Here is a 72,089-nt window from a genome sequence, read left to right as displayed (position 1 = left end):
GCATATATGCCCATCGTTAGAAGTGGGTGGATGAAGGGAGGTATTCTAATGTTGGGCATACCCACCGATCAATCTCTTTTTTTCATGCAGCCCACAGGCTGCATGAAAAAAAATTTACAATATATGCCCAACAAGGACCAGCAAGGTACTGGTATGTTGCTGGTTTTTAAGTGGTTATACCAGAATGATGCCTGCAGGTTTAGGTATCATCTTGGTATCATTCTTTTCAGCCAGCGGTCGGCTTTCATGTAAAAGCAATCCTAGCAGCTAATTAGCCTCTAGACTGCTTTTACAAGCAGTAGGAGGGAATGCCCCCCCTCCCACTGTCTTCCATGTTTTTCTCTGGCTCTTCTGTCCCAACAGGGAACCTAAGAATGCAGCCGTTGATTTGGCCAGCTGACCATAGAGCTGATCAGAGACCAGAATGGCTCCAATCATCTCTATGGCCTAAGAAACCTGAAGCTACGAGCATTTTATGACTTAGATTTTGCCGGATGTAAACAGCGCCATTGGGAAATTGGGAAAGCATTTTATCACACCGATCTTGCTGTGGTCAGATGCTTTGAGGGCAGAGGAGAGATCTAGGGTCTAATAGACCCCAATTTTTTTCAAAAAAGAGTATCTGTCACTACCTATTGCTACCATAGGGAATAGTTACATTCCCTGAGATAACAATAAAATTGCTAAAAAAAAAAAAAAAATGAAAGGAACCGTTTAAAAATAAGATAAATAAGCAAAAAAAAAAAGCAAAAAAAAAAAGCACCCCTGTCCCCCCCGCTCTCGCGCAAAGGTGAACGCAAGCGTCAGTCTGGCGTCAAATGTAAACAGCAATTGCACCATGCGAAGGTCAGATTGAGGGCAGTAAATTTAGCAGTAGACCTCCTCTGTAAATCTAAAGTGGTAACCTGTAAAGGCTTTTAAAGGCTTTTAAAAATGTATTTAGTTTGTCGCCACTGCACCTTTGTGCGCAATTTTAAAGCATGTCGTGTTTGGTATCCATGTACTCGGCCTAAGATCATCTTTTTTATTCCATCAAACATTTGGGAAATATAGTGTGTTTTAGTGCATTAAAATTTAAAAAAGTGTGTTTTTTCCCCAAAAAATGCATTTGAAAAATCGCTGCTCAAATACTGTGTGAAAAAAAAAAATGAAACACCCACCATTTTAATCTGTAGGGCCTTTGCTTTAAAATATATATATATATATAATGTTAATTTTTTTTTGCACAAAGTTGTCACTAAATGATATATTGCTCAAACATGCCATGGGAATATGTGAAATTACACCCCAAAATACATTCTGTTGCTTCTCCTGAGTTCGGGGATACCACATGTGTGAGACTTTTTGGGAGCCTAGCTGTGTACGGGACCCCGAAAACCAAGCCCTGCCTTCAGGCTTTCTAAGGGTGTAAATTTTTGATTTCACTCTTCACTGCCTATCACAGTTTCGGAGACCTATTTTCTGAGAGGTATGGCAAGTATTTTGCAGACCTCACTTTTTGTTACAAAGTTTTGAAAATTGAAAAAAGAAAAAAAAAAATTTTCTTGTCGTTCTTCATTTTCGAAAACAAATGAGAGCTGCAAAATACTCACCATGCCTCTCAGCAAATAGCTTGGGGTGTCTACTTTCCAAAATGGGGTCATTTGGGGGGTTTTGTGCTATCTTGGCATTTTATGGCCTAAGAAAATGTGATAGGTAGTGAGGAGTGAATTCAAAAATTTACGCCCTTAAAAATCCTGAAGGCAGTGATTGGTTTTCGGGGCCCCGTATGCAGCTAGGCCCCCAAAAAGTCCCACACATGTGGTATCCCCATACTCAGGAGAAGCAGCAGAATGTATTTTGGGGTGTAATTCCACATATACCCATGGCATGTTTGAGAAATATATCATTTAGTGACAACTTTGTGCAAAAAAAAAAAGTTTGTCACTTTCCTGCAACTTGTGGCAAAATATAAAATATTCCATGGACTTGGGTTGTCTACTTTCCAAAATGGGGTCATTTGGGGGGGGTTTGTGCCATCTTGGCATTTTATGGCCTTCAAAACTGTGATAGGTAGTGAGGAGTGAAATCAAAAATTTACGCCCTTAGAAATCCTGAAAGCGGTGCTTGATTTGCGAAGTCCCGTACGCAGCTAGGCTCCCAAAAAGTCCCACACATGTGGTATCCCCATACTCAGGAGAAGCAGCAAAATGTATTTTGGGGTGTAATTCCACATATGCTCATGGCATGTTTGAGTAATACGTGTATATCATTTAGTGACAATTTTGTGCAAGAAAAGAAAAAAAAAGTTTGTAATTTTCCCGCAACTCTTGTCAAAATATAAAATATTCCATGGACTCAACATGCCTCACAGCAAATAGCTTGGGGTGTCTACTTTCCAAAATGGGGTCATTTGGGGGGTTTTGTGCCATCTTGGCATTTTATGGCCTTCAAAACTGTGATAGGTAGTGAGGAGTGAAATCAAAAATTTACGCCCTTAGAAATCCTGAAGGCGGTGCTTGGTTTTCGGGGCCCCATACGCGGCTAGGCTCCCAAAAAAGTCCCACACATGTGGTATCCCCATACTCAGGAGAAGCAGCAGAATGTATTTTGGGGTGTAATTCCACATATGCCCATGACATGTTTGAGCAATATATCATTTAGTGACAACTTTGTGCAAAAAAAAAAGTTTGTAATTTTCTTGCAACTTATGTCAAAATATAAAATATTCCATGGACTCAACATGCCTCTCAGCAAATAGCTTGGGGTGTCTACTTTCCAAAATGGGGTCATTTGGGGGGGTTTGTGCCATCTTGGCATTGTATGGCCTTCAAAACTGTGATAGGTAGTGAGGAGTGAAATCAAAAATTTACACCCTTCGAAAAATCCTGAAGGCGGTGCTTGGTTTTCGGGGCCCCGTATGCGGCTAGGCTCCCAAAAAGTCCCATACATGTGGTATCCCCATACTCAGGAGAAGCAGCTAAATGTATTTTGGGGCGCAATTACACATATAACCAATGGCATGTGTGAGCAATATATCATTTAGTGACAACTTTTTGTAAAAATATTTTTATTTTTATTTTTTTATCATTATTCAATCACTTGGGACAAAAAAATATAATATTCAATGGGCTTAACATGCCTCTCAGCAATTTCCTTGGGGTGTCTACTTTCCAAAATGGGGTCATTTGGGGGGGTTGTACTGCCCTGCCATTTTAGCACCTCAAGAAATGAGATAGGCAGTCATAAACTAAAAGCTGTGTAAATTCCAGAAAATGTACCTGCCATTTTAGCACCTCAAGAAATGAGATAGGCAGTCATAAACTAAAAGCTCTGTGTAAATTCCAGAAAATGTACCCTAGTTTGTAAACGCTATAACTTTTGCGCAAACCAATAAATATAAGCGTATTGACATTTTTTTTACCAATGACATGTGGCCGAATACATTTTGGCCTAAATGTATGACTAAAATTGAGTTTATTGGATTTTTTTTTTTATAACAAAAAGTTGAAAATATCATTTTTTTTCAAAATTTTCAGTCTTTTTACGTTTATAGCGCAAAAAATAAAAAACGCAGAGGTGATCCATCAAAAGAAAGCTCTATTTGTGGGAAGAAAAGGACGCAAATTTCGTTTGGGTACAGCATTCCATAACTGCGTAATTTGCAGTTAAAGCGACGCAGTGCCAAATTGTAAAAAGTGCTCTGGTCAGGAAGGGGGTAAATCCTTCCGGGGCTGAAGTGGTTAACCACTTAAGGACCGAGCATCTTTCTGAGATTTGTTATTCACAAGTTAAAAACTGTTTTTTTTGCTAGAAAATTACTTAGAACCCCCAAACATTATACATTTTTTAACACCCTAGAGAATAAAATGGCAGTCGTTGCAATATGTTCTGTCACACCGTATTTGCGCAGCGGTCTTACAAGTGCACTTTTTTGGAAAAAATACACTTTTTTGAATTAAAAAATAAGACAACTGTAAAGCTAGCCCAATTTTTTTATATTGTGAAAGATAATGTTACGTCGAGTAAATCGATACCCAACATGTCACGCTTCAAAATTGCGCCCGCTCGTGGAATTGTGACAAACTTTTACCCTTAAAAACCTCCATAGGCAACGTTTAAAAGATTCTACAGGTTGCATGTTTTGAGTTACAGAGAATTATTGCTCTCGTTCTACCGATCGCGACGATACCTGACGTGTGTGGTTTAACACTGTTTTCATATGCGGGCACTACTCACGTATGTGTTTGCTTCTGCACGCAAGCTCAGTGAGCTGATTTTTTTCTTATTTATTTTACCTTTTATTTTTTATTCTTACACTGTTCTTTTTTTAAAAAATGGTGTCACTTTTATTCCTATTACAAGGAATGTAAACATCCCTTGTAATAGAAAAAAAGCATGACAGAACCTCTTAAATATGAGATCTGGGGTGAAAAAGACCTCAGATCTCATATTTACACTAAAGTGCAATAAAAAAATGTGTCATTTGAAAAAATAAAAATAAAAATGTCCCTTTAAGAGCTATGGGCAGAAGTGACGTTTTGACATCGCTTCTGCCCTGCAGTGGTATGGAGATGGGTGGGGGCCATCTTCCACTCACTCCTCTCCATACCACACATGGAAGAGGACCTGATCGCCTCCGTGGGGCCCCTCTCCTAGCTAGCTGCTGCCATAACAAAAATATCACTCTTCAAACAGCCGAAGTATATCGTAAAGCGGTAGTCATGAGAGGTCCACCCAACATGTTTCAACTAAACAGTCAACAGATGATGACTGTTTAGTTGAAACATGTTGGGTGGACCTCTCATGACTACCGCTTTACGATTTACATGCTGTTTTCTTCTTCAAAAAATGTGAGTCTGTTTTTATTCATTTTTTAATAAATCCAAGTTTAAAAACATTATCACGCTATGTGAGTGTTTTTCCCTCACATGCCACACATATTATTGGCCTATGGTGTACCCAGTGAAGAGGAAGCCGTGCTGATTCCCTTTCCCCTTCTCTGTGTGACGACGACATCTGACCAGCTGTCACATTCAGACCTGTCGGTCATCAAGCCTTTTTGACTTGTTTTGGCATATGCTATTTCAGGCCAATATTTCTGGTAAGCCTCTATAAATCCTGGTGACGGTTCTGGCACTGATTCCAATCCTTTTGCACATTTGGTCTCCATGTGGTCCATTCACCTACCAGGTTGCTTGGTCTAAACAACCCTTCCGCATGCCCAGGAAACACCTGTCCATCATCGTTTATGCACTATCATCACAGTTTTTTCACTTATTATGACATGGACTTTATTCATATTATTATTTTGTGATGTTTTTTTCACTTATTAGTGGATTAAATGAATGTATTTAAGTTTTGTTTACCAATCACATTCCCTTCACATAAGCACCTTTTGGTTCACACTGAAATGTTTGTCCTATAATCACTCAATATTTTAGAGTGTTCATTCTTTAGTTTTTATATATGGAGCTTATAGCGCCACACTTTTTGAATTTTTAATGTTAGTTTAACCCTGAGTCTACAGGTGTGTTGGCTGCTGTTCACTCCCTTTAGCGCAGCGCTGTACTTAACCACTACAGAAAATACTTTTTGACAAGCACTGGATAAAACGTGATCACAGAATAAAGATAAAAATCGCGTGGTAACAAGACATCGAAAGCTTCAGCAACCCGACATGTTTCGGACGATGGTCCTTCAACTGGGGCATATAGCTTGATGTCTGGTACCACGCTATAATAATTTGTGCACATATATTATAGCTGTCCCCACTAAACCTATTCCAACAGTGAACAGTCTGTATGTATATTCCTCGCTTAAGGTGTTGCAGCTCTCCCAAAAGTCCACTGGGTGGTAGACATGATTTTGAAAATATATAAAGACAAGAGAGAGCGCACGCCAGCCCTAGTGTGTTATCGTTTAATAGATGAAAATAAGTATATAAAAAGCAAGGGTTGCACTCACAAGCATCCAGCGTTAAATTGCATAAACAGCTCCATAATAGCCTCCTCTCCTGGTCTGTAGGGATCAGTTAGCTCACAGCAACTAGCAGCGTGGTAAAGTATTTCAGTAAGCACAGAGCACCTGCTTCCTTGTAACACACACCGCCCAAAGCACTCGCATGGACCAGCCGGTGCTGCCTGACGTCACTCGTGGCCAGGGAGGGGATGCACAGTGATGCAGCTGACTCCTCTCGTAAGCTTCATGGAATTGCTAGGACAACATGTTTCTGAGGCGTGGCCTCCTTCTTCAGGTAACGCCCTCATCTCCTCTAGTGATAATATTTGCTCAAACCCCCCGCCCCTCCTATCTATGAACCAATGGCATCATAACAGACCATGAGCACGGAGTACACAGCAAGAGGTATCTACAAGACGGAGTGGGTTATATAGCAACAGCATCCTAAAATGGTGTTGAGTACAAATAAACATAGAGAATTAGCACTATCTTTAATGTAAATCTAAATTAAAAGAATTCTTGTCATATGTAATTAAAACTTATTTAAAAAGTACTTATGTGAACAGTACTATAAAATATACTATAAAATATACACTATATATTAGTTAATATCATCAGCAACAGAAAATCACGCTGCGAGGGCATAATCATACATATAAAAATACATAAAAAAAAGGACACATAATATATACATAATACAACATCATATCGATAAAGATGCAAAACGTCATGGCATATCCAATGTAGAAATGAATTGTATTATATTATATGTTTTTAGGTGGTGAAGAAATAAAGTATTATTAAGTTATTAAGTATATGGTGGGGTCCCGTACTAAAGTGGACCCCTATCAGATAACATTATAATCTGATTCATACAAAACGAAAGTCTAAAACTAAAATAATGAATATGAAGGATTTATAAATTGAATAAGTATTCAGGGCGGCACAGTGGCGTAGTGGGCACCACTCTCAACCGGCAGCAAAAAGGGCCACCGGTTCAGCTCCCATTACATATATTATCACTAGAGGAGATGAGGGTGTTACCTGAAGAACGAGGCCACGCCTCAGAAACATGTTGTCCTAGCAATTGCATGAAGCTTACATGAGGAGTCAGCTGCATCACTATGCATCCCCTCCCCGGCCATGAGTGATGTCAGGCAGCGCTGGCTGGTCCGTGCGAGTGCTTTGGGCGGTGTGTGTTACAAGGAAGCAGGCGGTCTGTGCTTACTGAAATACTTTACCACGCTGCTAGTTGCTGTGAGCTAACTGATACCTACAGACCAGGAGAGGAGGCTATTATGGAGCTGTTTATGCCATTTAACGCTGGATGCTTGTGAGTGCAACCCTCGCTTTTTATATACTTATTTTCATCTATTAAACTATAACACACTAGGGCTGGCGTGCGCTCTCTCTTGTCTTTATATATTTTCAGAACCTAGATCCATACCTAGTCAAAATGGTATACAAAATTTAAAAATGCAGATCATTAACCTGTCCTCCTATGTATTGATGACTGAAGAAGAATCAATTTTCAATTTGGGTTTAAGCTTTTGACCTACTCAGCAGGCTGGCCAATTTGAATTGGCTAAAGACATTATACTCTTTGCTAGGAAACTCACTTCACATGGTATTTATGACCACAGGTATCTATGGCCAAGGATATGGCATTATGAAAAGGCTTCTCCAGTAATGATTTTCATGCTCTTAGGGACCTCATGCTTCTCTGGGAAGAGAGTAACCTTGCAGAAAGTGAGACGCCAATGACAGAAGTCATACACACCACCACCTCAGGAAGTACACACAAGGCAGAATACAAAAAGAAATCTCAATACTTTTCCTCACTACAGCAGAATATACATATTTGGGCCATTGTTCAAAAGCTCTTATATGATATTAATCATCTTGTAGATGATCCTTTGGCGAATGCAAATTTAACCCCTGCTCAACAGCAAGCCTTAGTGAACTTAAGTAATAATTCCAATGTCATCATAAAACCATGCGATAAAGGAGGTAATGTGGTGGTAATGGATCATTCAAAATACATCAAAATGGGTCTTGATATCTTGCAGATTTAAAAACATCATAAGGAGAGCCTTTAATAGTCACACCAACATTTTATTCATTATGTAAAGTACATAAGAATCTCAACACCCCCCCCGGGTAGACCCATAGTATCCGGGTCACTACCTTAGGCTATTTATTGTCTTTTTACCATCGTATGTACACGACATTATGGATCTTTTGAGAATTAGGGAGAGTATAATGAGACCGGTTAGACCATGACTTATAAACATAGATGTCAAAGCCCTCTAAAGCTCCATCCCTCTTTCCTTAGGAGTGGCAACAATTTCACACTTTCTAAAGGAAATAGACCAATCCACCTAGCCTCATAATGAATTCATTTTGGAATTTTTACAATATATCCTGCCCTGGAATGTACTAATCTTTGAGGGCTCCCACTACCACCAGGTGCAGTGGGTGACAGCTTGTACCCAGGAGGGTGGGAGCAGTTTTTATTCTTTGGACATGATTCGTCGATGGACCTGTGGCACATTTTATCATGGCACATTGATGATGTTTTCATGATATGGATCACGTGATGATCTGGAAAACTTTATGGCATATATTAATTGTAATTAATTCAATCTTAAAGCAGAGCTTCACCCAAAAGGGGAAGTTTCATTTCAAGGCTTCCTCCCCTGCCCCTCTTTGTGAAATTGTACTTGTGGGGTGTTGGGGAGTTGGGAGTGGGTTTTCAACTGCCTAAGCAATCAGAAGTGGAAGTTCTCCTCCCTCCCTGCTGTCTGCTAGGACATGTCCCAGCTGACTGCGGAACCATTCACAATGTGCAGTGTGGCTTGCACATGCGCAGTGGGCACCTGGTTGTGAAGCCGCAAGCTGCCCACAGTTAACTCCTTGGCATGGAGACCCGCAAATATGTGTCCTCTCTGTGCCTGGTCCAAGAGGCCACATATTTGCAGGAATTGCTTTTAATACAGCTTTGCCGAGAGCTGGGCATACCTGGGAGCCATGACCTGGCTCCAGCTTGCTGAAAGTCCATTCCCACCAACAGGGGGTCTGGTGAAGAAGCAGGCTGGGGCTTAGACTCAACACCCTGGGGAACCCTGAGTTGGTGATCTGCAAGGGCTCACTACCACAGACGCTTGATAGATCCAGGTTGGCTCGGATGGTTATTTGACATCTGACCTATACCATAAACCTTCTGCAGCAAACACAATACTCCACACCATTGTGCCAACCCCAGACCTCTGAAGAATAGCATTCCTTATGATCAATACTTGAGACTCAAAAGAAACTGTAGTAGGGAGGAAGATTTCTTAGCCCAGGTCAAAGATTTACAGGCTCAATTATGACAGAGGGGATATAGCAATTTGTACCTTAAAATAGCCTTTAAAAGAGCCTCATAAAGCCAAATTGAAATCTCGTGAATCCCTCCTGTATGCACAGAAACATCTGAAACAAGTCACACTATCCGTCTTTTCACTTGATTTTCCCAATACAATTCTCAGGTAACTAATATTTTAAAGCATTAGCACTTACTTAAAGAAGACCCTGTGGTTTCCAAGTATGTTGGATCAAGACCTCAAATCACCTACAGTCGTGCAAGATCCTTATGTGACCATATAACACATAGTCATTCAATTATACCTCCCCCTACCTCTTCTGTCTATCGACAGAGAGGTGCCTTTAGATGTGGATGATGTGAATTTTATAATTGGATCTTCACGGGCAATAGTGTTTCTTTGCCTAATTGCCAACCTTGGACCCCACACTCTGCTATCAATTGGCAGAATGTTAGGGCAGTATACTATTTGAAATGCTCTTGCAAGGCATTCTATGTGGAAAAAACCAAGAGGCCTTTTTGGAAACGCATCAGAGACTGATCCGCAATGGCAAAATGGTATCTTCAGTCAGCCATCATGTGGGCTTATACCATGGCTTTGATGCTAATTCAGTCAGATTCTTTGCCATTGAACATGTGGAATGCTCTACAAGCACTAATAAATGTCTCCTTCTGTTGGAGACCAAATGGATCTTCCAACTAGAGGTGATGATATTAACAAAATTAACAGGCATTGACAAAAATATAAGCTTTGAACATTTTTATAATAGTTATCTATTGTGATATTTGGGATCTATGGGTAATACTTTTTAATAGCCATATGTGTTCTAAGTTGCATTGTTATGTTTGGTTTGGAACCTGTTCTCTTTATGTGACATGACCTGAACCTGGACACCCTACATGTGTAGCTGTCCAGCCGAGGATCGATGTGGCTTGTTCATATTACCTGCCCAGGGGGCATTTAAAGAATAAGTTCACCTTTGAGAACATGATTCATGTTCTACCCATTTTTAGGGTGGAACATGTAACATGTTCCCAATGCTGCAGCCGCTGTCTGATCCCCACATTGCCTGTGACAGCAATATGCATAGAAGTTCCCGTACTAGCTGTCACTTTTTAAAAACAGCGCAGCTGTGTGGGGCTCTTTTTTCTTTATGTCTCTTTGCAGACCATCACTGACTCTGCAAGTTGCTTAGCCTCTCTATTATGGTCTTATGGCATATGTTGAAATGACACTGACTTTCAGGTCATGGTTTTACAGATTATTTTTATGACAAAGAGGAACTGGCAGCTTGAAATGTGCACCTTTCTGGACACATTCTTTGAATCGGGTATTATTGATATCAACTTTTTTGATTCTAATCCCACTCATAGCCATGCTTTTGTTCCAGTTGAGGTGTTCCATTGAGTTTAGTGATTTACTGCTCATACTGTATATCTGTTCAACTTTGCTAGGTTACGCACAATTATACTGTAGTGTGTGGATTTTTTCCCCCCTTATTTTGAGTCCAGGGCAATTGCTGGGATTGCGGGGTTCACTTGCCACATCCTTTCTCCCTTTTTCCTAGGCTGGGATCTCCATTAGTTCAAGGTACGCCCACAATTTGGGTGTTTTTTTTATATTGTGAGTAGTTAAGATATCAATTGATGGGTTATTATGTTTATTTATTTTGATGAAGCTACTTAATTTTTTTTCATGTAATCATATCCAACTGTACCCCATGAACCCCTGAAGAAGCTGTATTGTGAAATGAGTTTGGACATCAGCACCTCCCTTCTATTGGATGTATAGTTGTTATCCCACTCATACCATTTACCAATAATTATTCTTGTCAATGTTTATAAATACATGGGGAAGGTGCTAGGGGTGGCTGAGATATTTATCAATTGATTTTGGATATGACCAATGTTTTGTACACATAATCATGCTTTTATGGGATATATTTCCTAGGTATTTTTCTTTTCAAATATTTTATTGGTAATTAACAAGCAACTGTTATATACAATTCAGTACAAGGTATAGTATAAATACTAAACAGTGCATATCACAGTCGAACAGTATAACATTGGAGATGGATACTCAGTCAGATAACACATTGACTCACTTTTAACTAACAATGCGAACAGTAAGAGGGAACAGGGTCCCTAAATTAGATATATTGAGGTGCCAGCAGTCCCCTATGGACGCGGGCAAGAGAGCCGCCGGGACCATCTTATGAGACAGAGTACACTACCAGTAGTTATTAGAGGGAAATAAGAGGGGAGAGATAAGGGGGAAAAAAGGGAGAGCTGAAAGCTGAAAGGAGAAGATCTGAAAGAAGGGATTGAGGATTAGTGGGGTGAGGGGAGTGGGCCGGCCGGGCTGCACAGGCACGGGCACGGGTGCTAGTTCAAAAAAGTCCAAGATTGACGCTAAGACCATCTCAGAGTTCCAAGAGATGTTCGTCTATATCAGTGGGCAAAAAGTGCTCAATCCATGGTTGCCAGGTTTTGGAATGCTGGGGGACCTTATCTAGGATTTTCGCTTCAATTTTGCTGTGTATCATTGCTTGAGTGATCCTATTCTTCATTTCAACTATACTAAGAGTGGGTGTATTCCAGGCCTTAGCAATCGTTTGCTTGGCTGCGGTAAATAAGTGAAGGAGGAGGCGGAGTTGTGCTCTGGTGTAATCTTGCGAAATAAAATTGAGTAGCGCTACAGCTGGATTAGGATCTAGGGTGATTTGGTGGAGGGTAGAGGCCATTTGGAATGTTGTTGTCCAAAATCGTTGCACCAGTGGACATGTCCACCAGATGTGCAAGTGTTTTCCTCTATTCCCACACCCCCTGAAACAATTTGGGGGAAATTCGGGTAGAAATTTAGCAATTCTAGTTGGGACTAGATACCAGTACATTAGCACTTTGTAATTTGCCTCTGAGGCAACAACATTTTGAGATGAGTTTTTTGTGTTGGTCCAAATGGTCCCCCAATCATCCGCCTCAAGGTTTATATTAAAGTCCCTTAACCATCGCTGCGCGTAGGTGGGAAGGCTTGAGGATGGCGATGTGAGGTGGGCATAAAGACGAGAGATAGCACCTGGGGCATGCGGGTCCGAGTCACACATATTTTCATATTCAGTTAGAGTATCCAGCCCAGAGTGAGATTTTATGGTTGTTTGAGCAAAATGTGCAATTTGAAGATAGCGGAAGCACTCTACTGAAGAGCTGTGCTTGTGCCTGGATATTTGGAAACGATTTTATAGTGTCACCATTAATTAGGTCACATATGCAAGTCAGACCCGCCCGGACCCAGGCTTGAAATGAGGCTGGTTCTGTGTAAGCCGGATAGAATTGAGGGTGGCCTAGAAAGGATAGAAGTGGGGAGTGTGGGGAAATCAATTTGAAGGGGGTCTTCAACCTATCCCAGAGTTTAAGTGTATGCCGCGTTATTGGATTGGTTATAGGGCCCCGCGCTGTTGGGGGGAGCCATAATAAATTGGTTACAGTAATCGGGTGAAGGTCAATGGCCTCAAGGCTAACCCAGAGTGGTATTTCAAATTTAGAATGGTATAGAATAGACTGGGCCAGTCGGGCCACGTGATAATAGTGTAAAAAGTTGGGTATACCAAGGCCGCCGCTGAGCTTGTTACGGAGTAGAACCGGTCTCGCAACTCTGGGCCGTATGGGGCCCCAGATATATTTAAAGACTTTGTTTTGTATGATCCTATGGTAGTAAGGGGGGACCGCGATAGGGAGTACTCTGTATAAGTACAATAATTTTGGTAACAGGGACATTTTCACAGCAGCAATACGTCCGAGCCAGGAGATACATAAAGTTAGCCAGGAATTAAGTAGAGAAGATAGTTGGGTTAGCATTGGATAGGAACAGATTTAATGGGTCATTGGTCATTTTAATCCCCAGGTAGGGAATAGATGTGGAGGACCAGTGAAAAGAAAAATTTTGGCGCAGCATTTCAAGATCAGCTTGTGGTAGAGACACATTAAGAGCTTTTGATTTTGTTTGGTTTACTTCCAACCCAGAGACCTGAGCAAACTTATCTAAGATGTTCATTAGGTTTGGTAGGGTAGTATGAGGCGACGTAATAAACATTAGTGCATCATCAGCAAAGAGACACAATTTGTGTGAGGTTGAAGCTACCTCTAAACCTCGGATGTCAGGGTTAGCTCTGATCAGGGCCGCTAAAGGTTCGATTACGAGCCCAAATAACAGGGGGGATAAGGGGCAGCCCTGTCTGGTTCCTCGTGAAATAGGGAAGGGTTCTGAACGAAATCCCGAATAGTGTACGTATGCTTGTGGATGGTTGTATAGAGCATTGATCCAGCCAAGAAAACGTGGGCCAAAGCCAATATAAAATAGATAGGGCCAAGAGACTGTGTCAAAAGCCTTCCGTATGTCTAGGGAGAGGAGATACATCAGAATTTTATGAGAGCGAGCCAGGTGCTGTAGGAGGATCACACGTCAAATATTATCGCTCGCTTGTCGTATAGGTATAAAACCTACTTGATCCTTATGTATCAGTCCTCCAATAATAGGATTAAGGCATAGGGCTAAAATTTTGGCCAGGATCTTTATGTCCACATTTAAGAGTGAAATTGGTCTGTAATTAGACCACAAGGTATTATCAGTGTTTGGCTTCGGGATCATAGATATGAGCGCCGTCAATGTGTCTCTACCAAAGGAGTGCTGTCTGAGTATGGCATTAAAAGTATTGGTGAGGAGGGGGGCTAGTTCTGAAGCAAATTTTTTATAATAGAGACTAGGGAGGCCGTCCGGGCCCAGACGCTTATGGGGTTTGAGTGTCTTGATGGCTGATAAGACTTCCTCGGTTGTGATCGTACTTTCCATTAACTCATGATTGGCATCTGAAAGTGTAGGGATAGGCAAATTATGGAAAAGCTTCTCTGCCTGACGCAAAGGAAATGCTGCTTTAGTCTCATAGAGATTTGCCAACTGCTTACGGAACTCTGCGAGAACCTTGATCGGATTACTAGTAATCGTGTCTTTAACCAATCTGAGTCTAATGGGAACATGAACACGATCTGGCCTACGAATGCGTAAAGCCAGATAGGTATCTGGTTTATTTGCTTTGGTGTAGGTCATGTGATTAGATCTGCGAATAGCCTTATCAGCCGCATCAGCTAGAAGTAGGTCTAATTCAAGTTTAGTTTTTTCTAAAGTTATTTTATGTGCTTCAGTTGGACTGGATTGGAATTGTAGAAAACTATCGTGGTAATCTGACTCAAGTTGTTGTGGTTTAAGAATTTTATCTCTATTGAGATGTGACGCAACTGAGATACATGTGCCTCATATTACTGGTTTATGCTCCTCCCAGAGCAGTATGGGGGAGATGCCTGGGGTGGCGTTGTGAGTAAGATAGTCCTTGAGGGCTACCTGGATATCCAGACAGTATGATTGATTGGTTAGAAGAGAATTCATGCACCATGATCTGTTGGTAGCTTGCGGTATTAAAGATGATACTGAGGTGATGACAGCACAATGGTCTGTCCATGTGATTGGCTGGATATGTGAGTGAAGCAGGAGTGGAGCGGATGCTATAGAAATAAAGATGTGATCAATCCTGGAGAAGGATTTATGAGGGTGTGAGTAGAATGTATAGTTTTTCTTTGTGGGGTTGGATTCTCTCCATGTGTCGAGGAGGGAGGCCTTTTGTATTAGTCTACGAAATTGCGTAGAGGGGGTGTAGTGCTCAGGGGCATAGGGTGACTTATCTATGTGAGGTTGTAGTACAGAGTTGGAATCACCACATAGGAACAAAGTTCCTTTACAGTGTGTTCTCACAACCTGTAACAAATGTGAGAAAAAAGGGTTTGGGTTTGTATTGGGAGCAAAATAGGAAACAAAAGTTGTTATGTCTTGCAACAATCCTACAAGAATTAGGTAGCGACCTTCTGGGTCTTTTATTTCAGACAAAGGGGTGAATGGCATGGTGTGATGGAAGGCCAGCAAGACTCCTTTATGTTTCGTGCCCGCTGAGGCAGTGAATACCCGAGGATATTTAGAGCTAAAAAAGCTCGGGGTTTGGCGTATAGAGAAGTGGGTTTCCTGGAGAGCTCCTACACTGGCTTTTAGAGATGCAAACGTTTGAAAGGCTTTCACCCGCTTCTGTGGAGAGTTGAGTCCCTTAATATTTAAGGTAATTATATTAAGCGGAGCCATTAATGGGTACTTGGGGAGCTAGTATCAGGGGGCACAGGGCCCGTGCGAACCGACCGACAAAGGGGAAGAGAAAAAGTAATAGTGTGGGATAGGAGAAAAAGAAGAGAGGGAAGAAGAGAAGGGAGAACATGAGGTGTAGGGCAGAATACTGAGATATCCTCCTGATGGGGAGGCAATAGATCAGTAATGCCCGACTAAAGAGTGCACCAACCCTGCAACCAGTCAGAGAGTGGGTGCACCGTAGAGGGGGAGAGCAATGACTGCTCCCCGCCGCAAACAGGGATAATAGAATCAGTTTAAAACCTAAAAGTTTAATACTGCAGATAACATTAAGGTATCAACAAAAAAGAGGATAAAAACAAAAGGAGTATTGTGATTAAGAAACTGAAAGGTGTATACGTGGAAGTACCGCTGGTGCCATTCTGATAAAAAATAAATGTAGAGGGGCTATGAGGGAACGGGGAGAGGGGAAGGAGGGGGTGGGAAAAGGGGGGGTGATCCTGGGGAAAAAGGACGAGGGGAGGGAGGGGGGAGGGGAGGGGGAAAGGGAGGGAGGAAGGGAAGAAGCGGAAGGGGTGATGGGGGAGGAGAGTAGGGAGAAATGAGGGAGGGGGATATGGGGAAGGGTCTAATGGATTATACCAAGCGTGAACGATGTACTAGTCAAAATATAAAGAGAATATAACTGCTATATTGCTAAAGCTCTAGAGTGGGAATGGCAAGGTAGAGAAGTTAATCTGGTTCACTAAATGTGGGCCCGATTAAGCGTAATTAAATGTGTACAGCATACAATTGCATTATTAAGGTAAGTAACAGAACAGTACTAAAATAGAACAATAAAACAAAAAAGCAATAAAACAACTGAACCTGAACAGGCCCTAGGGGGCCTGAGAGCCCTGAAGAAAAAACCTTCAGGAGGTGGAGTGAACATAACCGACGGTTGTCGCCCAGCAGGTCTCGGTCGCTGAGAAGTCCTCTTGCTGCAATTCGAGATCAGTTACTGCGAAGGCAACCGAGAACCTGTATGCAAAAAAGAGACAAGAAAAGAAAAACAGTTTCCTTGAGTTAAGCGAAGGGCTTGAGATTTCGGGCTAGGGTAATAATTTCCAGATGATCGGGCTGGGGTTCCTTTCCGGATAGATGGTGGATCACAATTACTCCGCTTTGGGGTCGTGGTGTATGGCTGGGAGGCTGATCTAGCTGGTGTGCATGGAAGCGATGTTTCTGACTGGCGTGTCTGGGGCGACAGGTGAAGCGACTCCAACAGCCATTGTAGCGAATCTGGAGTAGTGCAGGTGTGCTGCTGTCCTTGGAAGGAGAACTGCAGGGCGAATGGGAACCACCATGTGTACTTAAGCTGGTGCTGTAGCAATATCTGCAGTTGAGGTTTCATAGCTCAGGGTTTAGCAATGGTAAGGGGTGCTAAATCAGAGAACAATTGATACATGTGGCTCTGGAACTGAAGGAAGTTCTTATTGCGGGCTGCTGTTAGTAGCTGTTCTTTCATGCGGAAAAAATGCAGCTTGACAATAATGTCCCGTGGTGGTCCATCAGTCTGGCGATGGGTGAGCGCCCCGTGGATTCTATCAAACTCAAGGCATTCAATAGGTATGGAGGGCACCAGCTCCTGGAATAACGCTGTGGTGAATGATTGTAAATCATCGATCGTCTCCGGTATACCTCGGAGGCGCAGGTTGGACCTGCAAGAGCGATTTTCTGCGTCTTCTAGGCGAGATAACAGCATGGAATTTTCCTCACGGAGGGCAATTTGTTCCTGGGCTTGTTCTTGTAAAGTTAGCTCCATGTCATTGACCCTAGTTTCTAGATCTGCTGTACGTTGGCCTATCTCACGAATTTCTCGCGGCAAGCTATTAGTGATCTGGTCTGATGTTGTCTTAAGGGCCTTATGAAGCATTAATTCCATTAGTCTTATAAAAGCAGATTGAGACATACCTGTCTGCGGAATAGAAGGGGAGCCTCCTGGGTTAGACTGTATGTCAGTCTCTTCCTCGCTGTCTAGCATGTCAGACTGTGCAGGAGAGGAGGCCGATTGTTCAGCCAGGGCCTTCGCCGCCATCTTGGAGAAAGCGAGGGCCAGCGCTTCTCTAATGGGTTTTGGCTTTGTCTTGCCACGATGCCCCGTTAAAACCATACCGGAGGAGGCACTGGTGTGTGGAGAGGCGATCCCTGGAAAAAGGAAGCTGAAATGCCAGTTCAGTTGAGCGTAAGAGTCCCGAGTATGCGGCGGGGAGTGCGGAGCTTTACAGAGAAGCGTCTGCCATGTAAAACCTCGCGTATGCGCCCCCTTCCTACGTATTTTTAACACAGTGCATTAATAAATGTTTGTTTTTACAAATTTGTGTTTTAGTGTTTCCTATAGGAAATGTTGTGGCACTGCTAAAAATCCCATTTATCCTTCCTTGAATGTTTTGAAATTTTCTTGGGATGTGGTGCTGGCTTACTCAATTGAACCCATTGTTTTTATCATAATAAAGGGAAGCACTCCTGAAGCAGGAGAGGTGCCTGGTGGGGAAACAAGCTGGATCATAACAGGAGATTCTGCCCCCCCCAGCCCTAGAGCCAGGGGCGTTGCTAGGTGGCAAAAAGACCTGGGGCTTCAGCCCGAAGTCCAAGGCTGGCACAGGGGGGCCTCTAGTGGCGCTGGGTTTTTTGGTTGGGCAGAGGGGTTGTGTGGTTGTGTGGCGGGGGGAAAGCTCACATGCTGACCACTAAACTGACCTACCTACCTGACATACATACACTGACCTACCCGACACACACTGACCTACCCGACACACACTGACATACCTGACCGTCATACACTGACCTACCTGACATACACTGACCTACCCGACATACACTGACCTACCTGACATACACTGACCTACCCGACATACACTGACCTACCTGACATACACTAACCTACCTGACCTACACTGACCTACACACACTGACGTACCCGACACACACTGACCTACCTAACCTTCATACACTGACCTACCTGACCTACATACACTGACCTACCTGACTGACACACACTGACCTACCTGACATACACTGACCTACACTGACCTACATACACTGACCTACCCGACACACACTGACCTACCTGACCTACATACACTGACCTACCTGACTGACCCACACTGACCTACATACACTGACCTACCTGACCTACATACACTGACCTACCTGACTGACCTACCTGACTGACCCACACTGACCTACATACACTGACCTACCCGACATACACTGACCTACCTGACCTACATACACTGACCTACCTGACCTACATACACTGACCTACCTGACCCACACTGACCTACACACACTGACCTACCTGACACACACTGACCTACCTAACCTTCATACATTGACCTACCTGACCTACATACACTGACCTACACTGACCTACATACACTGACCTACCCGACACACACTGACCTACCTGATCTACATACACTGACCTACCTGACTGACCCACACTGACCTACATACACTGACCTACCTGACCTACCTGACTGACTCACACTGACCTACCCGACACATACTGACCTACCTGACCTACTTACACTGACCTACACTGACCTACATACACTGACCTACCCGACACACACTGACCTACCTGACCTACATACACTGACCTACACTGACCTACATACACTGACCTACCCGACACACACTGACCTACCTGATCTACATACACCGACCTACCTGACCTACATACACTGACCTACCTGACACACACTGACCTACCTGATCTACATACACTGACCTACCTGACTGACCCACACTGACCTACCCGACACACACTGACCTACCTGACCTACATACACTGACCTACCTGACTGACCCACACTGACCTACATACATTGACTTACCTGACATACACTGACCTACCTGACCCACACTGACCTACATACACTGGCCTGGTACCTGACATACACACACTGACTGACCTACCTGACCAGAAAGAAACAGACTTCAGACTTCATGTGTCCAGGTCCTGAAGCAGCAGCTCAGCCGTGGTGCTGGTGTGTGAGGCAGCCAGAGTAGAGGAGGAGAGCCGCCCACCCGAGCGCTGATCGATCCCGCCTTCTTCCTGTTCCAGTCACAGCACGCTGATAGGTGGAGTGCAGGCTCTGGGAGACGCTAGGGATGCTGCTCAGGGTGGCGGTGTCTTCTCTCTCTCCCTCCAGGGCTCTTCCCGGCTGCCCAGGGATCCCCATCCCTGCTGCTCTGCACTGATGCCACCACCGGAGGGATGCTCAAGTCTCAGGCCTCATGAGCACTATCGTGGAGGAGGAGGAAGTGCAATCCTCCTCGTAGAGTCAGACGGGGGCGGAGCTGGAGCCAGCGCTACCACGGCTCAGTCCACTCCTGTCCCCTGCATTCTGGACCGGGACAAGAGACTCGGGGATATTGGCCCCAGGCTTGGGCCTGTAGCCCCAATAGCCACCCCCTGGCGACGCCTCTGCCTAAAGCCCATAAATACATCATAATGTAGTGTTCTAAAACACCTTAAAATAAAGCACCATATGGTAAGGCAGAACATAGAACATTTGGGTTCAATAGTACCAACTACCCTAGTGTAGCCCACAAGGTGTTATTGGCAGCCGAACATCCATCAAAATGCAACATAAACTCTAACAACCATGGCCTAAAGCCACAGAGGAAATCTCACCAGCAATACTTTAATTAGTGAAAAGGACTGTAAAGATACTGGGATGATGTCTCACTTAACCTCCAGTCCATCAGGATGCTAGGCGCGTTTGGATCCATATCCTAGGCTTTTTATTTTGCCATATATATTTCGAAAATATTGATTTTATTACTTTAAAATATTTGCCAGAAGAGATTCTTTTCTTATTTCCTCATTCTCCCCAATTTTATTTAAATAATTACAGAGTTCTGGGACTAGTTGTTCTTTAAATTTTTTTATAATATTTAATTTAAAACCCGTCTGTGCCTGGGTTTTTCCCCCCAGTGTTTCTTTTAAGGCGGTATAAATTTCATCCTGAGTGATGGGTTCGTCCAGTAAGGTACACATTCGACTGTTATTTTTGGCAAATTAACTACCTTTAGATATTTCTGTACTTTGATTTTCTAGCCTCTGCCTCTCTTCGTGTCTCTTTGTTTCTGATTGCATATAATGCCCTGTAATATGTTTTAAAAGCATTGGCTATTTCTGTTGTTTTATATGTCATCTCTCCTTTCTCATTTTTTATTTTTTCTATGTAGTTTAGTGTTTTTTTTTCCCTTTGATATTTTTGATAAGTGTTTCCTGGGCTTGTGCCCCCAAATATACCTTTCTTTCGCCACATTTTAAATGTCTTTCTGGCTTCCTGTTTCATCAAGTCACTTAATTGACCCCTTTTTATTACGATCTTCCGTTCTGTTTCTGTATCTAGTTGTATTTTATGTTTTTGCTCCAAGCCATATAATTCCCTTAATGTGTTTTTCATTTTTATTTCCCTTTTCTTTTTTTTCCCAGCTCCAAGGGCGATCAATTTCCCTCTATTATAGGCCTTGTGTGCCTCCCAGACTGTTGCCTTTGAGACTTCTGATGTATTATTTATACTAAAGCATTGTTCTATCTCAGTTTTCATTATTCTTCCTACTTCCTCATCATCAATGAGGTCTTCATTCAGTCGCCAGTACCCTTTTCTCTGGTCCATGTCACTAAATCTTATATTTATAGTTACCGGAGCATGATCAGAGACAGAGATAATTTCAATCGCTGCCTCAGTAAAGTGCTCCAATATTTCATGATTTACTAAAATAGGGTCCAGTCTCGTATACGTGTTGTGCACCGTGGAGTAATATGTATAGTCCTTTTTCTGTGGGTGTGTTAGTCTTCACACATCCAGTAATTGTTGACTATGCATTTTTTTTTACCCATCTTAATTGTTTATTTTCTCGACACAGAGCACGAGACGTAGTTTCTAGTCATGGTCCACTGAAAAATGAAAGTCTCCTGCTAATATCAAATTGAAATCTGTTAGAACATTTAAAACCCAGTTTAAATAGTTTTTTGGGCTTTTGGTAGGGCAATATACGTTTGCTAGTGTGTATCTTGTTCCTTGGAGGGTCCCTTTGAGAAACAAAAAGCGACCGTCAGGGTCGACCTTCCTATCATCAATAAAAAAATTATATGGATCCCACCGAAATATAGAACACTCAGTAAAAATACACATGAGATAACTAAATTAGTAATACAATTTTGGGATACACTTTATCGTAAGGAAAAATGGAAGTATAATTCACCATTAATTCCACTAACGGGTACAAATTTTTTCACACCAGGAAATGGGACATGGATAGGAAAACAAATGGGTAATGCACAGCTAAAGGACATTATAATTCACTGTGAAATTATGTCAAAACAGGACATAACATTTACACAAGGGTGGCCTTACTTAAATGAATGGGAGTTTTACAACTAAAACACTTTAAAAATACTATTTCCCATCCAATTAGAGATGAGAATGAGTTGACACCAATAGAAAAGCTCTGTAATAGGAAAATGCCTTTAAGACACGGGACATCTCAAATGTATGATATACTATATGAACTTGATGGGCAGGGTACCCTACCCTTCATAGGAAAATGGGAGCAGGACATGGGCATAAAACTAGATGAAAGAAAAATGATAGGCACTGTATACAATTATGCTTCGGACATAACCTCGATAGAGGCTAATTACAAGTGAATGGTACGCTGGCATTTGACACCAGATAGAATTAATAACATTCAGCCAGCTAAGTCTCCACTTTGCTGGCGGAATTGTAATCAACAGGGAACTACATATCACATATGGTGGGAATGTCTAGAGATAAAGAAATACTGGCAAGGTATATTGGAGTATACGGAGGAGATAACAAGAGAAAGGATTCCTCAACATCCCTGGAATTGTCTGTTCCATGGTACAACTAAAACAGGGGAACAATATAAAAAAACTTTGGTTCCGTACCTGTTCAACGCAGCAAAAGGGCTTATTCCAAAAACTGGCTGTGCATTAAGAAGCCAAGTATTAAAGAATGGCTACAAAGAGTGAACCACATTGGCCATATGGAGTATCTAAGCAGTGCAGAGCAGGGACAGACCGATATTTACAGAGCAACCTGGGCAAGATGGAATACATTTAAAACATCAGAAAAATACACACAGGGAAAGTCTGAATCAGCCTAAGGAAAGTAGATTAGGAGGACATCAGATCAAGATTGGAGGGTGGGGGGCTTACTACATCAATGCATGAGTATAAGCAGTATTTGATGGTGTGTATTTTGTATAATTAGAAATTTATAATAAAAGAAAATGCTAGGCGCGTTGAACTGGAGTCTTCAGTCGCAGGATTGGGTCCTTGCTATCTACATGACCTAGTAAAGTGAGAGCATCACTAAGGTGGAATCGGGGGGACTGTGATGAGATCTGGAACAGAGTTCTCCAGTAAATCAGCTTCAGGGAGCTCCAGAATATCTAGGAAGCGTGGCATATTGCTTTGGTCCCTGCACACTGTTCACATTCCTTTTGCGAGCGTACAGGCCAAAAGGAAAGCCCCATCTATAAGGGATGATGCCTTATGGAGTGCTTCAAGGAGAGGTTGCACAGTGCATCTTTTGGCTAATGTACCTCATGAGAGATCCTATTAGAAGTAAAGATGAGCACTATCAAAGTCCAGTGTACCTCTTAGAATGGCTTCTTTGATGGAATACTTGTGCAACTTACACATGACATCACTGGGAAACTCCAGGTCTTGCAATGGTGGACACCATGCTCTATGGGTGTGCTCAGTCTTGATGCACAGGGAGTCATTTCATTCCAAAATTTGAGCAAATATGTCCTGGACAGGGGCGGATCCAAGGGGGGGCAATGGGGCAATTGACCCCCCCGAGATCCGCCCCGAGAAATTAGTTGCAGGTGAGTGAGCGGAAGGCTCAGCGGGCGGGCAGCTTAATGGACGGGTTAGTGTGCGGGCGGCTCGGTGGGTGGGCAGCTCGGCGGACGGATGAGTGTGTGGGCAGCTTGGTGGGTGAGCAGGCGGGTGGATCAGTGGGTGGCTCAATGGGTGAGCGGGTGGCTGGCCAATCAGTGGGCTGGCGGGCAGGGGGGCAGAAAGATGACATCATCTCTTACCGCCTGGCAACCCTGCAGTCCCACCCTCACTGTGCAGGTAGCCAGAGCAGCAGAGAGATAACATCATCTCTCTGCTGCCTGACTTCACTCTCGGACACAGCAAGTGACAATCCCCACCCCAGCAGGAAAGTGACAATTGTAGCAGGCAAGTGACAATCCACAACATGTGGCAGGAAACGTATCAAGTGACAATCCACAATATGTGGCAGGTGACGTGGCAAGTCACAATTCACAACATGTGGCAGGTGACGTGGAAAGTGACAATCCACAACGTGTGGATTGTCAATGTGGCAAGTGACAATCCTCAACATGTGGCAGGTGATGTGGCAAGTGACAATCCGCAACGTGTGGCAAGTGACGTGGCAATTAACAATCCACAACATGTGGCAGGTGATGTGGCAAGTGACAATCTTGATCTGGTGACAGGCAATGTGCAAGTGACAATCTGCACCTTGTGGCAGGTGACGTAGCAAGGGACAATCTGCAACGTGTGTCTGGTGATGTGGCAAGTGACAATCTGCAACGTATGACAGGTGACGTGGCAAGTGTCAATCCGCAATGTGTGGCAGGTGACGTGGCAAGTTACAATCTGCAACGTGTTGCAGGTGACATGGCAAGTGACAATCTTCATCTGGTGACAGGCGACGTGGCAAGTGACAATCTGCAACTTGTGGTAGGTGACATGGCAAGGGACAATCTGCAATGTGTGGCAGGTGACGTGGCAAGTGAAATCCGCAACTTCTGGCATGTGACGTGGCAAGTGACACACTCAGGGCTCCCACTGATTCTGCATTATGGTGAGTTGAACTATTTCATTTTATATAACAATGTAATAATAGAAATAATGTGCTTCAATCATCCTGACACCATATCAACCATGGTAGCGGGATGATTGAAGCGCCAACACCAGCCATTTCCCCAATAAATTACCTGCAAAAAAACATATTTTCTGGCAGTGTCTCTCCTAAGACTAGACTCTGGATCCGCCCCTGGTCCTGGAGTGTGAGTAAAGGATTTGCAGCTTTAGTAGCTTCAGGGAGGCCCTTGATGCTGATGTTGGAGTGTCTATTATGCTTCTCTAAATCATCCAGCTGTAAGATCAACACCTCTATGTGCTGATCTTGTGTTAGGGGTTTATCTTTAAGATGTGTCAAGGTGACCAGAATCTCCTCTTGTGTGTTTTCTAGTGCCTCAGTCATATGCCCAAGTTGAGCTATGTCTGCTTTATTGGTGCCTATTTCCTGCTTAAAGAAATGTCCCACCTCAGTAATAATTGCTTCCAGAAGTTCCAGGTCAGCTTTAGTGAGGAGGGACTGTAATGCCCCGTACACACGGTCGGATTTTCCGATGGAAAATGTCCGATCGAAGCGTGTTGTCGGAAATTCCGACCGTGTGTGGGCTCCATCGGACATTTTCCATCGGATTTTCCGACACACAAAGTTGGAGAGCAGGAGATAAAATTTTCCGACAACAAAATCCGATCACATCAATTCCGACCGTGTGTGGCCTGTTCCGACGCACAAAGTGCCACGCATGCTCAGAAGAAATTCCAAGACGGAACAGCTCGTTCTGGTAAACTTAGCGTTCGCAATGGATACAGCACTTTCGTCACGCTGCAATGTTAAAAATGGTTTAATACAGCGCACTCTCTTCTTCTTTATAATGTGACAAGAATGACAAGAAAAAGTAGTTTTGCTGCTCATATTCACACACACTTCTCACAAACTTTTATTTTTGTTTTTTTATTGGGATTCCCTGAATATATTGTTATTAGTTGTCACACCTGACAGAATTTTTTTTTTATTTAATTTTTTGGGGGATTTTAAGCCTTTTTTTTTTTAATGTTTGAATTTTTTCAAAGGCTGATCTTTGTTCAATGTTATTTTTATTTTTACTCCAGAATATTTTTGTGTGTGTTTTGTGTGTCAAGTTACCCCAACACCATTGGTATCTTTTATTATTTAATCTCAAGGAGATTGTTTGGTGTTGGTGTCCCTTGTTCATTTCACATTGTATATTTGAAATGTACCTGAATCCTCACAAACCAACTGTCCTTTTTGAAGTAAAACACATAGGAGAGTATAATTCAAAACAAAAATCCTTTATTAAGGGATCAGAACCAAACAAAGAGGAAGGCAACACTGGATCAACAGGAGAAATTAGCGAAGCCTGGGACCCCCACGGCAGACATCAATTCTTGAACATCAAAATTGGTGGCCTGAGGAGTCCATATGTAAGGGAGGGCAGTCTGGTCCAGAATTCGCAGAGATCTGGATAGTAGCAGATGACATGTGTGTCCCCAGGCTGTGGTACCACAAGAGGCTGCATTTTTTGGCCGACCAGACTGGATCCAGGGTCCTCACTTTCTGGTCTTCCTTTCACGCTTCATTCCAGGCTGTGGCTGTGCAGTTGGAGATGTGGCAGGAGGAGGAGTAGGACCTGGAGGAGGACTGGGAGGACCTGGAGGAGAAGGAGGAGGAGGAGGAGGACCTGCAGGAGGAGGAGGAGGACCATCACAAAGGTGTGTCTGAGCTGTCATTTGGCCTCTCATACCTTTGTTAAGAGCCTCCAATATGAGGGACTCACACATGGCTTGTTGGCCCTCCTCCATCCTCTGCATTTTATATGCAATGACGGCAGCAATGTCCTCCTCCATGGTCTGTCGTGCTCCCAGGACCTCTGTAGCCCTCCAAAAGAGTCCTCCGGTAGCCTCCTCTAGGGCACTCCTCCTACTGCCACTTTCTCTTTTCAGGGGGGGTGGAGGGACCTGCAGATCAGCCAGCCGGCTCGGCCCGGCCACCTCCTGGCTGAGACTTCCCTGTGTATGAAAAAGGGATATGGTTGTAATGTTTTGCTTCATCAATCACAATCCTAAATTAGTACTCCAAACTAACATCTAGTTAACATCATTGATTGGACAAGCAGAAATATTTAGAGGAATGCTATACCTGGCTCAATCTGGGCTCCTCCACATGTTGCCTGGTAGGCCCAGGTTGGGCGTCAGAAGCCTCAGCCGGGGGGGAAGGAAGCGTGGAAGGAAGACTGTAGAGGGATGGCCTGGGTTCAGTCTGGCCTGCCAGAAAATGCAGCCTGTCGTAGTACAACATCCTGGGGACATAGATGTCATCTGCTGCTCCGGATCTCTGTGAATCCAGGACTTTCTTGCGCTCCCTTAGATATGTGCTCCTCAGGCCACCAATGAAGATCTTTAAATAGGTGATGTCTGCTGTGGGGATCACCTGCTTCACAATTTCACACAATTGCACCAGTGCTGCCTTCCTCTTTGCTTGGTTCTTGTAATGGGGGTGTTTAATCTCCCACAGACATGGCAGCTCCCTTAAGATATCTATGAATACTGACATGAAGTCATTGTCTTTCACTAAGATATCCATGTTCACTGCAAGACACAACACAAGACAAAGCTTAATGTCAGACAAAACTCTCCTAATCTTGTTACAATATAGGCTTCAATGTAGAAGCAGTATAGGCACAAGTTTGTCTCTTACCTTCGTTCTTACGATCAGCACGTCCAATGCTCCTTCCTCCGCTCACAGATCGTACGTAATACGCACGCGTGTTACGTTTTATACACACTGCGCATGCGTGTAACTCCGCCCGCCCCTGACGTTCTTTCTAGTCTATTCCCCGCCCCTTTTCGTTTGAGGGGGAAGAGCACATGGCGGAGTCACAGCAGGTGCGTGCTAATTGCAGGAACGAGGAGGAGGAGGAGGAAAGCCTGGATCCGGACACGTCCCAATCCAGAAGGAGACGTTTTAAGGCCACAAATATGTCCTTTGGGGAGATGTTGGAGATGGTCGACATCATGAAGAAGTCTGACTATGACGGAAAGTATGGGCCTTACCCCAACCCCAATATCAGAAAGGCCAAGATCATGGCGAAAGTGATCAAAAATCTTCAGAAGAATTTCGGGGTACGAAGATCGAAAGATCAGCTCAGGAAGCAGTGGTCGGACCTGAAATTGAGAGAGCCCGAGCAGTACCGAAAGATCCGGAGAGTGCTGCAAAAAAGTAAGTAGTTGTGCTGTGTTCCTATTCTTTCTGTCTTTATTGCGTTCGTGCTGCTCCATATGCTTTTCTTAATTGTACAGTTTAAAAGGGCAACTTTAATGTTCATGGGCCCATTATTTGTTCGTATCAAACATTTTTCTTTCGGCCTCTAAAACACCATTGTTTAGGCCATATGCATTTTCCCACATTTTTTTTGGGCCTACTTGGATGCCAAATAGTTGTTTGTGTAGATGGGTTTGTTACTAGAATGAAATGCCAACTAGATTGTGTGTAAGGAGAGGACACTGAGCAGCTGTTTTCACATCTGGACACTGGAGCACTAGTGTGGGACACAAGAACACCATTTTTATTAGGGGGCCACACAGGTGCTCCAGTGTATACTATAGGGGGGTCTCCATCTGTGAAGCTTGTACTAAACAGGTAAAGTATTGCAGCTTGAAAAAGCCCATAAAAAAAATACATCTTGGAACTCGGCTAAAATAGACAATTGTACCCCACTTCCAAGCAATGTTTCCTATTTCTAGTTCTGCCATCAAATATCTGTGTGCTAATTATACCATTTTTGTTTTACATAGGGGAGAAAAGACTCGGAGGACCCCCCTCATCCGAGGAGACCATAGACCCTCCACCTCTGGAAGAAGGGGAACTAACACCAACCCAAGAAGAGCAGGAGGAAGAAGAAGATGTGGTGGAGATTGGCACCACAACAGGTGAGTGTCTGCGACCACAGGCTCAGGTAAAAGAGATGGATGGTGGCAGATTTTTGAGACCTGTTTTTGTTTTCTTTCTCGCTTTTTAGGTGATCGTGATGTTGTGGATCCAGAACGTTTCAAATCAGAAAGTGCCCAGATCCTGATCGGGGAGATCATGGGGTGTAATGTTGAACTGCAAAACATACAGCAAAAAATCAATGATGTTATTAAAAAAAATAATAACATCATTGATGTTTTGGGGCGAATTTAAAACCCCACAAAATCACTTTTTGGATTGTGGTCCAATCTTTTAAATATTTTTGCAATGTTTTGAAAAGCCAAATTTGGAGGATGCACACGGTGTGCCAACATGTGCTATCTGCCATCATGGGAGATCAATGGACGCGTTTTGGGGGTGCAACCCCTTCCTCAATTATAAAGTAGCGTTGAGGAAGGGCTTGCTCCCCCAAAACACGTCCCTTGATCCCCCCTGATGGCAGATAGCACATGTTGACATTTGGCAATTGGGTGATTTCCCCCCATCTGAACGCTATATCAAACCCAGTTCCTAAATACTGATGTCTGATATAGCCTTCGGGTTTTACCTAATGTGAACTTTGTAAGTTCAAGTTTTTTGGCTTTCTTGTTGGTTTTACACAGGCCTGTTTTATCTGAAATGGACATTTCGATTTTTGATAATGCTACTGCAAAAATTGTTATACAACAAACATGTTGGTTTGTTTTAAAAACCTTTGGTAAATGCACATGTGATTGTGCAGGTATAAAAAAGTTGCTTACTCAAGAATGTGTGGATTATTGTCTCAACACTACAATACAACACTTTTGAGGTGATGTAATTGCTGTTTTCTGCAAAAATGGGTGTTATTTCCTAAGGGCAAATCCTCTTTGCACTACAAGTGCAGTTTCAGTGCAGTTGCAAGTGCACTTGTAGTGAAATGTGTTTTTGCATTTAGGAAATAACAGCCAACAGTGCTTTGTATAAGGTTACACAATCACGACATTTTCTGGACTCAAAACATTTCTGTCAGGGTCAGCTAAAACAAACACAAGCACTAAATGTCCACCAAGAATTTCTTTTTTTTTATTATAAAAAGGCTTCAAAGATTGTCTGGCATATTGATAGCCCCCCTACCCGCAAAGAACTACAGGTAGCGTAACCGGACATCACGGGCACTCAGGGAGGGCAAGCCAGGACGGCCACTTTCAAGCACCGTCAGTGTGGTTTGATGTAGGATTCCGGCCTCAGGCCCAACTGAGTGTTTCCTTAAAAAGTTATGGAGAACACAGCACGCCAGTATAATATGGTTCAGTTTATACTCCGCCATATGGATGGGTGTCAGAAATAGTCGGAACCGGCTGGCCAGGATTCCAAATGTGTTCTCCACCACTCTTCGGGCTCTGGCCAGCCAGTAATTAAAAACCCTCTGTTCCGGGGGGTGAGGGTCCTCAATGTGAATGGCCGCATCAGGTGGTCCCCCAGCGCAAACGCTTCATCAGCAACGAACACAAATGGGAGTCCTTCAACATTGTCCTCTGGAGCTGGCAAGTCCAAGCTGCCATTCTGGAGACGCCTGTAAAACTCCGTCTGGGCGATGACTCCACCATCGGACATCCGGCCATTCTTCCCCACGTCCACATACAGGAAGTCGTAATTAGCCGAAACCACCGCCAACATCACTATACTATTGAACCCCTTGTAATTATAATAGTACGACCCCGAGTTGGGTGGTAGGACGATGTGGATGTGTTTCCCATCAATTGCCCCTCCGCAGTTAGGAAAGTCCCACCGCTGGGCAAAGTGGGAGGCCACAGTCTGCCATTCCTGTGGCGTGGAAGGAAACTGTTGAGGAAAAAACAATAAACATTACTATTTTTTCACAGAAACATGGCAAGCAGATTAGGCACAAACATTATGTGGCAACCTCCAGATAGCATTTAGTAAGGGGAATTTAACAAGGCCAAAGTATAAGGTACACCTATCATATTCCCCCTCCCCCCCCCTCTCATGGGCCATTTCTAACATTATAGGGGGTGTGTGGAAATCTTGGACAGGTAACCCTCTTCACTTCATTGAGAGCTGAATGCCTATATAATGGGTATTACTTGGAACAGCCCCTCCTTAGTTACGCTATTGGCAGACCACTGGACAGGTAAGAAGTGTCATAATACAAAGATATAAATACACATTGTACACATTTGAGGACATTTGGACTATCTGCTATTACCTATCAAGATAATAATAGAATACAAAAACTTGAAACAGTACCATTGGAAAGTATACAGGCAGGCCCTTGCACTACATGCTTTGGGCAATTCATCCATAAATCTGACCAGTAAAGAGGTGGGTATAGTGTGTATGGGTTTGGCAAAGTCAGCAGATAGATGATTGAGGATAGATAGAGAATTGGGATCAGCTGACTTAGCAGTTGGGGGAGGGAGGGTTACAAAAAATTATTTGGGGACACCAACAAAAAAAAGCCTCTGGCACTCTGCCAGAATTTAAATCAAAAATAACATTTCCAAACATTTTAGGGGGTGTTTGGGGTAAAGCACTACTATAGAGCTGATAAAATACATTGTTAAGTGACTACATGAGGTGAATATAGGGCCAGGAGACACCATGCTGGGGAGGTTATTGAAGGGCAAATATGTATGAAGGACCTAAAATAATAATTACATAAAAATCCAGCATGCATGAGAACAAAGGGGACATTCACAGCATATTACAATCATGGTAATTAGGGAATGAGGAAAGAAATACAATATATTAGCAAACATTAAATACAATAAAATGTGATATAAAAAGATTAAAATCTTACCTTCATATACTCCTTCTGCAGTACCTGGATGATGGCAGAACAGGTCTCTGGGATGATGATACCCAGAGCCTGGGGGGAGATGCCTGTCGAGAACTTCAAGTCCTGCAGGCTTCTCACTGTCGCCAAATACCGCAGGGTAGCGACCAACCTCTGCTCCGGAGTGATGGCTTGCCTCATGCAGGTATCCTGCCTGCTGATATAGGGGGTCAGCGAAGCCAACAAACGGTGAAACACGGGGTCCATCATCCTGAGAAAGTTCCTGAAATCATCAGGATTATTCTCACAGATCTCACGGAGCAAAGGCATATGAGAGAACTGGTCACGCTGAAGCAACCAATTCTTGGTCCATGAACTCCTCCCCACCCTGTTCATGGACTGGACTTGTGTCAAGGTTAGGACCCCAACACCAAGCCCCCACACAGCACGAACTCTACGAGGAGTACGCATATGAAACTTGGCTAGAAAACGGTTGGCTGCTCAGAACGAAGTAACAGAACGCACTGAAGAACAGCAAGGCCTGTGAAGAGCGACCTGAAAACCAGTAACGAACGAACAAGAATACAATGACTACTTAAAGTCACGCGGAACTTGCTTGCACGCACTGAAGAGCAGATACAAACCCACAAGCACAAACTGAACGGCAGAAAACGATCTGAAAGCCACGAGTCTGAAAAAGCGCGAATCGTCTCTCACCAAACTTTTACTAACACGAGATTAGCAAAAGGAGCCCAAAGGGTGCCGCGCTTGGTTCTGAACTGGCCTTTTCTAGTCTCGTCGTACGTGGTGTACGTGACCGCGTGGTTGACGATCGGAAATTCCGACAACTTTGTGCGACCGTGTGTAGACAAAAAAAGTGTGAGCCAACATCCGTCGGAAAAAATCCTTGGATTTTGTTGTCGGAATGTCCGAACAAAGTCAGACCGTGTGTACGCCCTATAAGTGTGTTCTAAAGTCCCACTGCAGGAATTAAGCAGATCGAGGAGTTTGAGGAATGAAGGACCTGTGGCTGTGTTAGTAGAAGTGTTGTGTCCTTGGGTGGTAGTGGGGGCTGTTGGAATGCTTTGCTTTAATATAGGAGAAAAACACAATGCCATGGATCATCTTTTATCAAGTCTAGTATATACAGTATACTGTATACATATACAGTATACAGTAGGGGTGTCCAACCACTGGCATGCGGGCGACATGTGGCCCATGGCGCCTTCTGATGTGGTCGCCACCACCTGCTCTGGGATGGCGGCTTGGCAAGCCCAGATCACAGGTTCCCAACCTGCCATCCCCGAGCATCAGTGTGAAGAACAGAGCCAGTGCTAGAGGAAGCAGAGCCAATGCGTCAGTATAGCGCCGCTTCCTGTCACAGCCAGAGTGATACCAAATGTGCTCTGCCTTTGACAGAAGCAATACAGGAAGCATCAGGTCTGCTCTCCAATGCAGCCACATGCTTCCTCTAGCGCCAGCTCCTATCACACTGATGTTCAGGGATGGTGGGTTGGGAACCAGCCAGCAGTACCCACCAGCGGTATCCAGCAACAGTACCCACCAGCAATACCCGACAGCAGTACCAGCCAAAAATACCCACCAGTAGTACCTGCCAGCAGTACCCACCAGCAGTACCAGCCAGCAGTACCCACCAGCAGTACCAGCCAGTAGTACCCACTAGCAGAACCCACCAGCAGTACCAGCTAGCAGTACACACCAGCAGTACCAGCCCTGGAGGACAGCAGGCAGCAGCCACCAGCCATACCTGCCTGGGGGACAGCAACAGCCAGCGATACCTGCAGGAATCCTGAGGAAGAAGTCAAGATTAAGGTCAGTTGAGGTGCAGTTAAACTGCAGTGCATCAGTGTGAAAGCAGCCTTAGGCCCCTTTCACATGATCAGTCTGATTGGGTCCACCTGTCTGTTTTTGAAGTGGACCCAACCAGACCCTCCATTCACCTCTATAGAGTGGCAGATGTAAACAGACTTGTGTCTGTTTACACCGCTTATCTAAATCCCATCCACTTAAAAAAACAGAAGGGGATCCGTCCACTTCCATCTGGGTGGATTGGAGGGCCCATAGAGTAGAGCGGGGCTGTGTCAGTGTCTGATCTGCATATGCGGAGTGGACACAGACCTGTCATCTGCCCGCTCCGCTCATTGTGACCCACAACCACATACCAAGTTGCTAAAGTGGCCCTCGCTCCTCAAAAGTTTGGGCACCCCTGGTATACGGGGTATACAGTCAGGTCTATAAATATTGGGACATTGACACAATTCTAATCTTTTTGGCTCTATACACCACCACAATGGATTTGAAATGAAACAAACAAGATGTGCTTTAACTGCAAACTTTCAGCTTTAATTTGAGGGTATTTACATTCAAATCAGGTGAACTGTGTAGGAATTACAACAGTTTGTATATGTGCCTCCCACTTTTTAAGGGACCAAAAGTAATGGGACAGATTAACAATCATCCACCAAACTTTCACTTTTAAATACTTGGTTGCAAATCCTTTGCAGTCAATTACAGCCTGAAGTCTGGAATGCATAGACATCACCAGATGCTGGGTTTCATCCCTGGTGATGCTCTGCCAGGCCTCTATTGCAACTATCTTCAGTTCCTGTTTGTTCTTGGGGCATTTTCCCTTCCCTTCCCCGTTTTTGTTTCGTCTTCAGCAAGTTAAATGCATGCTCAATCAGATTCAGGTCAGGTGATTGACTTGGCCATTGCATAACATTCTACTTCTTTCCCTTAAAAAAACTCTTTGGTTGCTTTCGCAGTATGCTTCGGGTCATTGTCTATCTGCACTGTGAAGCGCCATTCAAATGAGTTCTGAAGCATTTTGCTGAATATGACCAGATAATATTGCCCAAAACACTTCAGAATTCATCCTGCTGCTTTTGTCAGCAGTCACATCATCAATAAATACAAGAGAACCAGTTCCATTGGCAGCCATACATGCCCACACCATGACACTACCACCACCATGCTTCACTGATGAGGTGGTATGTTTTTGGATCATGAGCAGTTCCTTTCCTTCTCCATATTCTTCTGTTCCCATCACTCTGGTACAAGTTGATCTTGGTCTCATCTGTCCATAGGATGTTATTCCAGAACTGTGAAGGCTTTTTTAGATGTTGTTTCTCAAACTGTAATCTGGCCTTCCTGTTTTTGAGGCTCACCAATGGTTTACATCTTGTGGTGAACCCTCTGTATTCACTCTGGTGAAGTCTTCTCTTGATTGTTGACTTTGACACACATACACCTACCTCCTGGACAGTGTTGATCTGGCCAAGGGTGTTTTCTTCAACAGGGAATGAATTCTTCGGTCATCCACCACAGTTGTTTTCCATGGTCTTCCGGGTTTTTTGGTGTTTCTGAGCTCATCGGTGTGTTCTTTCTTTTTAAGGATGTTTTTAAGGATGTTCCAAACAGTTGATTTGGCCACACCTAATGTTTTTGCGATCTCTCTGATGGGTTTGTTTTGTTTTTTCAGCCTAATGATGGCTTGCTTCACTGATATTGACAGCTCTTTGGATCTCATATTGAGAGTTGACAGCAACAGATTCCAAATGCAAATAGCACACTTGAAATGAACTCTGGACCTTTTAGCTGCTCCTTGTAAATGGGATAATGAGGGAATAACACACAACTGGCCATGGAACAGCTGAGCAGCCAATTGTCCCATTACTTTTGGTCCCTTAAAAAGTGAGAGGCACATATACAAACTGTTGTAATTCCTACACCATGCACCCGCTTTGGATGTAAATTCCCTCAGAGTAAACCTGAAAGTCTGCAGTTAAAGCACATCTTGTTCGTTTCATTTCAAATCCTTTGTGGTGGTGTATAGAGCCATAAAGATTAGAATTGTGTCGATGTCCCAATATTTATGGACCTGACAGTATATGTGTGCGTTTAATTTTTTTCTGGAATCACTTGTTTGTTGTTTTTCTTGTTTTTGTTTTTTACTCTAAACAAAGGAAGTACACTTGATGGTTATAGAGTTTTACTATTGTCTTGTTGTCCTTTTTTTTGTCTGCTCTTCACAGAAGTATCATTGGGAGCTTCACTGTGGCATTTTTCATTTGTTTGTTTATTTTTCAAATGCCTGCTTAAAATTTCCATGCATAATTAAACTCTGAGGCACAGCTTTTATACTGTTGATCCATGCTGAAGTTTTTGAATTGCACTACCCATTCAAGAGTATCTTCATTACCATATGTCATTCTATTGCTCAAACGACTGTAACTACTCATGGAAAACTGATCTGCCTACATCTAATAGTTTCATGCTTCTATAAAGTAAAAGTGCTGAACACAATATTCTGCAGAAAGTGACATCATCTAAAGAAAACACTGTACAATTAGCATCACGGAGGTGAAAATGCTGAATAGTGCTAATGTTGAGCATTTTAACAAAATGTTATTCTAACCACATAAAGATAATATTGATTTTAAAGACCCATACTTTTACTATATGGAATTCACTGAAAGGTTATCACTCCATTAAAGACATCTGTTTTGTTTCTGTTAAATTACTTGTATATGTGGTACTATTTTGATCATAAGCAATGGGTGCTATTTACAGATATTTAAAAAAAGAAATGCTCCCAAATGAGCAAATAGAATATTTTTAGGAATTGGAGGGACATAAGGCATCAGGAGGACAGTCTTGGGAAAAAAAAAATTCACACACACTTTACATAATCTTGAGCTATTCAGATAGTCTCTCACCTCTCTGTCTGTCACATGACTTCATGTGGCTTGATTGCAGCCACATGGAGCCTTCCTCCTTTTTTACTCTATTAGTAACTCACCATTCTTAACTAACACCTGCAATGCCCACTTTTTTGCAAGATATTCACTTTCTACATTTAAATTTATTTCAGTTAGAGTGAGCTTCCTGCTCAAGTACACACTAGGGTGCTCTTCTCCTACAACAAGTTGGGATAAGACCTCACCCAGCCCTTGTTTTGAAGCATCCATTTGTGCTAGGAACTCTTTTTGAAAGTCTGGGACTATGAGGAATGGTTCATGGCACAATGCCTGCTTTAGTTAGAAATATGCTGCTTTCGCCCAAGAACTCCAGTTAAAGAGAGTGGAGGTTTTTCCCTTTGCCAGTCAAAAGTGTGGCAAAGCTGACAAAATTGGTGATAATTATCTTATAATATGCCACAATGCCCAAAAAGGTGCATACCTGCTTTATTGTGAGGGGAAAGCGACATTTTTTGGATGGCTCCAATTTTGTTCAGCTGAGGTTATTTGACACCTCTGCCTACCATGTACCCCAAATAGCTAGCCTCCTACTGTCCAGTCATGCATTTCCCACAGTATCTCTGTCTTCCAGGGGCATCCAGCACTAATTGGACTTTTTTTTGGATGACTTTCTCAGTCCTGGATAAAGATGACAATACATTTAGGTAAGTCCTTGAGAAGAAGCTTATGGTATCTCAGTACTTTGTCAATGGTTCTCTGAGAGGTGACTAGGCCCCTTCAACTCAAATAGTATTCAGGTATACTGTCATGACCCCTCCAGCATGGCAAACACAATGTTTTATTTAGCCTCTTTGGAGAGTGGGATCTGCCAGTAATCCTTTGTTAAATCAAGAGTGATTATACACCAGGTTGGAGCTATTTTTTTTTTTTTTTTATGTTTCTTGAAATTTGTTTTCCTTATAGAAGGATACATAGGACATATCACAAATAACAACAAAAAAGGAAAAAATGACAAAATGACAAGTTTCAATGACATCCAACAAACATTATCATAGCTAGGGATGGGTCGAACGGACCCCTGTTCAGTTAGCACCAGATGTTTCGAACACCCCGAAAGTCAGGACTTGAATATCAAACCCCATTAAAGTCAATGGGACCCAAACATCAAAAATCAAAAGTGCCCATTTTGAAGACTTATATGTAAGTAATTGGGCATACAATGGTTATAGGGGTCCAGGTCCTGCCCTGGGGGACATGTATCAATAAAAAAAAGGTTGTGAGCAGTGATTTTGTGATTTTTAAAGTGAAAGCATAAAATTAATAATCTTGATGAGAGCAAGAATTGGCTTTGCTGTAAAAAATTTCAATGATATGCATCTGTTAAACAGTTGCAGAAAAATTTGTCTTTGTGTGTCAGTAGCACCTTCCCACCGTAACCCTATAGAGGTACTCTTGATAAAAGCGAGAATTAGCCTTGCTGTAAAAAAATGCAATGATATGCACCTGTCAAACAGGTGCAGAAAAATTTGTCTTTGGGTGTCGGTGGCGTCTTCCCACCGTAACCCTATAGAGGTACTCTTGATGAAAGCAATAATTGGCCTTGCTGTAAAAAATTGCTAAGATATGCACCTGTCAAACAGGTGCAGAAAAATTACTCTTTGGGTGTCGGGGGTGCCTTCCCATCGTAACCCTATAGAGGTGCTCTTGATGAAGGCAAAAAAAATTGCAATGATATGCACCTGTCAAACAGATGCTGAAAAATTGGTCTTTGGTTGTTACTTGTGCCCATGAAACCTATACCCAAAACATTCTTCCAGATGAAATGATTAAACACTCTCAAAGCTAGGCAGCCTCAAAGTCCTCTCAAAAAGACTTAATCAGTGACATCGGCATCAGGGGCTTCATACCTGGTAATCCAGGACTGATTCATTTTTATAAAAGTCAAACAGTCCACGGAGTCCATGGACAGACTCGTTCTATGACCAGTAACGAAACCACCTGCAGCACTGAATGCCCGTTCTGAAAGCACACTGGATGCAGGGCAGCTCAACAACTCAATAGCATACTGGGCAAGTTCTGGCCGTGGTCTATTCTCATGACGCAGTCAGTGGATCGTCACCTGGAAAGCTCTCCATCTCTGTTTTGGCCCCAAGGTAATCTGCCACCATGTGATGCAGACGCTGCTGATGGGATGTGGAGGCTGACAGCCCTGGGTGGCGAGGACTAAAAAAATTCAAAAAATGCCTCACTTAGGCGAACGCCTTCTCCAACGCTCCTCTCTTGACCAATAGAAGACTCAAAACTACTTTTCCACGACACTGTAACCTACTGGAGTCAGGAAAAACGTTCAATAAAATCCTCTTTAACGTGTCCTCAAGAGATTTTATCTGCTGCACTCTCTGTGGGGACAGGATGAGTTCTGAGACCTTCCAAGGTGGTCAAGGAGGGTTGCTAACCAGTAATCATCCTTCTCCTTTATGCCATGTATTCTTGGGTCCTTTCGTAGGCTTTGAAGCATGAGGTTGTCCTTGTGCCTCAAATTTGCTGAGGCTTGAGAAGCAGACTCCTCAGGGTCACTTAGGATGACAGCATCTGGAACTTCCTCCTCCCAGTCACATACTACTCTCAAGGGTCTTGGTGTTGGCAAGCCATCACTTACAGATTGACGCATGTCTTCCTCTTCTTTGAAGCCTATGAAAGTGCCAGAATCCTCATCCTCCTCCCCTCTCTCCTCCTGTGTGTTCTGTGACATAGGAATCTGGATAAAGTGGGCCTTGAGAGGAAAGGAAGTCCTCCTCTTCCTCCTGCTGCTCTGCCTCCAGTTCCCTGTCCATAATGCCATACAGAGTCTACTCCAGCAGGAACACAGCAGGGATTGTATCACTGATGCATGCACTGTCACGGCTCACAATCCTTGTGGCCTCCTCAAATGGTGACAATACAGTGCATGCATCCTTAATGATAAGCCATTGGCGTGGGGAAAAAAGCTGAGGCGGTATGAGCCTTTCGTTGTACCTTATTCGCAGAGGTACTCGTTAATGGCTCTCTGCTGCATGTATAGCCTGTATAGCATGTATAGCCGCTGCAGCATTGCCAAAGTCGAGTTCCACCTGGTGGGCATGTCACAAATCATGCGGTTTAGGGCAGATGGAATTCCCCCAGAATTTCAGCCAACTGAGCACTGGCTGTGTATGATTGCCTGAAATGGCTACAGACTCTTCTGGCCAGCTTTAGCACATCTTGCAACCATGGGTACATATTTAGGAAACGCTGCACCACCAAATGGAGGACATGTGCTAGGCATGGTACATGTGTCAACTTTCCCTGTCTAAGAGTGGACAGGAGGTTTGAGCCATTATCGCACACCACCATTCCTGGCTCCATCTGGCATGGTGTGAACCACCTCTGGGCCTGTTTCTGCAGAGCTGCAAGAATCTCTGCTCCGGTGTGGTTCCTGTCCCCTAAACACACCAGCTGAAGCACTGCATGGCACCTTTTAGCCTGATTTATGGAATAGCCCTTTGAACGCTTAGGGGGTACCTGATGTTCATAGGACAATTCTGCAGAGGAGGGCATGGAAGTGGCAGAGGAGGAGGAGGAGGGGGTAGAGCTCACAGGTCTGGCATCATCTCCACCAGCTGTATGGAGATGTGGGGGCAAAACAAGCTGCAGCACCAAGCCCTGTCCTTCATCCTTTAAAGTTGCAAGCAGCTTTACCCAGTGTGCTATGAACAAAATATATCGTCCCTGCCCATGCTTGCTGGACCACGTGTAAGGTGGATTTTACAGCTGGCTGCCTTGCCCAACGATACCAGAACATTCCCTTCCACGTAACGGTAGAGAGATGGAACGGCCTTACGTGAAAAGTAGTAAGCAACTGGGAACCTGCCATTGTGATACAGCACATTGTGCGAATTAAAGGAAGGGGGCAGAATCCGCCAGGCTCAAAGGCAGAAGACAGCTTTGACAAGCTTGTATTTAGACGCTGGGTGTGTGGGTGGCAGGGACTATATTTTTTGCTTTCAAAAGATTTTTATTATTTCCAACATGAGTCAATGTATCAGAAAAATAAATGAACATACATTGTTTGCACTGATAAAAAAAGGACAAATAAATTCAAGATGCAGTAGTATGAGTACAAGAAGCATGTTATCGTTACGTTATAAAGTACGGCTTACTTGGATTCTTGCCTGTTTCTGTTAAGATATATGAGAGGACCAACAGAGGAGGTCGGGAGGTCCCCCGGGCACCCCCTCAGGGGATCTTGCTGTGCCCAGGGAGATGCCCCACCACACTCCATGTGGCTCCCTTCGAAATGAGCCCTGTAGAGCTCGTTTATCAGGTAAGAAATCACATAGCCCCGGATCCAAGTCCTCGGAGCCCGGGATCCACTGCAGTATATTCTCAGTGACATAATTCTCGAATTACTCATTGATGAAGAGGATATGCGAACAGTATATGGAGAGAAGAGGGAGAGGAATATAAAAGTGCAGAAAGGAGAGAGTGGAGGGTAAAGAGAAGAGAAGGAAAGGGTGTCAGTCCACAGATCGGGCTTACTGGGAAAAATCCTTTAAACTATTATGCCAGGTATGATAGAAATGCCCACATATTTGACCCAGGGTTCCCAGGTGGCTTTGAAGTCCTTGGTTTTGTCTAGGAGTATTCCTGTGAGTTTTTCTTGTGACATAATCCATGAAATTTTACGTTTTGTGGACAGTAGGGATAATTTGGGTTGCTTCCATGCTTTGGCGATTGTTAGTTTCGCTCCCAGTAAAATGAAATGGATCAGTTTACGCGTGGATTTAGGTAACTTGGGCAAGTTGGTGTTTAGGAGAACAGTAGCTGGGGTTTTAGGGATTTGGTGAGATGTGACTTTTTGGATAGTGTAATGACACCCCGAGTATGAAAGGGGTTAAAGTCGTTTAGGACATTCCATATCCAAACACAAAGGCAGCTACCGAACACTCCAATCAGCCGAACAAGGAACCCATACAAATAATCCACCCCAAAAATGAGACATGGCTCTGTCTTCAGGGTCAAGCAGGAATCAACTCATTTATTATAACACATGGTCACAACAGATAAAATAACTCAGAGACTCATTCCCCCCACCCTTGGAAAAGAGGGCGAGTTAAACTGTCCAATGACAATGGACACACAGGTCAGGTTTGTTTAACGTCTCATCAGTACACAGTGTTAGAAGGGAGAGCTGTTGGAAGAATCCCCCCTCCCTCCAATGCAATACACATCCTGTGATCAAAGACAAACAAACACAAACCCTCCAATGCAATACACATCCTGTGATCCAAGGCAGACAAACACAAACCCTCCAATGCAATACACATCCTGTGATCCAAGGCAGACAAACACAATAGAACATTGGTTTGCAGGAGACTGGCATTCAGTCCCCTCCAAAAGCCTCTTTTGTGGCTAGGTCTGTCACATTTCTCCCCTTTCGGCAGGAGACTAACACAGGAGGAGACCCCAGACGGGTTAACTCTGAAGTTAGTCAGTAGTTCCAGTCCTCTAATGCTGGTATCCACACCGTACCCCAAACAAATTGTTCCAACCAGATCATTACTTACCCAGCCAACCTCTGCCTCTCTCAGAGAACACGCCCGCCGCTGGGGAGAGGCCTGGACTGGCCCTTCTCCCTGTAGTCTTTTCAGCCGCTGGAGAGAAGACAGGGTGACTGGGCTCACGCCATCATGCTGTTGGGGATCTGGGCACGGGTAGTCACTGGGTTGGCTTCAGCAGGGCCTATCGGGGCGTAAGCAGAAATGAGGGGGGCCAAATCATTCCCCAGTAGTACATCCACTGGCAAATCCTTCACCCCCACATTCACGTGTCCCGAACCAACCCCCCAATCCAGGTGAACACGGGCAACGGGTAGCCGGAAAATGTTGCCTCCCGCTACCCTTACGACTACAGTGTCCCCGGTGTGTTGGCTCTCTGGGATGAGGTTCTTTCGTAGTAGGGTCATGGTGGCGCCAGTATCACGTAGGCCATTGGCTACCTTTCCATTAACCCGGACGGTCTGCCTGTGTTGCTGCCGGTTGTCCTGGTTAGCTGCTTGTACTAGATCAGCCTCATGCAGGACTCCCCAACGTTCTTCCTCCTCAATGCAGTGAGCCGCAGGCATGGATGTGCGAGGATTCCCCCCTGCTGGCTTTCTCCACGAGTGGGACTGCCTGGCTGGATTCAACGGACAGTCTGGCTTTTTGTGCCCTAGCTGTTTACACCCAAAACACTTGAGGGGTTGTGAGTAGTCCTGGGAGTTGAACCTGGGCTGCCGAGAATAAGTGGCCACTGGAGGTGGTGCTGTAGGGCGGTACAACTGTGGTTTGTAGGCACCAGCTGGAGGGGGCGCCGCTGATCGATAATCCACTTGAGCTGTTGTCTTGACCACAGGGTTATCCAGTTTGTGGGCGTCTGTATATTCGTCCGCCAGGCGAGCTGCTTCAGGCAAGGTGAAAGGTTTTCGGTCCCGGACCCACTCTCTGACTTCCGGGGACAGCTTGTCAAAGAAGTGCTCCAGCAGGAACAGCTGCAGCACCTCTTCCCTGGATACTGCTTGGCATCCAGCGACCCAGTGGGATGCCGTGCGGTGTAGGCGGCATGCCCACTCGGTATATGAGTCTCCAGTCCACTTGCTCGTCTCTCGGAACCGCCTCCGGTATGCCTCCGGTGTGACGGCATACCTGGCCAAAAGTGCTTCTTTTACCAGCCCATAATTCATAATATCCTCGTCTGGGATGGCCCTAAATGCTTCACTGGCACGGCCGGACAATTTCCCAGACAAAATGGTAACCAATTCCTCTGTGGGCACCCGGTGTAGGGCACATTGCCATTCAAAATCTGCAAGGTACCCATCAATCTCCCCTTCTGCTTCAATGAAATTTTTAAAAGCAGCAAAATGTACCTTTCTCCTTTCAGTTGGTGCTGTTGTGACTCCCGCTGCTGCAGCACCTCTTTGTTGTAGCCAATTTGCATCAACAGCCGCTATAACTCGGTCTATGATCTCCGCTGTAGGGTTAGGGCCATAATGTGCCAGTCTTATGTTAACAGCCCGATCAAAACTTGCCTCTTCGGGTGTCCTGTCTGTTACGCTGGGCCTTCCGATTATGTTGGGTCTTTCAGCTCTATCCATTTTGACTAGTTCTGCGATAATGTCCCTCTTCTTACGGTTGTTGGCCGGTCGGCCTCGGTTCTCCAGTAAGTCCTTGAGGGTAGAGAGCTTTAGCTGTCCATACTGTGTTTCCATTGTCCTGTGTCCTCTTGTAGCTGTCCTTCTGGGCTGTGGGAATGATCCCGCTGCTAGCCACCAGTGTAACGACACCCCGAGTATGAAAGGGGTTAAAGTCGTTTAGGACATTCCATACCCAAACACAAAGGCAGCTACCGAACACTCCAATCAGCCGAACAAGGAACCCATACAAATAATCCACCCCAAAAACGAGACACGGCTCTGTCTTCAGGGTCAAGCAGGAATCAACTCATTTATTATAACACATGGTCACAACAGATAAAATAACTCAGAGACTCGTTCCCCCCACCCTTGGAAAAGAGGGCGGGTTAAACTGTCCAATGACAATGGACACACAGGTCAGGTGTGTTTAACGTCTCATCAGTACACAGTGTTAGCAGGGAGAGCTGTTGAAAGAATCCCCCCTCCCTCCAATGCAATACACATCCTGTGATCAAAGACAGACAAACACAAACCCTCCAATGCAATACACATCCTGTGATCCAAGGAAGACAAACACAAACCCTCCAATGCAATACACATCCTGTGATCTAAGGCAGACAAACACAATAGAACATTGGTTTGCAGGAGACTGGCATTCAGTCCCCTCCAAAAGCCTCTTTTGTGGCTAGGTCTGTCACACGTGGCAAACATCCTATTCCAGAAAGACCTGATTCTTGGACATTCCCACCATATGTGGGCCATAGTGCCCGTAAGTTGACAACCTCTAAAATATTGGGGGTTAGCTGTCTGGTACATGGCTGCCAACCTCGCTGGTGTGAGGTACCATCTGGTCATTACTTTCAGATTGGATTCTATCAAAGAGATGTTCTGAGTCCCCTTGAAAGCTCTACAGAATGATGTTCGCCAGGATTCCAAACTCCAACTTATTTGAAGATCTTCTTCCCAACATTTCATATATGGGGTTTTTTGGGTCATATGGGCCAGTGACTGGTAGATTACAGAGATCCCCCCCTCTGTTCCACGGCCTGACCGCACCAGATTTCATATGGGGTGAACTTGAGAGGGGACGTTTTAGATTTCCAGATATTATGGAGAACGTGCTGAATTTGTTGAAATCTGAATTGTTCCGTGACCGGAATTTCCAACTGTTCGGTACAGAATTTCATGGAAATTGGTCCTCCCGAGGTAAAGAAATGGCTGATACGGTACAAACCCTTATCCAGCCACCATTTAAAGTCTCTGATTTTTAGACCTGGTATGAAGTCGGGGTTATGAAAGATATGTGAAAGGGGTTTGCATTCTGAGATTAGTGAGCGATTCGTTTTCAGTGTGTCCCACAGCGCAAAAGATTGGGACAGGATAGGTGAAAGGATCGGGGGTCTGTTTTTTGCTGGGATCCCTGAAAGGTAGTCAAGGGTATAGGAGGGGGCTGCCTGTCTCTCTATGTGGATCCAGTCGGGTTTCTCTGTTTTTGAATGTACTGTAGAGAGCTGTGAGAGTCTAGCTGCTTGGTAATACCAAAACAATCTAGGTAGCCCCAATCCCCCTTCTGCCCTCAGACTGTACATTGTAGTTTGTGGAAGTCTATGGCCTGAAGCCCCCCAAATGAATTTATTGACTTTTTGTTGAAATGTTTTCAGGTGGTCCTTTCTAATACAAATTGGTAGAGCTCTAAAAAGATAAAGAAGTCTAAGCAATAGTGTCATCTTGATAGCATGTATCCTGCCTAGCCAGGACAGTTCCCCTTTCGTCCAATTTTTTAAGTCAGTTTCCAGTTTCCTATATGTGGGGACAAAGTTAGAGGAGTAGAGGTCCTCGATTTTAGCTGTGAGGGTGATCCCTAGATAGTCAATAGATGAGTTGTTCCATTTGAAGGGAAAGGAGTTTTGTAAAGATTTAGCTATGTCTGGTTTCAGAGAGATATTTAGGGTGTGGGATTTTTCGTAGTTCACTTTGAGTCCTGAGACGGTTGAGAAGTCCCGAAGGGTTTTGCATAGATTAGGGAGAGATGTGATGGGGGATGTTAAAAATATACGCATGTCGTCGGCGAATAAGCCGCATTTGTGAGTTTGTGTGCCGCATGTTACTCCTTGAATATTGGTGTTTGTGCGTATTGCTATTGCTAGGGTTTCTATGGCTATAGCGAAGATTAGAGGGGATAAGGGGCATCCTTGTCTGGTTCCTTTCGCAATACTTTTTTTTCCCATTGAAAGATTTTTATTGAATTTTCAGTAATTTACAGAAAAAGGTTGGAAACAGGAAATATACATAAAATGATAAATAAAAGTAAAAATAAAGAATAAGAAGAAGCACATATCCAGAGCAATCGTATGATAAACTCTACAGTTTATGTATACAATTAATTATGCATAATGGTATTTGTCAGTCCATGTTTTCCACAGTTTGTCAAATTTATCACATTTAAGCGAGTTAATTGCTATAAGTCGTTCAAATGTGTAATTTTGCTGGACCTTCCTAGTCACATCAGTAATGTTAAGTGTTGGAGCGTTTTTCCAGTTGCGAAGTATCAAGGACCTAGCAACCAACAGTATGTGTGATACTACATGCCTCATGGAATACGGGGATTTTTCTAATCCAATCAGTAGTATAGCCAGTTTTGGGTCTGGGGGTGTAATAATTCCTGTGATTTCTGCTATAAGTTTAAAGGTGTGGTTCCAGAAGCTAGTGACATTAGGGCATTCCCAGAACATGTGCAGAAGATGGCCTTTATGTCCGCATGCTCTCCAGCATAGAGGTGAGGTGTCAGGAAACATTTTTAAGAGTCTACATGGGGTATATTGCCAGCGATGTATTATCTTGAGTGATGTTTCCCAGTGAGTAGTGCAGTGTGATACAGTTTGTACGTTCTTAAACGTGAATTGCCATTGTCTGTGATCGTAGTTCCTATATCCATATCCAATTTAAAGTGTGTTCTTGATTTTTTTGAACTCTGTTTTTCCCTGTAGTAGGTTATAATATAATATATGCCTTTGTTGTGCAATGATCCTCGGGTGAAGTGATGCCATGCTGGTATTGGCAGGTGGATACTGTTCCACGGGTGTGTGTGCATGAAATGAGCCACATGTATGCAGGTAAAGAGCATGTTTTGTGGCATATTATGTTCTTTCATTAAGCAGTCTGCAGATTTTGGTCTGTTATTGTGGAGTAAGTCTTGTACACTCTTAATCCCTTTAGAAGGGAATATTTTCAGGGATATCATTGGAATATTGGCTTCTACCACGCTTAAAGGGAGTGTGAAGTCTATTGCTCTACTATTAGTAATTTGGTGAGATAGAAGAAATCTCCAGGCTTTAATTGAGATGATGATAGTGGGGGGTAGATTCTTAAGATTCCAGGGTATCCAACTATCTCCCATTATGACCGATGGTAGGTCTGATATAGGAGCTAAGGATTTTTCAATCTCCACCCACAACAGTACCTCAGTGGAAGAAAACCAGTACTTGAGTTGGTCCAGTCTAGTTGCCCACATATAATCATGAACATCTATTAGTCCTGCCCCTCCTGCTCTTTTATGAGGAATTAGAGTGGATTGTGAGCATCTTGCTTTCTTTGTGCCCCACAGGAGTTTCCATTGGAGACTAGAGAGGGATTGGAGATAATGTGCTGGGATGGTGATCGGGAGTACTCTAAAAATATATAGAATTTGCGGGAGAATTAGCATTTTAAATGCTGCCAATCTGCCCAGCCAGGATAGTTTGCGTTTGGCTGTTGTTGGTTTGGGTCGCTATTTTGGTTAGAAGGGGTTTCAAGTTAGCATCAATTAGGGAGCTGGTGTTGTTAGTTAGGGTAATGCCTAGGTATGGTATACCTTTGGAGCTCCAAGTGTACAGAAGTGATTGTTGTAATGTAATACGATCGTTGGCGGTTATACCTAGGTCAAGGATGAGGGATTTGGAGCAGTTCACCCTGTAATATGATACGTTACCAAAGGAATTCAGTATTTCATGTGCTGTAAGGAGTGAGGTACTTGGATTTGTCAATAACAATATCATATCATCTGCGAATAAATTGATAACATGTGTAGTGGTTCCAAATTGAAAACCAGTTATGTTAGCATGTGATCTAATGGCCTCCGCCAGGGGTTCAATCTTGAGATTAAAAATCGTTGGAGATAAGGGACAACCCTGGCGAGTTCCATTCGTTATTTGAAATGGTATGGAGAGCATGCTGGACGTATACACCCGTGCCGTAGGACAAGAGTATAAGGCCAGAACTGCATTCAATATATGGCCACTAAGACCAAATTTAGATAAAGCCATTGACATGTAATTCCAGTTTACTCTAGCAAACGCCTTCTCTGCATCTATGGAGAGCAGCAGAGAAGGCGTTTTTGTTTTTTCAACATGATGAATAATGTTGATTATTCTCCTTGTAGCATCTGAGGTTTGTCTCCCCCTCACAAAGCCCATCTGGTCTTTTTGAATCAGAGATGGAATATAGTTAGCTATTCTTTTGGCTATCAGTTTAGCATAAATTTTGATATCATTATTTAGGAGAGAGATTGGGCGAAAGTTGGGTGGTGTAGTAGGTTCTTTACCTGGTTTGGGTAGGGTGACTATGTATGCTTGTAGCATCTCTGGGGGAAACGTTGCTGTGTTTGCTGCTTTTGTAAAATCTGTTTGTAAGTGTGGTGCAAGGTGGGATCTGAATGTTTTGAAATATTCGTTTGAGAACCCATCAGGTCCAGGTGATTTGCCATTCGGTAGTGTTTCTATGACAGCTTCTATTTCAGGTACAGTGAACAGGAAATTTAGCGAAAGAAGTAGGGGTTCTGATAACGCTGGTAACTTTAATTTTTGAAGGAAGTTTTGGATGTTTTCGTGTGCAGGATGGTATGTAGAGGGGTCATCTTTAATGTTGTATAAGTTGCTGTAGTAGTCAGCGAACTGGTTAGCTATGTCTTGCGGGTTGTTGATTTTATGTTTAAGAGTGGGATGTAGCAAATGGGCAATTCTCGTTTTAGTTTTCGCTGCTTTTAGTCTATTGGCTAAATATTTGCCTTCTCTATTGGCATTGGCATATGATTGCAGTTTCAAACGTCTAAGATGATAATCGTATTGTTGAGATAGCAGATTTCTGAGTTCCTCTCTTAAAGCTGAGAGTTTTTGGGTAAGATTGGCGTTATTTTGTGTTTCTATGGTGTGGATGTCGGTTAGAATTGAATTAATACGGGCTGTATGTCTTTTTTTTCTCTGGCTCCGAGTTGTATGAGTATGCCCCTCATGTACGCCTTATGGGCATTCCATAAGGGGAAAGGGTTCTCAACAGAATCCGCATTGCGTAGAAAGAATTCACTAATATGTTGGGAGATCTTTGTGGAGGTTCGGGGATCTTGTATTAGTCTTACATTGCTACACCAGATGGGTGAGGAGGAGGAGACAACCTGGTCATTAATGGTAATGGTAATAGCAGCATGGTCAGACCATGTTATGTCATGTATTTGCGCAGATGAGATATTCTGCAGCAGCCACTTATCTGTCAGGAATAGGTCAATGCGAGAGTATGAGCAATGTCTTTTAGAGAAAAAAAGTATAATCTCTTGCATTTGCGTTTAAACATCTCCAAACATCAAACAGCTCCGCTTGATGTATTGTTTTGCTCAGATAGGAGGAGCTGTGTGCTTTTGGAGTAGATGTATCAATTTTGGGGTCTACAATAAGAATAAAGTCATCACATACAATGAGATTGCTGTATAGGTGATTCTGAATTTTCCTGAGTAGTCTGCTAAGGATACTAACGTATATGGTTTTGAATTGATGTCTCCTGTCAGGATGATGTATCTGCCGTTGGGATCAAGGATAATGTCCTTGTGTTGAAAGGACACAGTGTTCCTCAGCGCTATTAATACTCCACCTTTTTTTTGGCCTGGTGTACATGCCATGAATACATGTGGATAGCCTTTATGTGAACATTTAGGAACTTTTGTTTCCTGGAAGTGGGTCTCCTGTACACACAGGATATCTGCCCTGTGTATCTTGGCTTCCTTCCACATGGAGAGTCTTTTTGCGGGGTGATTCAGACCCCTAGCATTGATGGATAGGCAGTTAATGGGCATAAGGAAGGTTCTGTGAGGTCTGCGGCATTATGTAGAGTATATACTCACTGTGGCTGTAGTAGATGGTCCAGTAGAAGGTGTTAACTCTGTCTTTATCCAGGGTAGAAGGGATGTTCACTGCTGGATGGCGTGCTTCAAACATATAGTAAGTAGAATAAAAGTGGTGAAAAAGGGACAGTGTTAGTGAAATGAATGTGAACTCAATAAGAAAAGGATCCATGAACTGATCCATAGGCAGGCGTAACTGCTGCAAAAAAAAAACTGGAGGTAAAAAACAGGGATGTTAACATGTAACCCCTGTTGTCCGGAGAGAATTGAATGTTATTTAACGTGTTATATTCAAACACTTCCACCGGTAGCTTTCTTTGAGGAATGTTTGCGGGAGACCACATGCCAGTCCTCCTGTAGTGGACTAGGTATAGGATTGTGAGTAGCTGGCATATCCTGATCAGGTAGTATACCCCATTTGCGTAATGTTGCGATACCTTCTTCTAGTGTAGATATCAGTACTAATACGCAGTTGTGGGTAACCGAGAGCTTGGTGGGGTATTTCCACTTATGTATGATATTGTGGTTCCTCAGGACCTTGGTTATTGTCGCTAGGTTGCGACGTTGTTGGAGCATATGCCTGGACAGGTCCGGGAGTATTTGTAGTTCTGCGTACTGCGGGTGTCTATCATCGGTTCTGTGGGATGTTGTTAGAATTTGTTCTTTGACGTGATAGTAGTGCACCCTAAGTAACACATCTCTGGGAGCGTTTTCAGGAAGAAATGCAGGTTTGGGTTTACAATATATGCGATCCACAATTAGATCTTGTGGCGACAAAGATGGTAGCAGCGTTGAGAATAGCGCCTGCGTATATGACAGTAATTGCGTGCCAGGTATGGTTTCTGGGATCCCCCTACCTTTTAGATTGTTCCTTCTGGAACTGTCCTCCAAATCTGCAACTTTGTTTTTTAGCCATGCGATTTCCTCATCATGGTTTCTATGGGCATCCACCATTGTATTAAATGATGAGGTAAAGTCGCGTATACGCTGTTCAATATGATCAACCCTGCTGCTTAAGGCCTGTACTTCTCTCTGGTAGTGATTAATCCCTGCAGTCATGTCAGCATGTAGTGATGCTTTTAGAGATAACAACATATCTTTGAGAACTGTGTCTGATATTGGCCTGTCAGAGTTGGGGAATGCTGCTATAGGGTCCTGTATAATATGCACCGCTGGATCCATAACATTCTGAGGCATGCTTACCTCCATCTCAGGGTCTCTCAGCGGCCTTTCCGGGGAGGCTATCCTCTGTTTTTGCTTGGCTGGACTCCTAGTAGAAGGGCTCGAGGCTCCTGGGGAGGATCCACTATTTAGATGGGAGCCCTGAAGTTGTTTTGCGGAACTGGAGCGGCCGTTGTTGTTGATCATGGCCTGATGCTCCATCTGTCTCCCTGAAGCGCCGGCGCCATTTTGTTGGAGCTTGCGCGCTTTAAAGAAGTCCTGCATCTTTTGTGGATTCTGCAGGTTTTTCCTGTGCCTGGTCATCTCGCCGAGTGCAGCGGGTCCCGGTGAGTCCGTGGAGGCTTTGTGCAGCACGGATGGTGCTGGTGGATGTGGATGGATGTAGATTCTCTCTGGCGGCCGAGCGGAGCTCACTGTTTAAGCTTCCATATTGGAGCTCGGTCGCCACGCCCCCCCATTCCTTTCGCAATACTGAAGGGCTGTGAGTATTGACCTTGTATACGAATTAAAGCTATCGGGTTGGAGTATAGTGAGTGGAGCAGCCCCATAAAGTGTTGTTCGAAACCCCATCGCTCCATGATGGCGAAAATGTATGTCCATTCGATCTTTGCGTAGATCCAGGGACAAAAGCATCCCTTCTTGTTTAGTGCCGTTGATCCAATTAGATTTTAAAATAGAAATAATATCAATGACTCTCCTGGTTTGGTCTGGCCCTTGTCTCCTGGGAATGAATCCCACCTGGTCCTTGTGGACATACCTGCTAATAAAGGAAGAAAGTCAGTTGGCTAGGATTTTTGTTAAAATCTTGAAATCATTATTTATTAGGGATATGGGCCTATAATTCTCAACTTATTCGGGGTTTTTGTTTGGTTTGGGAATTACAGCTATGTAGGCAGTATTGAGTTGGGGATCCATTGGGTTTCCTGCCGCTTTAGTATTGAAAAATTTGACCATGTATGGGGCTAAGGAGTTAGCAAATGCCTTATAATATGGGGTTGAAAGGCCGTCCGGGCCAGGGGCTGATCCCTTCTTAAGTTTTTTGATGACATCTTTGATTTCATCTACTGAAATGGGCTCTTCCATTATGGTTTTGTGTTCCGTGGTGAGGGTTGGTATGGGTAGATCCTGCATGAATTCTGTGATCTTTGCGCTTCTGTCTGTGGTGGTGGGGGCAAATAGTGCGGAATAAATGTCATGGAAGGCAGATAATATTTTGTCGGGATTTGCTGATGGCTCCTGTCCTGGTCTCCTAATTCTGGGTAAGGTGAAGTTGTAAGTTTTCGAGTTGAGCTTAGCTGCCAGCAAAGTGCCTATTTTGTCTTTCTCCGTATAGAATTTAGCTCCGCTCCAATGAATAAGTTTCTCAGCCTTGACTGTTAGAGCTAGGTTGAGTTCCAATCTAGCTGCGTCTAATTTGTCAAGAAGGGTTTTAGAGGGGTTGTTTTTGTGATCAGCTTTTAGGGCAGAAATTTTTTTTTCTGATTTGGATATGTCCAGTTGTCTTTCTTTTTTAATTCGGGATGCCATCTGAGTAAGAGTGCCCCTTATGGTGACTTTGTGAGCCGCCCATAGTATTTCAGGGGATATGTCATTCTGGTCATTAATTGTGAAATACTCTTTTAGGGCCTTTTCTATTTTTGCAACATGTACGGGGTTACTGAGAAGGGATTCGTTGAGGCTCCAGTGTGAAATTGGAGTTCTGGTGGCCGTGTTCTGAAGGGAAAGTAGGACCAGAGAGTGGTCGGACCATGCTGTGTCAATGATGGAAGCTTTTTGTGCTGACGGAATTATCGCAGGTGAGACCATAATATGGTCGATTCTAGTATAGAGTTGGTGTGGGTAAAAGTAGTGGGTATAATCCCTTTTTGAGGGGTTTAGTTCCCTCCAAATGTCTACTAGGTTCCGAGAGTGAAAAAGTCTAGCTAAACTGAGGCTTGTTTTGGTGGGACGTGTTAGTTGGGAAGTTGGAGGTTTTGATTTATCTAATCCCTAAACAAAGGCCAGATTCGTGTCACCTCCACAAATGACCGAACCCTGCAGGAGCGGGTTCAAGGTCCTGAAGAGGTTATGGAAAAATTTAAATTGGCCCTTATTTGGTGTGTAATAGGAAACCAGAGAATACAGCTTGCCTTCAATCGTGCCCTTTACCAAGATAAAACGGCCTTCTGGGTCTTTGTGTTCTGAGATAGGGGAGAAGTTACAGTGTTTAGATATTAGTATCGCAACCCCCTTAGTCTTGTTGGCTGCATTAGCTAAGTGGAAAGTCGGATAACGTGCGTGAAGTAACTTGGGGTTGTACCGGATCAGGAAATGAGTCTCCTGTAACATAATGATATCTATGTTAAGGGTTCGATAATATTCAAAAGCCTTTCTTCTTTTGTTAGGGGAGTTTAGTCCCTGGACATTATGAGAGGCTATTCTCACCAATGAACCTGAAGGTGCGGGGTCAGCCATGAAACCAGAGGCATGGAATGCTACTGCAAATACCGTCACCTACCTTTTGCCGGCTTCTTCCTTTAATGCCTAGAGCGCATGTGAGGGAGAATCTGGTCATGCAATGGGAACGGAGTAGTTGCTCAACCTGTAGACTGACATGAAAGAGAAAGAGGGTTATAGAAGTAAGGAGGAAGATAAAAGAGACAAAAAAACTAAAAGAGAATCTTTTTGGAATACTAGTCGGGTCTGACTAGTTTAGTCAGCCGGATTTTTGCCCGTGGGCATCTGCTGCCCCTATAAGGGGGCCGATGACCCATCACTCAGAAACCAAGACTAGTCTCTGTGTGATAGGTGGGTGCACAAGTGGGTCACCCCGGACCCTTAAATTAGTATGGAAACAAATAACTAAAGATATATGGCAAAAAAAAAACTTGGAATAAGTAAAACCGTCTAAACTAGATAATAACAACCACTTCAAAAGCTTTTCAAAAGCTTTTTCCTTCAACTTACAACATATAGCAGGCTAAAACCCTTCCTCCCAAGTCAGAGAAGACTGGATGATCATCCCAAGTGAGCCCACTCTGGGCAATCACCCAATCCCTAATTGCGGTATATATAAGTATCCGCAAGGTAGCTGGGGGGGTATCTCCCTCAGGGAACCCACTAAACAGAAAGCCCGCTCAGGGCCCCCTCTGCTTGTCCAAGTTTGAAAAAGGAGAGGTTATGAATCTGGCCCTCCTTGTAGCTAGGTCTGTGGGATAAAGATTGCTCCTAGGAACCTGTTGCTATCCATGTAGCGTGGCGCATTCCAGGGAAAGCTGTGGGAGAGAAAAGGCAATCAACACCCCTGAAATTAAACGTGTGAAGAGAATTCTATACATACTATTTTCATACAACGAAAATGAAAATAAAGCATTTGTTTATGTTGGATCTTTCAGTTTTCGGATTCTGCACGTTCGTTATCATTTGTTAAAACGATAACGAAAATACCTGAAATTCGGACGAAAATGCATTCAGACGAAAACAAATGCACATGTCTAGTACCCAAATGGATGGTGTTTTTGCCATGTTTGATGTGCCTGAGACACAGTTTGCAGATAGCAACAGTGCAATCTGCTGCAAATGTGCTGAAAAGGGCCCAGACAGCTGAGCTTTGAGGAGTGGGTTGGAAGATAACAGCTGCAGAATGTGATGGAATAGGGTGGCTGCTCTCTACTCTTTCTTGATGTCGGCCTCCTTGGGGTTGTGCTGCCTCATCTTCAGTTTCCTCCTCTGCTCTATCTAGCACCAAAGTTGCATCAGTGACCTCATCATCATCATCATTATCATCTCCATCTCCTCCATCTTCATCATTTCCACTGGAGACAACTTGGCAATACACTGCGGCTTGGGGAACGTGAATGCCAATTTGTCTACCAGTGTTCCTCCCTCTTTCTAGGCTCATGTTCCTGTCATCCTCAACCTCAGAACCAATATCTGAATCCAGTAATGGCTGGGCATCATCAAGGAGCAAGTGGCTGACATTAAGGTAAAATAACTGACTCCTCAATGGCTGATGTTGGGGCTATGGCAGGAATAGATGTAGACAAGGAGGCAGGTTTATCCACTCTGTAAAACTGCAGAGGACTGCACACTTGTCTCTGCTTGCGTGACAGAGGATCAGGAAGGTTTAGTAAGCCAGTCCACCATCTCCTCTGCATGATGTGGCTGGATAGCATGGGCAAACTCACTAAACAGAGGAAATGATGCCCTGTCTGAGGACTGACCACCATGTCCACCTTTGCCTGTGGACACATTTGTTGCTGGCCCCCTTACAGTGCCAAGGGAACATCTGACTCTCCTTGTTGTCCTCCCAAACATTATTGGGAGGGAGGGGGCGGTGCTTATAAGCAAATGTAAAGAAGAAGTTGAAATCTGGCAGTAATGGCAGTAATGCACACAAAACTATATGGCGTTAAACTGACAGTAATGCACTCAAAACTATATGGCGTTAAACTGGCAGTAACGCACACAAAACTATATGGCATTAAACTGGCAGTAATGCACACAGAACTATATGGCGTTAAACTGGCAGTAACACACACAAAACTATATGGTGTTAAACTGGCAGTAATGCACACAGAACTATATGGCGTTAAACTGGCAGTAGCGCACACAGAACTATATGGCTTTAAACTGGCAGTAATACACACAAAACTGTATGGCGTCAAACTGCCAGTAACGCACACAGAACTATATGGCATTAAACTGGCAGTAACTCATACAAAACAATATGGTGTTAAACTGTCAGTAACGCACACAGAAGTAAATAGCATTAAACTTGCAGTAACGCACACAGAAGTAAATGGCGTTAAACTGGCAGTAATACAATCAAATAGACGGTGTTCAAATGTCACTACACTGACGCTATCTGAACTGTCCCTACTCTACACTAATGTATGTATGAATGATACAGTCCCACTACACTACAGTGAAACTATCTTAGCTGTCCCTACTCTAGCTGCACACTATGCAAAGCTGAATGATGGTCCACCTCACTACACTCACACTATCCCTAGTCTGACACTAAACTAATATTCTACACTGACAATTAAAGCAAAACAGCACAGTATAGCACATTAATTAATAGCACTGAACAGAGCCCTGTTCTGTCTCTATCCACACCAAAATCACACTGAAAATGGCTATCATTGAAAGAATATTTTTATACTGTGGGGCGGGAATTAGCCATGATTGGATAGAAGACAGTGTCCAATCATGACTCTGATAGTGCTCTGTGCCCTGATTGGCTAAAGCTTTCAATGTTTTAGCCAATCAGGGCTTGCAATGCACTGTTCAGCGCCGCAATGCATTGTGGTCCGTTGAGGGGGCCGAACAAATGGTCAAATGACCCATTTGTTTGGATGTTCGCCGACTGACTGAACAACGAAAATTCGTCCCGAACTTATGGTTGGGCTGAACCGTTCACCCATCCAAAATCATAACACAAAAAGAAGAGAAACGGTAAACCACCAACCCATACCTACTCCTGTACGGCAGAATGAGCCTTATAAATGTGATAGCCACTTCCTAGCCACTAATACCTTGCCAATAACAGGAGACAAATAAATACCAGCACTGAAGTGTTATTTAACTCCAAAAAACTTAGCTCCCCAAAACACAGCTGAGCCGGGCAAAAAGAATTTGAATTTGAATATCAAGTATAACATTTATCATATCCACTATTTCTTGCCAATAATGAAATAGTTTGGGACACCGCCACAACAGGTGGCTCAAATCGCCTGGGTCTCAAAGGCATCTTAAGATCAATTCCCAAGATTATCTAATTTGGTAGCATGTAGCATTGTAGCATGCTAAGTCCCTTTGAGCTGGTGCTATAGCATCATCTAAATCTCCAACTCTACCCTCCAGAACAGCTGTTCTTTTCTCTTCTCTTATTTTCTATATATCATTCCAGAGAAGAGACAGGTCCCCCTTATTACCAAACAATTGAGACTGTAGATAAGAGTTACCCTTAGTAACTACGGATAGCACGTCAGATGTTGGTTCCAACTACCCCCCAGGATTAGGTGATTGTTGCAAATCCTCAACTACCGTCTCTTCCACTCCCCCATTGGCTGCTTGGTTCTGCAAACAGCAGACCTGATCAGGTGCAGGGTCCATAGCTGAGGCTACGCATGTTGCTTCTTTAGCATTACCCCACGGGGCTGCTGCAACACGCATTTTCCACTTGCATTCGGACACAAGAAGTCAGCCCCTGAGCTTGTTTTTGTAGTTTTAATTAGGGATAACAACTTGAATGGGGTAGAGGGGTTATGGGATGCCCAACTTGACTGAAACAACAGATGGGGACAACTTCCTTCCAATGTACAGAGAAAAGATCATGGACTGTTCTCCTTCTTGGACACAATCAGTCTTGATGGGTTTTACTTCCTCTTTTTTCCCCTGCAAAGAAAAGGCATAATGGGCTAGTATTCATTGCATACTAGCCCATTATGTGGCACTTACCTGCAAATGAAGCCCGCAATGTCCCCGCTGGTGGCTGCATCTTCACCCCTCTTCCTTTTTGGGGCTGTGAACTCCGGCTCTGTGACTGGCCTGAGTCATGTGACGTCACTCCCGTGCATGCGTGCGGGACCCATCAATTACGGCACTTGCTAGTGAAGAAACGGCATGGAGGGCTATTGGATAGTCTTTCACATTCCCATGCACACAGATGACTCCAACTAATTTTCCAGCTTTCTGTGTAGCTTGTATCAAGGCACTGAAAAAGGCAGACTCTGACCCATTAGAACATTGGTGTAATAAACCAGCTTTATGTCTAGTATGCTCCTGTGGAAGACCTCTAAGTGCTTACCTTTCCATATGACATACAAATATATTTAAATAATAGGCACAGGCACAAACATAGGCATATCTTTTGGATTGAATGCTGGTACCGCCACTCTGTATACAGTATATATTACATTCTAAATGTCTGCATGCATAAATACAAGTGGTACTCTGCATTAGTGTTTCAAACTTAAATGAGTCTAGTTAGTTATAGAACCCATGTCCCGTTCCCATTTAACTTTACACAGGAGGTGGGCCAAAGATATTTGAGATTCAAGCATCTTTAAGTACACGTTACCCATTTTAGAAGGAGAATTAAGCACCCTAAAAAATTCTTTTGGTGTATATAATCCAAGGCAACTCAGCTTCTATTGAGCATGTATAGTATAATAAACCTGGAGATAATGAAAAAAAAATAGTTCTAGAGATTTGAAACTCATCTTGTAATTGTTGAAATAATTACGAACCATTATCCTTAAAGAAACTGATGTATCTTATGCCTTGGGATTCCCATTGTTGCATGGTACCCAATTTCGCAATTTCCGACAGAGTATCATTTCCCTATGGGGGGGGGGGGATGTAGAGAATCCCTCTTAATTAAGCACAGATTTGACTAGCCTCTGTAAGAAATTGGGGCTTCCAAAATGTCTCTCTCTTGGCACGTGAGCTGAGGAAAAGAGATCTTATCCAGGAAGGCCAACAAGTCAAAAGGGTCGAAATTAACCGCACATGTATATAAATCATGGTAGAATTAATTAAACTTTTGACCTGTGTCCCACTTGTTCCCTTTTCATAAACTGTTTACAATTAGAAAAATACTATAACTTCTCTGTACTGCTTTCATCAGAGAAATATTCCTCAATGCATCTTGCATTTGGATCAATTTAGCTTGAAACAGTGGACTAGGATTCAGGTTAAATTCTGCTTTGGTCATTGCCCTTCAAAGGTCAGATTCCCACTGTCTAGATTTTCCTTTTACATGGGATACTTCCTTAAAAAGAAGACCCCTCAGAAAAGCTTTGAGAGTGTCCCACACAACTGTAATTAATGTTGAATTCCTATTTAATCTAATAAATTCCTCGAACATAGTCAGAACAGGTTCCAGCTTTGAAAAGAATGTAAGCCAAAAGGGATTAAATTTACAGGCAATCGATTTGGGTTGGCTACCCATATCCATTACTATTCATAAAGGAGAAAGTTCTGATAAACCACGTAGTACAATATTGCATTCCAAAACAGTAGAATCAAATTAGCTATTTGCCAAAGTCAAATCCATTCTGAATAGGGTCACAAAGGTTTTGGAAAAACATGAAAACTGGGAATCAATAATCTATTAAGCCCAGTTCCAAAATCATTTTGGCTAACACTGAAGAACTTGATGAGGTGAAAATAGTCGGGTCTGGGAATCTATGAACAAACGAGTGCATCACAATATTAAAATTGCCTATTAATAAGTAGGAACTCCTTGTTTACCCATCCAGAATTGAATAAAGCGTTCTAAAGCCTCTGATATATAAGGCAGAGGGATATAAACATTTTCAATTATACATGGCATAATATTGATGGAGGCATAGAGGAATACATATCTACCCTGGTCATTTAATTCAACCTGTTTGTATACAAAAGCCAAATCCTTATGCATTAGGATACATACACCCCTTGAATGTGAGGTGTAAGAAAGAGTTGTATGAAAATTGGTATTGTGATCTACGTATCAAATGATAAGTACCTTTTGTAAGATGGCTCTCCTGAAGACAGATTATCATAGGGGTCCCTCTTGCGAGGGCATGCAATAGAGCCTTGTACGTAAGAGGCTCCCATAGACCATGAATATTCCAAGAAATAATAGTAAACCTCTTAGTTAAGACCATGTTGAGAAAATTTCGAGAAATACCTCAACAGGTTGATCAAAATACTTTAAAATAAGAACAAAATAATTGCAAATCTCTGCAGGGTAATATTCATAAAGTAATAAAGGCCTAACTGCACCAGGTAGAAATGTGTAGTTGTGCAACCCATGGAGATATCAGTAGAGCTTTCCTCAAGGTACCCAACCCCATTTAAGGTTGTGCTATGGTGATTTTTTATAAATATAAATACGAAGAGAAAAAACAAAATATAAACAAAAACTAACAACACAAAACTAGTAAGGTTGGAAATCAACCCTCATCCAATGCCCACATCGACACTTCTCATCTCGCCATCTATGTTATTAAAAAAACTTGTAGGCACTAATGTAAGCTTGGATCCACCCTTCCCAGCCTCAAATTGCCTCGGTAAAACAAGCACTTCAAACTCTCTTTCACATTGAGAAATTGGACACGATCACCCAACATTCTAAATCACTAAAACGCTTTATTGCCAGATGGCGTTGCTTCATTGAACATTCTTTCTCTCCAGAAGAGATCTCTTTTCACTTGACTCCCTTCCTCTATACGGACTGGTACCTGCAGACTTTGCCAATACACTGGGCAAACTCAGGATACAGAACACTTCCAACTCCTTGAGCCCCCATATCCCCTCCCCTAGGCATTCCACCTACTCCAAGTGATCAAATAGTACCTTATTTGATGTGAAATGTTCTTTATTTCTTCATAACTCTATTAATCGTTCTACCCGTTTCCGGATGAAATGTTCACCTGCTTTCACTCCTTAGGTGACCTCTTTGGTAGAATCATTGATTAGTTACTTTTGTTAGACCAGATACTATGTTACTAGTTATCATATGAATGTTTGTAGGCTCTAAGCCACGCAGTTCTATCTTGCTTACTATGTCGTACTGTTTTGGTTTACTATGTGAAGACTATGTATTTTACTTTGTTGCCCTTGCTGGCATACTACTCCTGGTTAAAAAATCTTATACTTTTGTCCAAAATGTAATAAATATATCTTAAAAAAAAAAAAAAAGAAAAGAAAACTTGTAGGATGTCATTACCTAGGGTGGAGCTAGTATGCCATCTTGTTTGAGGTTTTTTTGTATAGTGAAAAAGCCCTTTTACGCTTTCTGCCATGTGTGTATTAAAGTTTTTTAATAAAGTAGTGGTTTGCAGTCTGCACTATCTTGCCTTTTCTTTTCTATGACATTTTTTGGAGAGACTGATCACCAGTATGAAGAGTGGCCCTGGATCCAAACTGTGATACATCTTCTTCCTTAAATAAATGAGAATTTTTAAAAGACAACCAAGATTCCCAAATGGCAGTGAATTTATCAGCTTGGTCCATGGAAATGTAGATCAGCTCCTCCATCTCCGCTATGCGATTTATTTGCTGAATCCATTCCATTACTGAAGGAGGGGATGTCGATCGCCAGTGCACTGGCACACACATTCTGGCAGCATTGACCATATGCATTGCGATCGATTTGTAATAACGCTTTTTGGGAAGTTTAGACAAATGCAGTAGGTATTGCGCTGGCGAAAAATCTAGCTTAAGAGATGATACTTTCACTATAATATCATGTACCTTAAGCCAAAATGACTGCAGCCCTGAGCAGTTCCACCAGATGTGAAGAAACGTACCCCTTTCCTTACCGCAACGACAGCACTGATCAGATACTGAGGGGTAATATTTATGTATTAAGTCTGGGGTTCTGTACCAGCGTGAACATATCTTGTATCCATTCTCTTGTACAGAGACATTTAAAGATCCCTTGTGGATATAGAGATTGATACAATCCCACTCTCCCTCGTCAATCTCCACTCCCAAGGCAGAATCCCAGTAGGTGCGATCCGTGCGAAACAGTGCTGAGGGATTCCCGAACAGAGGGGCATAGATGCACGAGATAACATGTGACTGTGACTCTGCGCGGGAGCAAAGAGATTCCAAGGCTGTAGCAGGCTTGGTGAACTTCTTCCTACTAGCTGGTACATCGAGAAAATGCTTAAGTTGCATATAGGACCAAAATGGGTATATTCCTGTTTTGGATATTTCAGCGAGTTCCGATTGTCGCATAAAGCGGCCTCTGCGAAAGAATTGTTTGGCTAGCATCTCCTCATAAGGCCACTCCGTTCGCGCAAATGCTCCAGATTCTGGGTTGCCTCTAAGTGGAGTGATGGAGCACAATTTGTCGGAAACCGAGTGGATAGCACAGGCTCTATCAAACGCGTGAAGAGTGGAACTGACCAGGGGATGGGCCAAAGCCTGAGGAGATACCTTATTTCTGGATATCCACGGTTCATGTCGAAGATTACAATTTGTGATCAAGTTCTCAAGGATCACCCACCCCTTGTATTTGGCGTGTACACTCCAATCCACGATCCGAGCAAGGTGAATTGCCCAATAATAGAGCTGAATGTCGGGCAGGCCAATACCGCTGCTCAATTTCAGCAGGACTAGCTTTGCCCAACTTATCCAAGCCAGTTTGCTGCCCCAGAGAAATGATCGGCAAACAGATTTGTATTGCTTAAAAAATTCAGGTGGTAGACGGATCGGTAGTGTTTGAAGTTTGTACAACAAGCGCGGAAGAATTGTCATTTTAATGATGGACGCGCGCCCAAACCAAGAGGTGGTGGATCTATCCCATCTCTGGAGATCCTGGCGTATGTTTTGTAGTTCAGCCTGAAAGTTTCTGCTATAAAGCTCTGATAGTTTAACAGGGAGTTGGATACCAAAATCTGTTATCGCATCAGTTTTCCATTTAAAGGGAAAATGAAGTTGACATTGCTGAACTACATCTGCTGATAGGGAGATATTCAAAGCAAATGACTTAGAATAATTAATTTGCAAATTTTCTAAAATGTTAAACTGTTCTAGGACCTGCAGGAGACTGGGCAGAGTCGTCAGAGGCGAAGAAAGAAAGAGGAGGACATCATCGGTGAATTCCGCAATTTTGTTTTTTTTTTTTTGTTTTTTTTAAAATAATTTTTATTGATAAAGCAATAAATGGTACAATAACAAATCGCGTATAGTACAATCTACACAGTTGTTTCAGTCAAAAGTATAGAAAACAAAATAAATTTTGCATTTAAAGACAGTATCGTAAACATATTTGCGATAGAGTACAGGTAGGAATGACTGTAATCAAGAAAATAACATATCAGAACTTAAAACTATAGAATACAGTTATGCTAGAAGATAACGTTAGTGTATTCAGTAGGCCTTGAGGATTGTATGTGCCATTCATGTGGATCGAGAAATGCCAGTGCTCTACCTCGCACCCCTGATGGGATCATACTGTGCGAGGGAGACGGCAGTGAGAGTATCACTTGAATTATTAACCTTGTCAATCTACATACTCATGCATTTAAAGACAGTATCGTAAACATATTTGCGATAGAGTACAGGTAGGAATGACTGTAATCAAGAAAATAACATATCAGAACTTAAAACTATAGAATACAGTTATGCTAGAAGATAACGTTAGTGTATTCAGTAGGCCTTGAGGATTGTATGTGCCATTCATGTGGATTGAGAAATGCCAGTGCTCTACCTCGCACCCCTGATGGGATCATACTGTGCGAGGGAGACGGCAGTGAGAGTATCACTTGAATTATTAACCTTGTCAATCTACATACTCATGGAATGGTATACCTCATACCTTCGTCGAAAGAATGGGAGAAATCTAATCTTCTGCCTTTCAGGGGATAGGCAAACACACGTGAATAAAGTAATACGTTTGCTAGGGATGGAGCTGGTACTTAGTATCTTCAAAGAGGTCCTTTCGCCTCTAGGAATTGCAGTGTAGGTAATGGTTATATAATATTTTAGGATTGTATATTGAGGGATGAACAGCTAGTACAGAGGGAATGTTGTGCAAACACAACCAACACGGCAGCCACAAAGAACCATGAAAGCTTTCCTATATGGAAAAGTGGCATTACGAGTTATGAAGGAGCTCTTGATACTTTGAAGAAGCCCTGAAGTGAGTCCAACACGTCCAAATCTTCCCATATTTAGAGGGATTGTCATTGGTTTGATGAATTAGATTTTCTAATTCAGAGATTTTGTCAATGCATTTGAACCACATTGCTAAAGTAGGAGGGTCAGTACTTCTCCACAGTACCGGTATGCATTGTTTAGCAGCGTTCACGAGATGAAGTACAAGGGATTTTTTGTAAGCGTATTGTGGAATGGATGAGTGGTGTAGTAGGTATTGGGACGGTGTAAAGGATAGGGTGTAGGTTGTGATAAAAGTTATCGTCTCATGTACTTTTTCCCAAAATAGTTTAATTCGTGGGCAATTCCACCATATATGGAGCAAAGAACCTTCTTCAGCGTTGCATCTCCAGCAAAGGGGTGAGATAGATGGGTGATATCGATGAATAATATCTGGTGTTCTGTACCATCTCGAGTAAAGTTTGTAGGAATTTTCCTGTGCTGATACATTTATGGATCCCTTATGGATGTGGTCATATATATTTATCCAGTCTTCAGAAGAGAGGTCTAACCCCAGTTCCGTTTCCCATTTCTGGTTGGTTGTATTTATTTTGGGGTCACACTCGCTGAAAAGAAGTGAATACATTTCTGAGATAAGGTGTTTTTGTGGTGGTGAGCTAGTGCAGAGTTTTTCAAAGGGTGTCAGGTCTCTAAACCAGAAAGTGTCTAATTTGGAGGAATTTGAAGAATGGTATGTGGTAGTGAGAGAGTAGTGCATTAAAAGGAAGCAGCTTTCCACTATGGAAAAATTGTGAGGTTCTAAGAGGGGTTATGATCTGAGTATGAGGTTGTGTAAAGGTACTCCTGGTTCAAAGTCAGGATTGTCTACTAAAGGGGTTAGCGGTCCCGGGAATGGGCACCAGTGAAGTGTTTGGGATATTTGTCTAAAGATGGCGAGTGTAGGTCCTGTCAGTGGGTGCGAAGTGTATTCTTTCGGTGTAGCTTGTGAATTAATCCATGGTAGATGGGCAATAGGAATTGGAGCAAAGGAGTCTTCAAGATCAACCCAAGCTTTAGTGGATTTATGAATGTGCCAGTCAATTATCCTGGTTAGATGGCAAGCTGAATAGTATTTGTGAATATCGGAAGACTCAAACCTCCTTTTATTTTGGGGGTGGTCATTTTCTCCCAGCTCAATCTAGGGGATTTTGCGGCCCATATGAAGTTCCTGCAAATTTTCTTATATGTGGTGAAGAAGGAGGTGGGTAGTTTGATAGGAACGGTCTGTAGTAGATACAATATTCGGGGTAGTATATTCATCTTTATGATGGCAATTCTTCCAAACCAGGAAAAATGGCCCGAAGTCCATTTGAGGAGGTCTTTTTGTATGTTAGCGAAAATCGGTAGATAGTTTCTATCGTAAAGGTCATCTAAATGGGTCGGTAGTTGTATTCCCAAATAAGTAAGGGCATGGGGTTCCCATTTGAACAGGAAGTTCATCTTACATTGCATCACCAACCTCTGTGGGAGGGAGATATTGAGGGCCTTGGATTTTGTGAAATTAATTTTAAAGTTGGATATGATATTAAAGGAAGCAAATTCTTTTAGGAGATTGGGCATAGAAATCAAAGGTTCCGAAAGGAATAGAAGGATGTCGTCAGCGTAAGCTGCAATCTTGTATTGTTTGGAGTTAATATCAATCCCTTTATATCAGGATTTGCCCTAATTTTACGTAAAAGGGGTTCTAAAGTGAGTATGAATATGAGGGGTGATAATGGACATCCCTGACGAGTGCCATTCGAAATGGAGAAGGCGTCCGACAGGCGACCATTGACTCTTATCCTGGCCGTGGGTGAGGAGTATAGTGCTAATATCATTCGTATGAAAAGTGTGGGAAACCCCAGTGCTTGTAACGTTGCAGACATATAGTCCCATGCCACCCTGTCGAACGCCTTCTCTGCATCAAGCGATAAAAAAAAACCTTGTTGTTTGGTAAGGGAGAATGAGGAGAGATGATGATGTATGTGGAGGGCTTTTATGGTGTTATCCCTGGCTTCTCTGCCAGGGACGAAACCAACTTGGTCTAGGGAAATCAGTTTAGGGAGGATGGGGAGTATTCTGTTAGCAAGAATTTTCGCGTAGAGTTTTAAATCGACATTTAGGAGGGAGATGGGCCTATAGTTGGTGACTAATGTAACGTCTTTGCCTGGTTTCGGTATTAGGGTGATGTGAGCCTCTAGTAGGTCTTTGTTGCTTTGGGGAGAAGAGGCCAGTGAGTTGAATGCTTTTGTAAACTGGGGGACAAGTATATCCTGAAATGTTGTATAGTATCCAATGGTAAGTCCGTCTGGACCTGGACTTTTTCCTGTTTTGAGTTGTTTCAATGCTGCCATTGTTTCCTCAACAGTAATGGGGCAATCAAGGGTCTTGGAATCATCAGTAGAAATAGGTGGTATGCCGTATTTTGAGAGGAAGGCAGATATTGCTGCCTGCCTGCCGTGGTCGCCAATATTCAATTCTGGGGGGGTAAATTGTAAAGTTTAGAAAAGTAATTCACAAACTGTGTGGCGATGTCATCCGGTGATGTAAAAGATTTCCCGGCTGAGTTCTTAATTTTATGTATGTTACAGGTTGCTTTCTTATGTTGTAATGCTTTAGCTAGTCATTTTCCAGATTTATTACCAAATTCGTAGTATAATTTGTGATGCAAAATGTATTTGCGTCTTAGTGCTTCATTCATTTCCTCTCTAATGCCCCGTACACACGGTTGGACTTTGTTCGGACATTCCGACAACAAAATCCTAGGATTTTTTCTAACGGATGTTGGCTCAAACTTGTCTTGCATACACACGGTCACACAAAGTTGTCGGAAAATCCGGTCGTTCTAAGCACGGTGACGTAAAACACGTACGTCGGGACTATAAACGAGGCAGTAGCCAATAGCTTTCATCTCTTTATTTATTCTGAGCATGCGTGGCACTTTGTCCGTTGGATTTGTGTACACACGATCGGAATTTCCGACAACGGATTTTGTTGTCGGAAAATTTTATAGCCTGCTCTCAAACTTTGTGTGTCGGAAAATCCGATGGAAAATGTGTGATGGAGCCTACACACGGTCGGAATTTCCGACAAGAAGGTCCTATCACACATTTTCCGTCGGAAAATCCGACCGTGTGTATGGGGCATAAGAGCTTCCCTAGCTTGTAAGAGCTCTTCGAGGGATTTAGTGGCGAGGGATAATTTATGCGCCCTTTCCAGTGTATGGATTTTAGAGGAGAGAGCAGTAATATGGGCTCGTATTTGTTTATTTTGGAAAGCAGCTATGGAGTTGAAATCTCCTCTCACCACACATTTGTGTGCTGCCCATATAGTGGGCGGGCTAGGTTCGTCCAAAGAATTATCCTGGAAGTAGTGGATAAGTCGGGTGGAGATTCGTTGTGTGAGTTCAGGATCCGTCAGTAAGGAGCTGTCTAATCGCCATATCGAGTGAGCATGTGGAGAAAATGAGAAAGTCAATGTAATAGAGATGGGATTATGATCAGAGAGTATCATAGGTTCTATGGTCGCTTGTTTGAGAAGGGGTAGATCAGTTTGGGAAATAAAAAAATGGTCGATTCTGGAATATTTGTTGTGGGGGGATGAGTAGAATGTAAAATCCCTATCGTTTGGGTGTAATGTGCGCCAAGTGTCATGAAGGGTCAGTTCCTGTAGCTGCTTCTTAATGGCTCTGAGCGCTCTGTAGGGAAGTGAGGTCGTACCCGTGGAGGAATCTTGTTGCGGGTTCAGTGCAACATTGAAGTCTCTACCCACTACAAGAGCCCCAGAGTAAAATTCAGTGAGTGATTGTAGTGTTTCTCTGAAGAAAGTGACTTGTTGTTTGTTAGGAGCGTATATATTTGCCAAGGTGATGGGTTTGTTGTGTAAGTTCCTTTGAGAAGCAAGTATCTGCCATTAGGAGCCTGTTTAGTTTCCGAGATATGTAAGGGACAGTTTTTTGATATTAATATCGCAACACCCTTTGTTTTTGACGTATCATTGGATGCGTGGTATACAATGGGGTAGCGATAATTACCAAGTTTGGGTATATTGTCAGTGCGAAAATGTGTTTCCTGGATGAACGCTATTTGCGTTTTGTGTTTCTGTAATGTGTATAATAGTTGTGACCTCTTTTCTGGGGTGTTTAATCCTCTAATATTTATTGAGCATATTTTTATCTTTAAATCCGTCTGGGGTTTTTGAGGGCCGTGTTTCCCATGGTGATAGGAATCTGTTGGTGCCATGTCAGTTGGGAAGTGTAAGCGTCCTATTCAAGAATGGGACCAGCAATAAGTAAATTCCTACAATATAAATACAGTACCGGTGGAGTGACTTTACAGAAGTAGAAAAGCAAGGAAAAGTGGGTGGGGATAAAGGGGTGGAAAAGAGGATGACTTAACTAACCTATTCTATAACGAGATAGGTCAGGTTTGTACAGTGCAGTATCTCTGGAAAGCAGACCAGAACCAAGTCTGGATCTCCTCGCCGCACTAAATGGGGGTTGGGAAGTATCGAGCATAGGAGATAGTCTGTGATCTATGTAAAGGGGATATAGCCCGCCATTGCGATCCCTGGAGTTGCATTTAAGGAGGATGTCGTAAGAAATGTTATGAATAAGATTATTTCTATGTATCAGCCCAACTCACAATGGTAACCACCTAGAAAAATATAACCAATTAGTTAGTAGTGAGGAGGATGAAAACGGTAGAAAATCCCTTAAAGGAATGTAATAAGGGAAAACCTCAGGGATCAAGTTTCACAGGGGTAGGTGTCATCACAGTAACTCTGGTGTTAATATTGGTTGCGTCAGATTGATAAAGTTATACACAGATTTGTGACAAGTGTCGTAGATAAGGTTGTCTACAGGAGTTGAGGAATATATACCGCAAGACAAACCATGGTGCGAGGAACGTCTCCTGCGTGTGAACAATGTCGAAAGGGAGCCTTATAGCAGATCAAGTCAAGCAACATAAACCTGGTTATATGTATCTACTGATGAACTTAAATATTCCACATTAGAGCCATGTCCCCCTATTATTTACTTTCTGGTGTTTTTTTTTTTTTTGTTAATCTATATAATTAACCCCCATTACCCCTCCTTCATCACCTCCCAGCAATGCGTTCGTTAACTGCATCTCCTCTTTTGGAGAAATGTAAAGGCAGGGATCAATGCATACTTAGAAATCTCCAGAAACCATACATATGTAGCTAGGTTTATGGGGGGAGTGGTATTCAGCGTGCGTAGAACAGTATGGACTTATCTAAGAAATACAGCTGCCCTCTCCATACGAATATGCAAAAAATATACCCCACTTGACAGCAGTGTCAGGTGAGGTGTCATGTTACTAGGTCTCAGTGTCTTGACCCAATAGTGTACGGGCACATTGGAAGTTTGAATCCAACGGAGAGGAGACATGTGGAGGAGCGGCAACGAAGAAGAGGGCGTTTACTATCTAAGGAGGGGGGGGTGGCGAACATCAGACTATTCAGAGTCGAGTGCTTGCCATACTTATGGCTGAAAGTAAGGGGGAGTCATGTCACAAATCAAGTGATTTCTGGAAATTTCATGTTATCATTAAGCATGTAGTACTGTGGATTGGCAATCCCTGTGCCCATACATAGGTATTCCAATCCTAACCCTATTAAAACTATAACATCTAACCCTAGTATGAGCATCACTACATATATCAAATCATCTATCAAAGAACATTACCTAAGCCCTGAAAAGAGAGAGAAAAGACATTAAAGCCTGACTGCAGTTAGGTATTATCGGGTATGGTAGTGTTCAGATGTATATTGATCCTTTGACTAGAGTCCATCTTCTGCAGGTGAGGGCCGGGTATATCCGCTGTCGGAGGTTTGGATGCTTGGTCTGTACGAGGGGATATAGTGTCATAGCAGGGAAAAGTCACTTCCTAGGTCTAAGCGATATACATAAAACATCAGAAAGCGGTAATTGTTGAGTGCTAGATATGCAGCAGAATGGATAAGTGATATTCTCCTCAGAAAGGCAACCATTGCGATAACAGTCCGCTGTCCAGAAAATAAGTAATTGGCTGAGAAACACAAAGATGGTCTCCGAACTAAGCACTAAGGGGAATGTGGAGGCTGTGGAGAAATTAGGAAGCCTATCTAAGTGACTGGAACTTTCGAATACTTGTAAAATTTAACAGACCTCAGTAGTCTCTGCGGGCTCTCCGGGCTCTCGGTGACATCGTGCGGCCATAACCGCGCTGGGTACCTTGAGACGAGGCATGTGTTCGGTCGTCTGATGGGGACCTCCTCCGGCGAGGTTGTGATGCTTGCGCCTCTTGGGGTGAATGTTTCCCGCTAGTGTAATGGCGGAATTCTGCATACCATGCCGGAACCTCCACAAGTGGTATGCCAAGGCTGTCATAGAAATAAGGTAAGTCCTCTGGTACCTTGAGAAAGGCTGTGTGGCCCAGATGGGAGGCAGCTAGGCAGAATGGGAACTTCCATCTATATAAAATCCCATGAGTGCGTAACACATCGAGTAGAGGTTTCAAATCCCTGCGATGCTGCAGGGTGATGCCTGATAAATCTTGGAAGATCTGAATATGTGCGCCCTGGTATTGTAGTGGATGTTTGCTCCTCGCCTGCTTCAGGATGTCTTCTTTTAGCTTATAATTGGTGGTGTTCTCATACTACAGGCAGGCAGTTGATTTTGCTAGCTGCAGTATCAGTATATATATATATATATATATATATATATATATATATATATATATATATATATATATATATATATATATATATATCCCAGCTTAGTGCAGCTACATCTCACTGCAGGCCATTAATATGTCTGGAAGGCCAACAAGGAGAGGCAGACAGTCACAAGCCAATAAAAGAGGGCAAGCAGGCTCTGTGTCTAGAGGCAACAGTGCTGGTCATGGACACGGTGCATCCTCATCAGCACGTGGCCGTGGGACACACTTGGCCTTTTTTCGGCAGCTGGCCATGTTGAGCTGAAATATGCGGAAGACTTGGTCGAGTGGATGACCAAGCCGTCCTCATCCTCCTCATCCTCTCTCACCCATGCTCAGGGTACTTTGTCTGGCAAAGCAGCTGCCAACGTGGCCTCTTCCCTAGGCTCAAAGGCATCAGTGACTCCTTCCGTAGCCTGATGAGGACATGGTGGTGCTGTTTGACCACAGTGTTGGGTACATGCTCCAGGAGGTTGCCCAGCGTTTAGAAGGCTCTGATGATGATACTGAGCTAGATGAAGGCAGTAACGTGAGCACAGACAAAAGGGGTGCCCAAGAAGGACAGCAATTTGGTAGTCATGCTCCCCCTGCTGCAGCATACTGCCAGGTTTGCTCCAGTGATGAGGAGGGAGGGGATGATGAGGTCACTGACTCAACGTGGGTGCCTGATAGGAGAGAGGAGGAGGAGGAGGAGGAGGCACATCACCAACGAGGCAGGATGCCCTCCAGGGGCCAGCCTAAGGGCAGCACACTGACTGCATCACACCGCAAAGCTCTGCATGTGCAGGGCACTGCTGTCTCTGTGCGTTATTCCAAAAGTTCTTTGGTGTGGACCTTTTTTGAGACGAGTGCATCAGATTGCACCGCTGCTATTTGCAACATATGTCTCAAGCATATCTTGCGTGGCCAAAATATCTCCCGCTTGGGCACCACATGCTTGACCAGATATATGTTGACCTGCCATGCAGTTCATTGGCGAGCGTACCTAAAAGACACACACCAAAGAACAAAGAGGACCTCTCCTTGCTCCTCATCAGCTGAGATCTCCAACCCCACTATACCTTCAGTCCTCTCTGAAACCTGCACTGAGAGAATTAAGGTGTAGAATTAGGTGTGTCACAGCCAAGTACTTGTGGGCAATCTGCTTTCGGTACACCAACGTCAGATTGTACCAGGCAAATTTCCCTACCCCAGCTGCTGCACCGCCGAAAGAAGTTCGCTCCCAGCCTCCACATGCCCAGCGGTTGAATGCTAGCTTAGCAAAATTGCTAGCACTTCAACTGCTACCTTTTCAGTTGGTAGACTCTTCCCCCTTCCGTGAGTTTGTGGAATGTGCGGTTCCTCAGTGGCAGGTACCCAAACGCCACTTTTTCTCACGGAAGGCGATTCCGGCTCTCTACCGACATGTGGAAGGCAATGTCCATGCCTCGCTGGACAGGGCAGTCAGCGGTAAGGTGCATATTACCGCTGACTCATGGTCCAGCAGGCATGGACAGGGACGTTACCTAATTTTCACGGCGCATTGGTGACTCTGCTGGCAGCTAGGAAGGATGCAGGACAAGGTGCAGTAGTGTTGGAGGTTTTTCCGCCACCACGCCTCCAAAATGCCACTACTAATGATTCTGACACACCTCTCTCCTCCACCCCCTCCTCTTCTTCTTCCTCCATGGCCTCTTCCTGTGCTTTGTCCTCGGAACCAGCGGTGCTCCTTAGGCGTTCAAGGGGCTACGCAAGTATGCAGGCCAAAAGATGCCATACGGTGCTTGAGCTGGTGTGCTTGGGGGACAGGAGCCACACTGGGGCAGAGGTTCTGTCAGCTCTGCAGGGGCAGGTTCAGAGGTGGTTGATGCCACGCCAACTTAAGGCAGGAATGGTGGTTTGGGACAATGGCACCAACTTCCTCTCTGCCCTCCGACAGGGACAAATGACCCATGTGCCCTGTTTGGCTCACGTCCTTAACTTGGTGGTGCAGCATTTCTTGGGCAGGTACCCGGGCTTACAGAATTTCCTGAGGCAGGCCAGGAAAGTCTGTGTGCATTTCCGCTGGTCATATAATGCCAGTGCTCTGCTGGCAGACCTCCAAAAGGAATTTAACCTGCCCAAGAACCGCCTAATCTGTGACATGCCCACCAGGTGGAACTCAACGTTGGCCATGCTTCAGTGGCTGCACACGCAGCAGAGGGCCATCAATGAGTACCTGTGCGACTATGGCACCAGGACAGGGTCAGGGGAGCATGGTGTTATTTCCCCATGCCAGTGGGCCATGATCAGGGATGCATGCACTGTCCTGTCTCCATTTGAGGAGGCCATGAGGATGGTGAGCAGTGACAGTGCATGCATCAGTGACACTGTCCC

Source organism: Aquarana catesbeiana, linkage group LG09 (genome assembly GCF_042186555.1).
Source record: "Aquarana catesbeiana isolate 2022-GZ linkage group LG09, ASM4218655v1, whole genome shotgun sequence".
NCBI lineage: Eukaryota > Metazoa > Chordata > Amphibia > Anura > Ranidae > Aquarana > Aquarana catesbeiana.
The sequence above is the reverse complement of the archived record's forward strand: the minus strand, read 5'-3'. Positions refer to the sequence as shown.